Source organism: Pseudopipra pipra, chromosome 13, assembly GCF_036250125.1.
Source record: "Pseudopipra pipra isolate bDixPip1 chromosome 13, bDixPip1.hap1, whole genome shotgun sequence".
NCBI classification, from domain to species: domain Eukaryota; kingdom Metazoa; phylum Chordata; class Aves; order Passeriformes; family Pipridae; genus Pseudopipra; species Pseudopipra pipra.
Window position 1 is genome coordinate 5,943 of NC_087561.1, and position 69,875 is coordinate 75,817.

Consider the following 69,875-nt stretch of genomic DNA (forward strand, 5'->3'; position numbering starts at 1 on the left):
TCCCTACCCCAGCCCCTCAGTGATTTCAGCTCGAGACCCACAAGCTTTATTGCACTGCCAGCTCTGCTCTCTCAGCAGTAGCTCTGCATCTTGCCAGCGCTGCCACGGGAAGCTGCTCCAGGTTCTCACTGCAGGATCTTCAGCTTGGCTCCAGCTCTGTGACTTTCCAGCTCCACCCTCACACTCCCAAACCCAGTCCCCCAGGTGCTCCTCCAGCCCCAAAATTCCTATCCCAATACCAAAGACACAAGCACAGCACTAGACTGATTTCAGCTCTCCCACCCAATCCACGTTCCCACCCAGCAATCCCTATATCACACACACAGCCATTGCAGCGACGGTGCCACAGGCCCTATCTCACAATGATTGCTCTGATTACTGCCCCAAGTGTTACAGTCCCAAGCCCAAACCCTGTCCCTACCCCAGCCCCTCAGTGATTTCAGCTCGAGACCCACAAGCTTTATTGCACTGCCAGCTCTGCTCTCTCAGCAGTAGCTCTGCATCTTGCCAGCGCTGCCACGGGAAGCTGCTCCAGGTTCTCACTGCAGGATCTTCAGCTTGGCTCCAGCTCTGCGACTTTCCAGCTCCACCCTCACACTCCCAGTCCCAGTCCCCCAGGTGCTCCTCCAGCTCCACAAACCCGATCCCAATTCAAAAATCACAAGCCCAGCACTATACTGACTTCAGCTCTACCCACCCAATCCACGTTCCCGCCCATTAATCCCTATTCCACAGCCCCTCAGGGATTTCAGCGAACGTGCCACAGGCCCTATCTGAGCTCCAGACACCCTCCCAGCTCCACAGATGCAATCCAACCACTATGCTGATTTCAGCCCCAGCCTCTCAGTCCACATTCCCAATTATAATCCCAATTCCACAGCCACACAGAGATTTCAGCAACGGTGCCACAGGCCCTATCTCCTCCCCACACGGATTCCTGCCCCAAGTGTTACTGTCCCAAGCCCAAACCCTGTCCCTACCCCAGCCCCTCAGTGATTTCAGCTCGAGACCCACAAGCTTTATTGCACTGCCAGCTCTGCTCTCTCAGCAGTAGCTCTGCATCTTGCCAGCGCCGCCTCAGGAAGCTGCTCCAGGTTCTCACTGCAGGATCTTCAGCTTGCCTCCAGCTCTGTGACTTTCCAGCTCCACCCTCACACTCCCAGTCCTAGTCCCCCAGGTGCTCCTCCAGCCCCACAAACCCGATCCCAATTCAAAAATCACAAGCCCAGCCCTATACTGACTTCAGCTCTACCCACCCAATCCACGTTCCCACCCATCAATCCCTATATCAGACACACAGCCACTGCAGCAACGGTGCCACATGCCCTATCTCACAGTGATTGCTCTGATTACTGCCCCAAGTATTACAGTCCCAAGCCCAGAACCCTGTCCCTACCCCAGCCCCTCAGTGATTTCAGCTCGAGACCCACAAGCTTTATTGCACTGCCAGCTCTGCTCTCTCAGCAGTAGCTCTGCATCTTGCCAGCGCCGCCACGGGAAGCTGCTCCAGGTTCTCACTGCAGGATCTTCAGCTTGGCTCCAGCTCTGCGACTTTCCAGCTCCAACTTCACATTCCCAATCCCAGTCCCCCAGGTACTCCTCCAACCCCACAAACCCGATCCCAACTCCAAAGGCCAGATCTTTGCCCTAGACTGATTTCAGCTCTTCCCCCCCAGTCCATGTTCCTGCCCATCAATCCCTATTCCACAGACACACAGATGTTTGTGCGACGGTGCCAGTCCCTGTCTCAATCCTACAGTGATTTCTACTGCAGTGCCACAGTCCCTATCCCTGCTCAACAGTCCCTTTCCGAGCACCACTCTCCCTATCCCATACCCAGACCCACAACCTTTATTTCTCTGCCAGCTCTGCTGTCAGCTCCCGGTAAAGCTGCTGCACGTTCCAATCCTAGCATCTTTCTTTTTTTAAAGGTCTGAGTTTTCCACCCCAGCTCTCAAGCCCACATTCCAGGCCAGGCCTGACTATTTTTATCCCAGCTCCATCCCTGCAGTACTTATGCCAGGTCCATGCTCCCTAATCCAGCCCCACCCTTGTTCTGCCCACAGTCCTACCGTCTTTATGTCTCCACCAGCTCTGCTGCCTGAGCTCCACGTTCTCAGCTTTCTGCTGCCTCTGCCTCAGCTTTCTGCTGCCTCTGCCTAAATCTGCTCCTGGGTATCTCTGCAGGCCCGGGCTGTTGACAAGGTCACAAATCAGTCTTTGTCGTTCACTTAAATATCTCTAGGAGCTGTCCCACCCATCCCAACGGGAACAGCAACAAAACAATAGAATAAACAATCAAGTAGTCAAAGATGAAAATAAAAGTAAAATAAAATTATAATAGAATGAAACATCTTTTATTACTTTTCTTTGTAACAATACTTTCAATACCAGCCCCACTGAGAGGCTGCATCCTAGTCCTTCTGGTTCGGGGGAGCACCCCTGAGCATGGGCTGCTCCCTCACTGAGCACTGACCAAAGCTGGCCGGCACAGCTGCCCGGGACACCGCCTGCCCAACGCCCTGCCTCGGCAGCTGTGGGGGACCGACCCCGGCTCCCCCTGGATCGGCAGCCGAGGGGGTGCTGCCTCATGGCTCCCCACCGCTCCCTGGAGCGGCAGCCGCGAGGGTCCCACCCTGGCTCACCGCCGCTCCTCGGCCCGGCGGCCGCGCCGATCCCGGGCCGGCTCCCGCCGCTCCAGCGCCGCCCCCAGCCCCGCCGCCGAACTGCCCCCAGCGCCCCCCGCCCACGCCGTTTATAGCCCGCGGCCCGCACGGCCCCGCCCCCCTCGTGCCAGCCCAGCCAATCCCAGCGTCCGGCAGCGTCCGGCCCCGCCAATCCCCGCCTGCCCGTTCCCGCCCTGCCCGTCCCCAAGAACCCCGCTGTCCCCTCAGGCCCCGCTCCCAGGGGCTGCTCCGCTTCCGCCCGCTGCCCGCCTCCCTCCCCTTCTCCCGGGAGAACTCCGGGACGGGACGGGACCGCGGACCTCCCACCCGCCCTTTCAACAGCGCCTGCGGGCACCGCGGCAGCGCAGGCGCGGCTCCGCCGGATCCCGAAGCAAAGGCGCCGAGACCGGCGCCTGAGGGGAACGCGGGGGACGAGGTGGAGAGGGGGGCGGCTCCGCGCCGCGGCTGAGCGAGCAGAGCTTGCCCGACCGCGGCCCCGTTGAAAGGGCCGCTGCCGCTCCCGCCCCCTCCCCGCCTCCCGGAAGAACTCCCAGACGGGACGTGAGCGCGGAGCTGTGCCACCCGCCCTCCCTGGTCCCAACAGGGCCTGTCGGGGGCTGCGGCAGCGCAGGCGCGGCTCCGAAAGCAAAGGCGCCGGCACCTACAGCGCCTGAGGGGAACGTGGGGAAGGGGGGCGGCGCCGCGCCGCGGCTGAGCGGGCACAGCTTACGGGACCGCGGCCCCATTGAAAGGGCAGGCTACGATTGGACGGAGCGGAGAAAAGCGGGCTGGGAGTGGCGGGCCGGGATCGGACCTGCACGTCGGGAGCGGCAGCCGCGGGAGTCCCGCCCCAGCTCACCGCCGATCTCGTCCCGGCTCCCGCCGCTCCAGCGCCGCTTCCACCTCCGCCGCCGAACTGCCCCCCCCCGCTTCCCCCTCCGCTATTTATAGCCCGCGGCCCGCACGGCCCCGCCCCCCTCGTGCCAGCCCAGCCAATCCCAGCGTCCGGCAGCGTCCGCCAATCCCCGCCTGCCCGTTCCCGCCCTGCCCGTCCCCAAGAACCCCGCTGTCCCCTCAGGCCCCGCTCCCAGGGGCTGCTCCGCTTCCGCCCACTGCCCGCCTCCCTCCCCTTCTCCCGGGAGAACTCCGGGACGGGACGGGACCGCGGACCTCCCACCCGCCCTCCCAACAGCGCCTGCGGGCACCGCGGCAGCGCAGGCGCGGCTCCGCCGGATCCCGGAGCAAAGGCGCCGAGACCGGCGCCTGAGGGGAACGCGGGGGACGAGGTGGAGAGGGGGGCGGCTCCGCGCCGCGGCTGAGCGGGCAGAGCTTGCTCGACCGCGGCCGCGTTGAAAGGGCCGCCGCCGCTCCCGCCCCCTCCCCGCCTCCCGGAAGAACTCCCAGACGGGACGTGAGCGCGGAGCTGTGCCACTCGCCCTCCCTGATCCCAACAGGGCCTGTCGGGGGCTGCGGCAGCGCAGGCGCTGCTCCGGAAGCAAAGGCGCCGGCACCTACAGCGCCTGAGGGGAACGTGGGGAAGGGGGGCGGCGCCGCGCCGCGGCTGAGCGGGCACAGCTTACGGGACCGCGGCCCCATTGAAAGGGCAGGCTACGATTGGACGGAGCGGAGAAAAGCGGGCTGGGAGTGGCGGGCCGGGATCGGACCTGCACGTCGGGAGCGGCAGCCGCGGGAGTCCCGCCCCAGCTCACCGCCGATCTCGTCCCGGCTCCCGCCGCTCCAGCGCCGCTTCCACCTCCGCCGCCGAACTGCCCCCCCCCGCTTCCCCCTCCGCTATTTATAGCCCGCGGCCCGCACGGCCCCGCCCCCCTCGTGCCAGCCCAGCCAATCCCCGCCCGCCCGTTCCCGAGAACCCCGCTGGTCCCGCAGGCCCCGCTCCCGGAGCCCCTCCCGCCCGCTCCCCGCCTCCCTCTCCTTCTCCTGGGAGAGCTCCCGGACGGGACGTGACCGCGGAGCTCCCACCGCCCTTCCGTGGTCCCAGCAGCGCCTGAGGGGAACGGGGGGACGGTGCCGCTCGGAGGGGCCGCGCCGCGGCTGAGCGGGCAGAGCTTGGGGGACCGCTGCCGGATTGAAAAGGCGGGCTGTGATTGGACGGCGCCGAGAAAGGCGGCCCGGGATTGGCGGGCCAGACTCTGCCTCGGGCCCGGATTGGCGGGGCTTGGAGCCGGCGGGGTGGCGGGAGGTGCTCGGGTGGTCAGGAGGAGGGACTAGGGCCGTGTCGGAGGCGCCCTTCCCGCGGGTCCGTGGCCGTCCCGGGTCCCGCTCCCGGGACCCCGTCCCCTGCCCCGCCCCTTGGTCGGGCTGCACCCCCGGGGTCCCGGCCCCAAGGCCCCTGCAGAGCCCCTCGGGGAGCCCCCCACCGGCACACGGGGCGGTTCCGGATCGCGAAGGCGGACTGTGCGGCATGGGGGACCGGGGAGCAGCGGCGACGTGGTGGGCCGGGAGTCGGCGGCGGGGAGCGGGGAGGACGCAGAGCAGCAGTGCGCCTCTGACCGCCTCTCCCCACGCAGCAGTTCTGCTTCTACGGGGACTTAGACTGCCCCGACTGGGTGCTGGCTGAGATCAGCTCCCTGGCCGAAATCTTTTAAGTGCCCGCCCCCACCCCCATCCCCCTGCCTGCCCCAGGCCCGCTGCCCACCCTCCTTCTCCTGCGCAGTCCCCGCTGCTGCTGAAGTTCAGCGCTATTTCAGTACTTGTTCTACTTGTGTTTCTGAAAAAAAGCTAGAATCAGGATAGCCAAAGCAACATAGAAAGTCTATTCCATCTTCAGCTACATTACAGGGCAAAGGAAATAAGTGATCCTACCCATCAGTGGAACAGGGAAAGAATGAAGATTAAGTCTGTGAGCTATAGAAGAGAAAAATCACACTGTAACAACTTAGAAGATTGCTCCAAGACCACAGTCACAGGAAAAGGGAAGAGAGCCAGGGGCAGAAACTGTAAGGCCAAAAAGATGATGGACACATCTGTGCATCAATCAGGTTCAGAGGTCACTGCATGCCCCAAGCCTAACGAGTTCTCTGGTTTATGTGTGTTATACACCTATTAATTACTTGAATAGAAAATTTACAATTGAACTTTCACAAAGGTTACAGAGTGATATCCCTGCACTGACCATTGCAGCTGAGCTTCTGCTACAGATTCTGACACGTCAGGTGACTGAATGTTTGCTTGTTTTCTAGGCTCTCCTTACAGTCCATCCAGGACATGAAATATAGAGGGGATTTCTTGAGAGGCAGCTTTTAGACCTCATTCCCTTACCTTCGTGGTCAATGCCATCAGCGTCACTCTCCCTCTCTTCTTGCTCTTCATCGAGAGTTCCTCATGTTAGTATTAGCTCAGAGGGACCCATTGCAGAAGCATCAGGTCCTTGAAGGGAACAGAAACGGCTGTACACAAACCAGCTTGCTAAAGGTAAGGGAGCGTGTGCACTGACAACTTCTGTCTGCACAGAAACCCAGCAATGAACACCTGCTCTAAGGGGACAGAAAGCTGCTTGTGGATCCCAGACACAGGACAGACTCCATCAGCACCTACTCGCCTCATCTAAGGAACAGTGCAGCCAACAGCAGAGCTTTCTCATATTCTGATCTGACTGTTTCGCCTTTTCTAAAGTATTTCATTATTTCTAGTAGGTCCACTGCTTTAGCTACACAGCGGGGTTTCTTCCAAACCTGTGACTGACACAGGACGAGCTGAGTGTGACCAATCCCACAGGAACTAAAGCCCTGCTCCTCTAACATGGAGCTGCTTTCACATTTCTGCTGTGAGGACAAAGAAGCGCTGTACTACTTCACAAGGCAAACTCTTCAGAAAACTTCTGCAGTAAACTTTATCTTCCTGGGGAGGTACCTGCCAGTGTGCTGCCCTGCACACACACGCTGCCCATGTCCTTCCACAAGTGTTCCAGCTGCTCTCTCTTTTGTTTATTTTGAGCTTTCTCCCGTAGACAAAGATTTACATGTGGATTCTGAGAACATTTAAAACATCAGGAGAAGAGAAACCTCACCCAAACCCAGCAGCCTGTCCCCCAGTCAGAGAGCAGAAGTCACTACGCAGGTCTTACATTTCAACTCAGGTTACACAGAACTTCTGACTAAGCATGGAAAGCAACCTCCAGTCAGGTGGGATTCTAGGACGTTTTCAGCAGCGCCGGGAAGCCAAACTCTGTGTAGCTGTGCCTGCAGAGAACTGTCCTTTGGACAGCCAGAACTCAAGGTGAGCAGAGCTACTGATTTTGGCACTGCAATTCAGTCTTTCTTACTAAGTCAAACTAGTACTCTTCACTGGTGCAGGAAGATACAGGGATAGTCTCAACAAATCCCTTTGGAAATTTATTTTTAAGAACTCTCTGTCCATCTGAATGGAAGACACAATCTTATTTCCCAATCATTTTCACACAATTAGCTCAAATACTAGCACTAAACCAGTGAGCAACATCTGTTTTACAAAATCTTTAGTTTTGTAAAGATATGCTCCACCACATCTAGGAAAAAAAAGGCAAATGGTGGACTCCTTCAGGACAGGAGTTTTCCCACAGTGAGTACGACTAGTAAATGAAATGTTAGACCCTCTCAACATAAAGGCAATTGTGTGCACAAAAGTGACCCAAGATACACTGTTCAGGTGTAAAACAGCTAAAAACACTTACCAGTGTTTTTCTCAGGCGCTCGTATTCTGGCCGATACTCTCTGAAAAGGTGAATAAAGGGAGTGCATTCAGTCTGAAAAACACATGATTTGTATTGCATAAGGATCATCCTGGAGGCTTCTTTTTACTCACAAAAAAAAGTTTTCTCTAGGCTTTCATGTTTGAGAGACATTTCAGAAAGACAGTACTTTTTTCCCCAGATTTGGATTCTGAAACCAATGGATGCAAAATCAATGAACATACTTCATTAAAACAGCAACAATTCAAAACTTGGTATGGAACTACAAGAAAAAAATTACTTCACAGACTTGCTGGCACAGATAGCTTTTACTTTTTCACGGAACAGCACAAAAATTCATCTCTGAATAGTTCCTTTTTACTGCTGCTTTTTATGCTGATACTGGACACCCTAAGCTACCTTGGCTATGGCAACTGTGCACTCCTTCAAATCAAAGGAGCAGACTCATGAATCAGGACCTTCAGGAAGTGGTCACTGGGTCGCGGACCAGAAGTTATCCCCTTACCTCTCCTATTCATCTACAGCTTTAGAAAGCTGGGTAAAAATCTCCCCCAGTCCTGTGCCAAACACTGCAGAAACACCAACCACCTGGAAAAGAGAACACACCAGAACTAGAGAGTAACTGAGCCAGATTTTTAATACAGAAAAAAAACCAAAATAAAAACAAACAAACAAACAATCCCCCACAACGACAACAAAAAAAATCAACACCACCGAAAAACCCAACAACAACAAACTACTAATCTAAACCTAACAACACCCATTTAATCAGCACAGTGGCCTAAGAGTGGGCAGTAACACTTCTGCTTCTGTCCAGCCCGCTTTCAAACTCTTCCTCCACTTGCTGTTCATGTTTGTTACTTCTGCTTTTTGGTTGTCGGTGATTTTGTGTTTGGTGAGTTGTTAGGGCATTTTGGGGGGCGTTTCTTTGGGGAAGGAGGTTTGTTTGGTATTTTGTAACACTGTAGGGCAATTCAAAAGAAAGGTCAAGTCTTTCTGCTGTTTACTTGTTTATTGTTAATAACCCAAGTTCTCATTCTGCATCTAGGGTTATACGTGGTTAGCAAGTATCAGTGTACTAGAATTAAAGTGCAAAAGAGACAACAAGAACTGACCTTTTGGCTCTGAAATAGTCTAATAGTCTAACTTTTTATTTAGCCAAAGCACATTTAAAAGGTCCCCAGAACAGCAAGAGAGGGAGAATTTAATCAGTTGCTATGACAATACATTCAAAATGCACATCTACTTTCTAATTTCAACTTGTCTCTCATTACACTTCTGGCCATTTGTTCTGCTTGTATTAAATCAATTCTCTAAAAATACCTTGAATTAAGACTATTACCAGCCAGAATCCTACACCCTCTAACGAAAATTCTCCCTCTTTTTCATAGGCAAGACAGTCTCAACTACTGACTTCCAAATGGAAGACCTTTCCCAACACAGCCTTGCATTTGATCATTAATACAGTAAATATGCAGACAGCTCTCCAAAGGATTTTAAGCATTAAGGCCAGGCGCTGTGCCAATATATATAAATATTTATACTTTCCCTGCACTTCAGTACAAGCTGCCTTTTACTCCGTAATCCTCCTCATATGACCTGCTCTCCATCCAGTGCTCCAACAGTCCTGACAGGCAGATAAACATGACCTGATCAGCAAATAAGGAACAGGAAGTATGTTAGTTCTGTATATGGGACCACTACAATCCCTTTTGAAATTCTGTATATTGTTCCACATAGGACACTCACAATAGTTTTGGTTTGGCTCTGTTATCATTATCTACATGAATGGAATCATTTCGTTCCTGTAATATCCACACAGCCGAGAAGGCTTGCTTTTTCTTTAGTAAAAGCTGATGACAAACACAATCAGCTAAAACCTTTAGCACAGACTATGGGATCATTAACAGCCTCCAGTGTATACTGTTGTCAGAGAAACAATTAATTTGTCCTCTCAAAACCTGGTTGAGTGGAATAACAATCTTCTTCTTGCACAAGCAAATATAAAGGGTTTTTTTGTTCATTTATTTGCTTTGGAGATTCTTTCCCTTCTTCCTATGCAGTACATTGCCCAACTGTACTTGACACTTTCAGAACAAGGAAAATTACCTCAGGTGGGAAATGCTGCAGCAAAGAACACTGCCTCTTACCAGCCTATCTGAGCTTTCATCTTGTGATTAATCACAGTTCAATATTAAATTATTCAGGCTGCCATTCAGTGTGACAAGCTGCAGTGTAACAAGCTGCAGCGTGACCTCAACACAGGTCATCAACAGATTACAGTTCCAAAGGGCAGTGCAAAGCCCCTTTACAGAAGGACAGAATGGTGGGGGTTGGACAATACCTCTGGAGATCATCTAGTCCAGTCTCTCCTGCTCAAAAAGCGGGATTAGGCAGAAGAGGTTGCTCACAACTTTGCCTGAGCAAAAGTGTTTTAAGCATCTCCAGGGATGGAGACTCCACAATTTCTCTGGACCAGTCCAGAGGAGAACTTCTTAAGTTATTGTTTTCAGTGGGAAGGTAGGGACAGAAACAAGCGATCCCAAAACTTCAAACTCATCCCCACAGCGGTCCAGAGCAGCTCGAGACCAGGCTCCTGCCTTCCCAGGGCCAGGCTCTTCTCTCTGCCAGGCACCCACCAGCCGGGCACTGCCCTGCCCGGCGGCCCCGAGCGCTTCAGGCGCCGGCCCGGCCAACGCCTCGCTCTGCGCGGGCGCCGCTTCCAAAATCGCTACCCAAGAGACACAGCAATCAAAGCAGAGGGACTGCACTCCCAGCTTTTCTTACCTGCAGGCACACACAGCACAGCACGTTGGACATAAAAGCCACAGGGTTAGTCCTGCCAGAGGCGTCCGGCACACCCACGGCGACCGAAGGAAAACAGGGAGCCTGGGAACACGGAGTAAAAGACACCTTAATTAGGACTACACTGAGCACTAGCCAGGTCATTCCCACAGACAGCTTCACCGTCCAGTCACACAAAAAGCACTGACCTACCAGGGCCCCAGTTAGGATGGCTCCTGACGCTGACACCTCCCTTTGCCCCGGGGGATCAAGAAGAACATCCCTGGGAAGAAGTCACCCCCAACAACAAAAAGGCAAAATTAGTGAAGCACGGGGTCCTCTTCTGACTAGATTGCCACCAGCATTCAATAGCAAATGCCACGACTATTCTGTTACAGACGAGAAAACCCTGTTCTCCCAAACAAACAGCGAGGAGATTTATGGGCACGCCTGGAAATTTCCTGGGAGGAACTTTTTGTAACTAAGGAGCAGGTGCTGTCTTGAGTTGAAGGCGTCAATTTGACAGACACTTAGCACAGCAAACTCTTCAGCAGAGCAATTAATTGCTGCCTATTTGAACAGCAGGGGAGAGAAAATGACAGTCGAAGGGAAGACAAGAAAAGCAGAACTGCAATCAGCAGCCTTTTCTTCCATCTCTCCCGAGAAGGTCTAGTTTGTCTGTTCTAATAATTCTATGCCCTTTTCTACAGGAAACTTAGACCAAGGCTGAAAAAACAACTAGAAAACACGGAGAGAAGCTTTTTAGAATTTCACGTGATTTTCCCAAACCGATCCCAGAAAAGCAGAACTCGGTAGAATGTACTCACCTCGAGGCCTTTGGTCTTTTTTTCCATAAGCTTCGTCACCTGATTGAAAAAGCAGAGTAGACTCGGTATTTAGGCTCACAACAGGAAAACTTCCCCTTCGTTTCCTCAAAGAAACTACATTAATCTGCACAGCTGCAGGCGCGTCTCCAGCTGTTAAAGCCTTTCAGCTTTTCAGAGGGTGAGAATGCCCTGCTAGGGAAGGCTGAAAAATGCTCGGAGCCTGCACAGGTCAAAGAGCCCCTTGATTTTGTCTGTGTTCCAGTCCCTGGCTAAAGAAACGGCAGAACAAGCGCAGCTGTTCCTTGCCTTTTCCCTCAGAGGTTTTGCCAGGCGCCGGGCCAGCCCGGGCGCTCCGGGGGAAGGCCGGCAGCGCCCAAACCCCGCCGCTTTCCCGGGGGCGTCGCTTGCGAGAGCGCCCCCGAGCGCCGGGCCCTGCCTCACAGTCGCCGCCTGGCGGACACGGCCGGGAGCGGCACTGCAGCCGCGCGCGGCGCCGCAGCCGCGCGCCCCCCCCCACCCCTTGGCGAGACCCGCGGCGCCTTTCGCGAGTACGGGCCTTTGTTCCCTAAAACCTGCCCTTGCCTAGGAAAAGCTGAGCAATTCACAGAGTTGCTGTTTCCAGCCCAGCTTCCCAAAGGATTTCTCTCTCCCGGCAGCACAGACAGGGGCCCCGAGGCAGCGCAGACCCTCCCCGCGGGGGAGGGGGGGGCGCAATGCCAGGGCACATCCGAACCCGGCCCTGCGGCGGCACGCAGGTGCAAGTTTCTCCGCAGAGGCGAGAAACTTGCCTGTCGCTTCCCCTGCCTGCGGTCGCCGATGGCCGCGGGAGAGGCAGAAGAGCGGCCGCGCCCCCCCGCCGCGCCCCCCCACCGCGCCCAGGTTACCCCGGGGACGATCTCCGTCGGATCTGCCGCCGTGGGTCGCTTAGAGGGGGGGAAGGCGGCGGCGCAGCCCCGACAGCATCTCCAGGCCACGGCGGGACCGAGCGGGGCGGGGACGGGGGCGGGGGCGGGAGCGGGAGCGGAGCGGAGCGGAGCGGAAGGGGGGCGGTGCCTGGGCTCCTCGCGGCGACCGCCGTCGCCGGTGCCTGCCGCCGCCCACGAACCTGCCGCCCGCGCCCGGCGCCGCCGAGCGCCCCGCCTTGTCCCCACAGCGGGAAGCGGCGCGGCGAGACGGCGCTGCGGGCGCGGGGCGGGGGTCCGGGTGGCGGCGGAGGTCAGGCAACAGGATAAACGCCTCTCTAAAGCGAGGGGGCCTCTCGCCGCCATCTTTAGAGTGGCCTCGGCTAAGTTCCGGTTTTGGCGGCGCCATCTTGAGTGTGGCCTCGGGGCGGACTTCCGGGCCGGGGCCGCCATCTTTAGTGTGGTCGTTCCGGTCCTGGTGGCGCCATCTTTACTGTGGGCTTGGCGGACTTCCGGGCCGGGGCCGCCATCTTTAGTGTGGTCGTTCCGGTCCTGGCGGCGCCATCTTTACTGTGGGCTTGGCGGACTTCCGGCCGGGGCTTTGGAGGACTTCCGGTCGCTCTCTACTTCCGGGGACCGGGTTTACCCAAATTAGCGTCCCTCCTCGCTAATTTCTGCGCTTTCACCCCAAAAAATCTTCATGTTATTCCCCCCACACACACCCCGGGAGGGACGGGAGACCGCGAGTCCCGCCCTGCCGCCGGAACCGGCCCTTAACTCGACCAGGGAGCGCTGCACCGGCACGAGAGCCACCGCGCATGCGTCGCCGGTCCCTCTCCTGGCTGCCCTCAGTTACCACGTGATCGCCGGCGTCTTTCCAACGACTGCGCACGCGCCGGCGTCGCCATCTTGGCTCCCCCCCCCACCCCGCCGCCCGACCGCCCGGCTTCGCTTTCTTACTGCGGCTCCCCCTCCACTTTTTCGGCTCCCTGGGGTTCCCTCACCCACATTTTGGGGTCCCCTTCTCACATTTGAGGGGTGATGACCCCGCAATTTACGGTTCGGGGGGGGGGGAGGAGAGGAAACGGGGTGCCCAAGAAGGGGTTTCTTTTTTTCTTTTTTTTTTTTTCTCTTTTATTTCATTTTCATTTTATTTCCTTTTTAGGTTTTTTGCCTTTTTTTTTTATTTTCTTTTCTATTTTATATTTCCTTTTTTATTTTGGTTATTTTTTATTCCCTTTATTTTTAATTTGCTCTCCCAGTGCTCCCCAGTAACACCCAGTGCTCCCCAACAACCCTCAGTAACACCCGGTGCTCCCCAGTGCACCCCAGTAACACCCAGTGCTCCTCAACAACCCCCAGTAACACCCAGTGCTCCCCAGTAAACACCCAGTGCTCCCCAACAACCCCCAGTAACACCCAGTGCTCCCCAGTGCTCCCCAGTAAACACCCAGTGCTCCCCAACAACCACCAGTAACACCCAGTGCTCCCCAAAAATTGACCTCAAACCGACCCAAATCACCCCAAAAGCTGACCCAAAACTGACCCCAAAACCTGACCCAAATCATCCCAAAAGCTGACCCAAAACTGACCCCAATCACCCCAAAAGCTGACCCAAAACTGACCCAAATCACCCCAAACAATGACCCCAAACTGACCCCAAAAACTGACTCAAATCATCCCAAAAACTGACCCAAAACTCTGCATTTATTTGGCATCATTTCCTCTCAAAAACAACATCTCCGATTTAGTTGATTGCTAAAGCCATCATTTTAAAATCATCTCAGGAATCAAAAGGGACTGGAAAACACACAGAAATCATTCCTGCACCCACCAAATCATTAGGAATTGGAACCCGATTCCCTCATCTCTCTCCTTGTTCTTCTTGGCTGGAAAACCTGATGATCCCCGCTGGCTATTTTTAGGCTGCTTTTCTTCCACAGCTCCTTTCCTCCCGGCTGAAACCTCCTGGCATATTCAGGGCTTAGCTGGAGGGAAGCCCCTCTGAAGTATTTCCTCTCGTGGCAATTCTGTGGGATGAAGAAGTAAAAAAAGCACATCAAGAGCTCCTTCTACCCCCTTCCTTCGCAAACACCCTCCCAGTTTGTCCTTGGCAGCTCCATCCCCCCGGCACCCGCACCCGACGCTTCGGCTCCGCTGGCAAAGGGACAGCAAGTGCACAAGCAAGTTCAGTGCTGGGCAGGGGCTCCCTGGGGAACGGCACTTCAGTGCTTTAGTCCGTGGCCTTTCCTGCTGCCCTCCCTCCTGGAAGCAGAGGATGACCTGGCCCTTGTTTCTCCCACGCTCGCAGACCCAGGTCCTGCTCCCTTGGCCCCACTTTTCTTAGCAGACCCGGCATCATTTCCCAGGGTCCCCAGGAAACTTCTGCACTTGACCCATTGCTAAGTGCAGAGCACAGGGCAAGGGAAGGACAAATTTCTTGGCACCCACCCCCTGGAATTTTCCTTCTCCGCAGCACGCTCCCGTTCCCGCTGTCTCTGGAGGTGCCCGCACGAGTCCTCCTTCTCCCAGCACCTCAGAGAATGTCCTTTTCACCCAGGTCCTGCTTACCGTCGGCCAACAAAACACGGTGACAACATTTTTCAGGATGCCAGTGGAGAGATATTAGAGCACACTGCACAGGGAAGCTGAGCCTGCCCCATCCCTGCACGTGTTCCAGGCCAGGCTGGATGGGACTGGGAGCATCCAGCCAGGGATGAGAGCGGAAGGTGTCCCTGCCCACGGAAGGCAGGCTGGCCTTTGAAGGTCCCCTTCAAACCAAATCGCTCTGGGATTCCCCTCCAAAATCGCTACCCAAGAGACACAGCAATCAAAGCAGAGGGACTGCACTCCCAGCTTTTCTTACCTGCAGGCACACACAGCACAGCACGTTGGACATAAAAGCCACAGGGTTAGTCCTGCCAGAGGTGTCCGGCACACCCACAGAGACCGAAGGGAAAGAGAAAGCCTGGAAACACAGAGTAAAACACACTTTAATTAGGAGTACACCGAGCACTAGCCAGGTCATTCACACAGCTTCACTGTCCAGTCATACAAAAAGCACTCACCGAGGCCTCAGTTAGGATGGTTCCTGACGCTGACCAGCTGAATACCTCCCTGGAAGCCCGCTCTGCTCCTGCCAGGCACTAAGGGGCTTTGCCAAGCAACCAATGGAAATTAAAATTACAGGCTGGGCAAAGGCACTTCCCGCAGGACCGCTCCTGGCCAAGGCCACCGGTCCGTGCAAGTCAGACCACTGACCACCCGGGGGGATTTTCGGGGGCACGCTTCCAGCTTTTATTCTCCAGAAACTCCAGTTCTTTCTGGCACCCCTTGCTTCAGTCTTCCCCTGCTGGAAGAGGTCACTTAAGACTTTCGAGGGGCCAGATTGCCAAAGCCCGGCCAGTCCATTCCCACGAGGAAAGAAAGGTAGCTTTGTCTTGGACAGGATGCTGAAGGGGGAGACACAAAATAAAAGTTTAATTTAAAACAACTGCCTAGAATAGGAAGCAATTCAAACAGAAGGCAGACAAGACTCGTGCAAATCTGAATACATTTGACTTCAAAGGAGAATTATTTCCCTCTGCACCTAACAGAAAGTCATTTTCACCCGGGCCCTGCTTACCATCGTTGAACAAAACACGCTGACAACATTTTTCCTGATGACAGGGGAGAGATATTAGAGCACACTGCACAGGGAAGCTGAGCCTGCCCCATCCCTGCAAGTGTTCCAGGCCAGGCTGGATGGGACTGGGAGCATCCAGCTGAGGATGAGAGGGGAAGGTGTCCCTGCCCACGGAAGGCAGGATGGCCTTTGAAGGTCCCCTTCAAACCAAATCGCTCTGGGATTCCCCTCCAAAATCACTACCCAAGAGACACAGCAATCAAAGCAGAAGGACTGCACTCCCAGCTTTTCTTACCTGCAGGCACACACAGCACAGCACGTTGGACATAAAAGCCCCGGGGTTAGTCCTGCCAGAGGCGTCCGGCACACCCACAGAGACCGAAGGGAAAGAGGGAGCCTGGGAACACGGAGTAAAAGACACCTTAATTAGGGATCACTGGGAAGGGAATTGGGATGGGCCTGAGGGCAGTGGGAAGGGACTGGGATGGAACTGGGCAAACTGGGGAAGGACTGGGTTGCACTGCAGGAGGACACTTGGGAAGGAATGGGTGCGCTGGCTTGCACTGAGAGAAGTGGGAAGGGACTGGGATGAGAGTGGGGGCACTGGGGTGGTACTGGGAGCACTGGTGGCACTGGGCTAGGACTGGAGGAACTGGGGAGGGAGCAGGGAGGGACTTCGAGGGGGCTGGGAAGGGAACCGGGATGGTACAGGAATGGGAATGGGATGCATGGGAGAAAGGAGCGGAATGCACTGGGGAGGGACTGGGAGCAACGGGAAAGCCACTGCGGGGACTGGGATTGGACTGGGGAGGGACTGCAAGAGGACTGTGACAGCACTGGGGAGTGGGCCTGGGATGGGACTGGGATGCACAGGTGGAAAGAACCGGGATGCCCTGGGGAGGGACTGAGGTCACGGGAGGGCTGGGGATGGGTCAGGGGCACTGGGGAGGGAACTGGGATGGGACTTGGATGTTCTAGGGAGGGAGTGGGATGCATCGGGGAAAAGGACTGGCATGCACTGGGAGGGACTGGGGCAGTGGGGAGGGATGGGGATGGGACTGGGGACGCTGGAGAGGGACTGGGGGCACTGGGGGGATTTGGGCGGGGAGTGGGGACACTGGGGTGGGACTGAGATTTTCGGGGGGGTGAGGGGGACTGGGAGCACTGGGATGGGACTGGGGATCATTGGGGAGGGACTGGGATGGGACTGGGAGCACTGGGAAAGGGACTGCAGGGACTGGGATAGGACTGGGAAGGGACTGCAAGGGGACTGTGAGAGGACTGGGGAGGGGACTGGAGAGCGTGCCTGGGATGGGCCTGAGAATCTCTGGGGAGGGACTGGGACCACTGGGATGGGACTGCTGTGACTGGGATGGGATGCAGTTGTACTGGGAAGGGACTGGGGAGGGACTGGGAATCACTTAGGAGGGACTGGGATGGGACTAGGCAAACTGGGGAAGGACTGGGTTGCACTGCAAAAGGACACTTGGGAGGGAAAGGAGGTGGTGGGTTGCAGTGGGGGAAGTGGGGAGAGACTGGGATGAGAGTGGGGACACTGGGGTGGGACTGGGAGGACAGGTGGCACTGGGCTAGGACTGGGGGAACTGGGGAGGGAGCAGGGAGGGACTGCGAGGGGGCTGGGAAGGGAACTGGGATGGTACTGGGATGGGAATGGCATGCATGGGAGAAAGGAGCGAAATGCACTGGGGAGGAACTGAGGGCACTGGAGAGGCCCTGGGGGCACTTGGGGGAACTGGGCTGGGACTGGGATTCTCTGGGGAGGGACTGGAGGCACTGGGATAGGACTGAGAGGCACTGGGGAGGCACTAGGACACACTGGGCCACCACTGGGATGGGACTGGGATCACTGGGGAGGGAATTGGAATGGGACTGGGGGCAGTGGGAAGGGACTGGGATGGAACTGGGCGAACTGGGGAAGGACTGGGTTGCACTGCAGGAGGACACTTGGGAAGGAATGGGTGCGCTGGCTTGCACTGAGAGAAGTTGCAAGGGACTGGGATGAGAGTGGGGGCACTGGGGTGGGACTGGGAGCACTGGTGGCACTGGGCTAAGACTGGGGGAACTGGGGAGGGAGCAGGGAGGGACTGCGAAGTGACTGGGATGGGAATGGGATGCACAGGGAAAAGGAGCACAACGCATTGGGGAGGGACTGGGGGCAGTGGGGAGGGACTGGGATGGGACTGGGGACACTTCAAGGGGGTTGGATGCCCTGGGTGCGACTAGGGGCACTGGGCTGAGACTAGGGGCACTGGGCTGAGACTAGGGGCACTGGAGAGGGACTGGGGGTAGTAGGGAGGGACTGGGATGGGACTGAGGGCACTGGAGATGCTCCCTGCCTCACCCCAGTGCCCCCATTCTCATCCCAGTCCCTTCCCACTTCTCTCAGTGCAAGCCAGTGCACCCATTCCTTCCCAAGTGTCCTCCTGCAGTGCAACCCAGTCCTTCCCCAGTTTGCCCAGTCCCATCCCAGTCCCTTCCCACTGCCCTCAGGCCCATCCCAATTCCCTCCCCGGTGATTCCAGTCCTATCCCAGTGGTGGCCCAGTGTGTCCTAGTGCCTCCCCACTGCCTCTCAGTCCTATCCCAGGGCCTCCAGTCCCTCCCCAGAGAATCCCAGTCCCAGCCCAGTTCCCCCAAGTGTCCCGAGGGCCTCTTCAGTGCCCTCAATTGTACTGGGAAGGGACTGGGGAGGGACTGGGAATCACTTAGGAGGGACTGGGATGGGACTAGGCAAACTGGGGAAGGACTGGGTTGCACTGCAGGAGGACACTTGGGAGGGAAAGGAGGTGGTGGGTTGCAGTGGGGGAAGTGGGGAGAGACTGGGATGGGAGTCGGGGCACTGGGGTGGGACTGGGAGGACAGGTGGCACTGGGCTAGGACTGGAGGAACTGGGGAGGGAGCAGGGAGGGAGCAGGGAGGGGGCTGGGAAGGGAACTGGGATGGTACTGGGATGGGAATGGCATGCATGGGAGAAAGGAGCGGAATGCACTGGGGAGGGACTGGGAGCAACGGGAAAGCCACTGCAGGGACTGGGATTGGACTGGGAAGGGACTGCAAGAGGACTGTGACAGCACTGGGGAGTGGGCCTGGGACAGGACTGGGATGCACAGGGGGAAAGAACCGGGATGCCCTGGGGAGGGACTGAGGTCACGGGAGGGCTGGGGATGGGTCAGGGGCACTGGGGAGGGAACTGGGATGGGACTTGGATGTTCGAGGGAGGGAGTGGGATGCATTGGGGAAAAGGACTGGCATGCACTGGGAGGGACTGGGGGCAGTGGAGAGGGACTGGGGGCACTGGGGGGATTTGGGCTGGGAGTGGGGACACTGGGGTGGGACTGAGATTTTCGGGGGGGTGAGGGGGACTGGGAGCACTGGGATGGGACTGGGGATCATTGGGGAGGGACTGGGATGGGACTGGGAGCACTGGGAAAGGGACTGCAGGGACTGGGATAGGACTGGGAAGGGACTGCGAGGGGACTGTGAGAGGACTGGGGAGGGGACTGGAGAGCGTGCCTGGGATGGGCCTGAGAATCTCTGGGGAGAGACTGGGACCACTGGGATGGGACTGCTGTGACTGGGATGGGATGCAGTTGTACTGGGAAGGGACTGGGGAGGGACTGGGAATCACTTAGGAGGGACTGGGATGGGACTAGGCAAACTGGGGAAGGACTGGGTTGCACTGCAGGAGGACACTTGGGAGGGAAAGGAGGTGGTGGGTTGCAGGGGGGGAAGTGGGGAGAGACTGGGATGAGAGTGGGGGCACTGGGGTGGGACTGGGAGGACAGGTGGCACTGGGCTAGGACTGGGGGAACTGGGGAGGGAGCAGGGAGGGACTGCGAGGGGGCTGGGAAGGGAACTGGGATGGTACTGGGATGGGAATGGGATGCATGGGAGAAAGGAGCGGAATGCACTGGGGAGGGACTGGGAGCAACAGGAAAGCCACTGCGGGGACTGGGATTGGACTGGGGAGGGACTGCAAGAGGACTGTGACAGGACTGGGGAGTGGGCCTGGGATGGGACTGGGATGCACAGGGGGAAAGAACCGGGATGCCCTGGGGAGGGACTGAGGTCACGGGAGGGCTGGGGATGGGTCAGGGGCACTGGGGAGGGAACTGGGATGGGACTTGGATGTTCTAGGGAGGGAGTGGGATGCATTGGGGAAAAGGACTGACATGCACTGGGAGGGACTGGGGCAGTGGGGAGGCATGGGGGCATTGGGGGAATTTGGGCTGGGAGTGGGGACACTGGGGTGGGACTGAGATTTTCGGGGGGCGGGGGGGGGGGGACTTGGAGCAGTGGGATGGGACTGGGGGTCATTGGGGAGGGACTGGGGAACCGTGGGACTGGGGGCACTGGAATAGGAGTGAGATGCACTGGGGAGGGACTGGGCCGGGACTGAGGGCACTGGAGAGGCCCTGGGGGCACTTGGGGGAACTGGGCTGGGACTGGGATTCTCTGGGGAGGGACTGGAGGCACTGGGATAGGACTGAGAGGCACTGGGGAGGCACTAGGGCACACTGGGCCACCACTGGGATGGGACTGGGATCACTGGGGAGGGAATTGGAATGGGACTGGGGGCAGTGGGAAGGGACTGGGATGGAACTGGGCGAACTGGGGAAGGACTGGGTTGCACTGCAGGAGGACACTTGGGAAGGAATGGGTGCGCTGGCTTGCACTGAGAGAAGTTGCAAGGGACTGGGATGAGAGTGGGGGCACTGGGGTGGGACTGGGAGCACTGGTGGCACTGGGCTAAGACTGGGGGAACTGGGGAGGGAGCAGGGAGGGACTGCGAAGTGACTGGGATGGGAATGGGATGCACAGGGAAAAGGAGCACAACGCATTGGGGAGGGACTGGGGGCAGTGGGGACGGACTGGGATGGGACTGGGGACACTTCAAGGGGGTTGGATGCCCTGGGTGCGACTAGGGGCACTGGGCTGAGACTAGGGGCACTGGAGAGGGACTGGGGGTAGTAGGGAGGGACTGGGATGGGACTGAGGGCACTGGAGATGCTCCCTGCCTCACCCCAGTGCCCCCATTCTCATCCCAGTCCCTTCCCACTTCTCTCAGTGCAAGCCAGTGCACCCATTCCTTCCCAAGTGTCCTCCTGCAGTGCAACCCAGTCCTTCCCCAGTTTGCCCAGTTCCATCCCAGTCCCTTCCCACTGCCCTCAGGCCCATCCCAATTCCCTCCCTGGTGATTCCAGTCCCATCCCAGTGGTGGCCCAGTGTGTCCTAGTGCCTCCCCAGTGCCTCTCAGTCCTATCCCAGTGCCTCCAGTCCCTCCCCAGAGAATCCCAGTCCCAGCCCAGTTCCGCCAAGTGCCCCGAGGGCCTCTTCAGTGCCCTCAATTGTACTGGGAAGGGACTGGGGAGGGACTGGGAATCACTTAGGAGGGACTGGGATGGGACTAGGCAAACTGGGGAAGGACTGGGTTGCACTGCAAAAGGACACTTGGGAGGGAAAGGAGGTGGTGGGTTGCAGTGGGGGATATAGGGAGAGACTGGGATGGGAGTGGGGACACTGGGGTGGGACTGGGAGGACAGGTGGCACTGGGCTAGGACTGGAGGAACTGGGGAGGGAGCAGGGAGGGAGCAGAGAAGGGAACTGGGATGGTACTGGGATGGGAATGGCATGCATGGGAGAAAGGAGCGGAATGCACTGGGGAGGGACTGGGAGCAACGGGAAAGCCACTGCAGGGACTGGGATTGGACTGGGAAGGGACTGCAAGAGGACTGTGATAGGACTGGGGAGTGGAGCTGGGATGGGACGGGGATGCACAGGGGGAAAGAACCGGGATGCCCTGGGGAGGGACTGAGGTCACGGGAGGGCTGGGGATGGGTCAGGGGCACTGGGGAGGGAACTGGGATGGGACTTGGATGTTCTAGGAAGGGAGTGGGATGCATCGGGGAGAAGGACTGGCATGCACTGGGAGGGACTGGGGCAGTGGGGAGGGATGGGGATGGGACTGGGGGCAGTGGAGAGGGACTGGGGGCACTGGGGGAATTTGGGCTGGGAGTGGGGACACTGGGGTGGGACTGAGATTTTCGGAGGGGTGAGGGGGACTGGGAGCAGTGGGATGGGACTGGGGGTCATTGGGGAGGGACTGGGATGGGACTGGGAGCACTGGGAAAGGGACTGCAGGGACTGGGATAGGACTGGGAACGGACTGCAAGGGGACTGTGAGAGGACTGGGGAGGGGACTGGAGAGCGTGCCTGGGATGGGCCTGAGAATCTCTGGGGAGGGACTGGGACCACTGGGATGGGACTGCTGTGACTGGGATGGGATGCAGTTGTACTGGGAAGGGACTGGGGAGGGACTGGGAATCACTTAGGAGGGACTGGGATGGGACTAGGCAAACTGGGGAAGGACTGGGTTGCACTGCAAAAGGACACTTGGGAGGGAAAGGAGGTGGTGGGTTGCAGTGGGGGAAGTGGGGAGAGACTGGGATGAGAGTGGGGGCACTGGGGTGGGACTGGGAGGACAGGTGGCACTGGGCTAGGACTGGGGGAACTGGGGAGGGAGCAGGGAGGGACTGCGAGGGGGCTGGGAAGGGAACTGGGATGGTACTGGAATGGGAATGGGATGCATGGGAGAAAGGAGCGGAATGCACTGGGGAGGGACTGGGAGCAACGGGAAAGCCACTGCGGGGACTGGGATTGGACTGGGGAGGGACTGCAAGAGGACTGTGACAGGACTGGGGAGTGGGCCTGGGATGGGACTGGGATGCACAGGGGGAAAGAACCGGGATGCCCTGGGGAGGGACTGAGGTCACGGGAGGGCTGGGGATGGGTCAGGGGCACTGGGGAGGGAACTGGGATGGGACTTGGATGTTCTAGGGAGGGAGTGGGATGCATTGGGGAAAAGGACTGACATGCACTGGGAGGGACTGGGGCAGTGGGGAGGCATGGGGGCATTGGGGGAATTTGGGCTGGGAGTGGGGACACTGGGGTGGGACTGAGATTTTCGGGGGGCGGGGGGGGGGGGACTTGGAGCAGTGGGATGGGACTGGGGGTCATTGGGGAGGGACTGGGGAACCGTGGGACTGGGGGCACTGGGATAGGAGTGAGATGTACTGGGGAGGGACTGGGCCGGGACTGAGGGCACTGGAGAGGCCCTGGGGGCACTTGGGGGAACTGGGCTGGGACTGGGATTCTCTGGGGAGGGACTGGAGGCACTGGGATAGGACTGAGAGGCACTGGGGAGGCACTAGGGCACACTGGGCCACCACTGGGATGGGACTGGGATCACTGGGGAGGGAATTGGAATGGGACTGGGGGCAGTGGGAAGGGACTGGGATGGAACTGGGCGAACTGGGGAAGGACTGGGTTGCACTGCAGGAGGACACTTGGGAAGGAATGGGTGCGCTGGCTTGCACTGAGAGAAGTTGCAAGGGACTGGGATGAGAGTGGGGGCACTGGGGTGGGACTGGGAGCACTGGTGGCACTGGGCTAAGACTGGGGGAACTGGGGAGGGAGCAGGGAGGGACTGCGAAGTGACTGGGATGGGAATGGGATGCACAGGGAAAAGGAGCACAATGAACTGGGGAGGGACTGGGGGCAGTGGGGACGGACTGGGATGGGACTGGGGACACTTCAAGGGGGTTGGATGCCCTGGGTGCGACTAGGGGCACTGGGCTGAGACTAGGGGCACTGGAGAGGGACTGGGGGTAGTAGGGAGGGACTGGGATGGGACTGAGGGCACTGGAGATGCTCCCTGCCTCACCCCAGTGCCCCCATTCTCATCCCAGTCCCTTCCCACTTCTCTCAGTGCAAGCCAGTGCACCCATTCCTTCCCAAGTGTCCTCCTGCAGTGCAACCCAGTCCTTCCCCAGTTTGCCCAGTCCCATCCCAGTCCCTTCCCACTGCCCTCAGGCCCATCCCAATTCCCTCCCCGGTGATTCCAGTCCTATCCCAGTGGTGGCCCAGTGTGTCCTAGTGCCTCCCCAGTGCCTCTCAGTCCTATCCCAGGGCCTCCAGTCCCTCCCCAGAGAATCCCCGTCCCAGCCCAGTTCCCCCAAGTGTCCCGAGGGCCTCTTCAGTGCCCTCAATTGTACTGGGAAGGGACTGGGGAGGGACTGGGAATCACTTAGGAGGGACTGGGATGGGACTAGGCAAACTGGGGAAGGACTGGGTTGCACTGCAGGAGGACACTTGGGAGGGAAAGGAGGTGGTGGGTTGCAGTGGGGGAAGTGGGGAGAGACTGGGATGGGAGTCGGGGCACTGGGGTGGGACTGGGAGGACAGGTGGCACTGGGCTAGGACTGGAGGAACTGGGGAGGGAGCAGGGAGGGAGCAGGGAGGGGGCTGGGAAGGGAACTGGGATGGTACTGGGATGGGAATGGCATGCATGGGAGAAAGCAGCGAAATGCACTGGGGAGGGACTGGGAGCAACGGGAAAGCCACTGCAGGGACTGGGATTGGACTGGGGAGGGACTGCAAGAGGACTGTGACAGGACTGGGGAGTGGGCCTGGGACAGGACTGGGATGCACAGGGGGAAAGAACCGGGATGCCCTGGGGAGGGACTGAGGTCACGGGAGGGCTGGGGATGGGTCAGGGGCACTGGGGAGGGAACTGGGATGAGACTTGGATGTTCTAGGAAGGGAGTGGGATGCACTGGGGAAAAGGACTGGCATGCACTGGGAGGGACTGGGGGCAGTGGAGAGGGACTGGGGGCACTGGGGGGATTTGGGCTGGGAGTGGGGACACTGGGGTGGGACTGAGATTTTCGGGGGGGTGAGGGGGACTGGGAGCACTGGGATGGGACTGGGGATCATTGGGGAGGGACTGGGATGGGACTGGGAGCACTGGGAAAGGGACTGCAGGGACTGGGATAGGACTGGGAAGGGACTGCGAGGGGACTGTGAGAGGACTGGGGAGGGGACTGGAGAGCGTGCCTGGGATGGGCCTGAGAATCTCTGGGGAGAGACTGGGACCACTGGGATGGGACTGCTGTGACTGGGATGGGATGCAGTTGTACTGGGAAGGGACTGGGGAGGGACTGGGAATCACTTAGGAGGGACTGGGATGGGACTAGGCAAACTGGGGAAGGACTGGGTTGCACTGCAGGAGGACACTTGGGAGGGAAAGGAGGTGGTGGGTTGCAGGGGGGGAAGTGGGGAGAGACTGGGATGAGAGTGGGGGCACTGGGGTGGGACTGGGAGGACAGGTGGCACTGGGCTAGGACTGGGGGAACTGGGGAGGGAGCAGGGAGGGACTGCGAGGGGGCTGGGAAGGGAACTGGGATGGTACTGGAATGGGAATGGGATGCATGGGAGAAAGGAGCGGAATGCACTGGGGAGGGACTGGGAGCAACAGGAAAGCCACTGCGGGGACTGGGATTGGACTGGGGAGGGACTGCAAGAGGACTGTGACAGGACTGGGGAGTGGGCCTGGGATGGGACTGGGATGCACAGGGGGAAAGAACCGGGATGCCCTGGGGAGGGACTGAGGTCACGGGAGGGCTGGGGATGGGTCAGGGGCACTGGGGAGGGAACTGGGATGGGACTTGGATGTTCTAGGGAGGGAGTGGGATGCATTGGGGAAAAGGACTGACATGCACTGGGAGGGACTGGGGCAGTGGGGAGGCATGGGGGCATTGGGGGAATTTGGGCTGGGAGTGGGGACACTGGGGTGGGACTGAGATTTTCGGGGGGCGGGGGGGGGGGGGGACTTGGAGCAGTGGGATGGGACTGGGGGTCATTGGGGAGGGACTGGGGAACCGTGGGACTGGGGGCACTGGAATAGGAGTGAGATGCACTGGGGAGGGACTGGGCCGGGACTGAGGGCACTGGAGAGGCCCTGGGGGCACTTGGGGGAACTGGGCTGGGACTGGGATTCTCTGGGGAGGGACTGGAGGCACTGGGATAGGACTGAGAGGCACTGGGGAGGCACTAGGGCACACTGGGCCACCACTGGGATGGGACTGGGATCACTGGGGAGGGAATTGGAATGGGACTGGGGGCAGTGGGAAGGGACTGGGATGGAACTGGGCGAACTGGGGAAGGACTGGGTTGCACTGCAGGAGGACACTTGGGAAGGAATGGGTGCGCTGGCTTGCACTGAGAGAAGTTGCAAGGGACTGGGATGAGAGTGGGGGCACTGGGGTGGGACTGGGAGCACTGGTGGCACTGGGCTAAGACTGGGGGAACTGGGGAGGGAGCAGGGAGGGACTGCGAAGTGACTGGGATGGGAATGGGATGCACAGGGAAAAGGAGCACAACGCATTGGGGAGGGACTGGGGGCAGTGGGGACGGACTGGGATGGGACTGGGGACACTTCAAGGGGGTTGGATGCCCTGGGTGCGACTAGGGGCACTGGGCTGAGACTAGGGGCACTGGAGAGGGACTGGGGGTAGTAGGGAGGGACTGGGATGGGACTGAGGGCACTGGAGATGCTCCCTGCCTCACCCCAGTGCCCCCATTCTCATCCCAGTCCCTTCCCACTTCTCTCAGTGCAAGCCAGTGCACCCATTCCTTCCCAAGTGTCCTCCTGCAGTGCAACCCAGTCCTTCCCCAGTTTGCCCAGTCCCATCCCAGTCCCTTCCCACTGCCCTCAGGCCCATCCCAATTCCCTCCCCGGTGATTCCAGTCCCATCCCAGTGGTGGCCCAGTGTGTCCTAGTGCCTCCCCAGTGCCTCTCAGTCCTATCCCAGGGCCTCCAGTCCCTCCCCAGAGAATCCCAGTCCCAGCCCAGTTCCGCCAAGTGCCCCGAGGGCCTCTTCAGTGCCCTCAATTGTACTGGGAAGGGACTGGGGAGGGACTGGGAATCACTTAGGAGGGACTGGGATGGGACTAGGCAAACTGGGGAAGGACTGGGTTGCACTGCAAAAGGACACTTGGGAGGGAAAGGAGGTGGTGGGTTGCAGTGGGGGATATAGGGAGAGACTGGGATGGGAGTCGGGGCACTGGGGTGGGACTGGGAGGACAGGTGGCACTGGGCTAGGACTGGAGGAACTGGGGAGGGAGCAGGGAGGGAGCAGAGAAGGGAACTGGGATGGTACTGGGATGGGAATGGCATGCATGGGAGAAAGGAGCGGAATGCACTGGGGAGGGCCTGGGAGCAACGGGAAAGCCACTGCAGGGACTGGGATTGGACTGGGAAGGGACTGCAAGAGGACTGTGATAGGACTGGGGAGTGGGGCTGGGATGGGACGGGGATGCACAGGGGGAAAGAACCGGGATGCCCTGGGGAGGGACTGAGGTCACGGGAGGGCTGGGGATGGGTCAGGGGCACTGGGGAGGGAACTGGGATGGGACTTGGATGTTCTAGGAAGGGAGTGGGATGCATCGGGGAGAAGGACTGGCATGCACTGGGAGGGACTGGGGCAGTGGGGAGGGATGGGGATGGGACTGGGGGCAGTGGAGAGGGACTGGGGGCACTGGGGGAATTTGGGCTGGGAGTGGGGACACTGGGGTGGGACTGAGATTTTCGGAGGGGTGAGGGGGACTGGGAGCAGTGGGATGGGACTGGGGGTCATTGGGGAGGGACTGGGATGGGACTGGGAGCACTGGGAAAGGGACTGCAGGGACTGGGATAGGACTGGGAACGGACTGCGAGGGGACTGTGAGAGGACTGGGGAGGGGACTGGAGAGCGTGCCTGGGATGGGCCTGAGAATCTCTGGGGAGGGACTGGGACCACTGGGATGGGACTGCTGTTACTGGGATGGGATGCAGTTGTACTGGGAAGGGACTGGGGAGGGACTGGGAATCACTTAGGAGGGACTGGGATGGGACTAGGCAAACTGGGGAAGGACTGGGTTGCACTGCAAAAGGACACTTGGGAGGGAAAGGAGGTGGTGGGTTGCAGTGGGGGAAGTGGGGAGAGACTGGGATGAGAGTGGGGGCACTGGGGTGGGACTGGGAGGACAGGTGGCACTGGGCTAGGACTGGGGGAACTGGGGAGGGAGCAGGGAGGGACTGCGAGGGGGCTGGGAAGGGAACTGGGATGGTACTGGAATGGGAATGGGATGCATGGGAGAAAGGAGCGGAATGCACTGGGGAGGGACTGGGAGCAACGGGAAAGCCACTGCGGGGACTGGGATTGGACTGGGGAGGGACTGCAAGAGGACTGTGACAGGACTGGGGAGTGGGCCTGGGATGGGACTGGGATGCACAGGGGGAAAGAACCGGGATGCCCTGGGGAGGGACTGAGGTCACGGGAGGGCTGGGGATGGGTCAGGGGCACTGGGGAGGGAACTGGGATGGGACTTGGATGTTCTAGGGAGGGAGTGGGATGCATTGGGGAAAAGGACTGGCATGAACTGGGAGGGACTGGGGCAGTGGGGAGGCATGGGGGCATTGGGGGAATTTGGGCTGGGAGTGGGGACACTGGGGTGGGACTGAGATTTTCGGGGGGCGGGGGGGGGGGGACTTGGAGCAGTGGGATGGGACTGGGGGTCATTGGGGAGGGACTGGGGAACCGTGGGACTGGGGGCACTGGGATAGGAGTGAGATGTACTGGGGAGGGACTGGGCCGGGACTGAGGGCACTGGAGAGGCCCTGGGGGCACTTGGGGGAACTGGGCTGGGACTGGGATTCTCTGGGGAGGGACTGGAGGCACTGGGATAGGACTGAGAGGCACTGGGGAGGCACTAGGGCACACTGGGCCACCACTGGGATGGGACTGGGATCACTGGGGAGGGAATTGGAATGGGACTGGGGGCAGTGGGAAGGGACTGGGATGGAACTGGGCGAACTGGGGAAGGACTGGGTTGCACTGCAGGAGGACACTTGGGAAGGAATGGGTGCGCTGGCTTGCACTGAGAGAAGTTGCAAGGGACTGGGATGAGAGTGGGGGCACTGGGGTGGGACTGGGAGCACTGGTGGCACTGGGCTAAGACTGGGGGAACTGGGGAGGGAGCAGGGAGGGACTGCGAAGTGACTGGGATGGGAATGGGATGCACAGGGAAAAGGAGCACAACGCATTGGGGAGGGACTGGGGGCAGTGGGGACGGACTGGGATGGGACTGGGGACACTTCAAGGGGGTTGGATGCCCTGGGTGCGACTAGGGGCACTGGGCTGAGACTAGGGGCACTGGAGAGGGACTGGGGGTAGTAGGGAGGGACTGGGATGGGACTGAGGGCACTGGAGATGCTCCCTGCCTCACCCCAGTGCCCCCATTCTCATCCCAGTCCCTTCCCACTTCTCTCAGTGCAAGCCAGTGCACCCATTCCTTCCCAAGTGTCCTCCTGCAGTGCAACCCAGTCCTTCCCCAGTTTGCCCAGTCCCATCCCAGTCCCTTCCCACTGCCCTCAGGCCCATCCCAATTCCCTCCCCGGTGATTCCAGTCCTATCCCAGTGGTGGCCCAGTGTGTCCTAGTGCCTCCCCAGTGCCTCTCAGTCCTATCCCAGGGCCTCCAGTCCCTCCCCAGAGAATCCCAGTCCCAGCCCAGTTCCGCCAAGTGCCCCGAGGGCCTCTTCAGTGCCCTCAATTGTACTGGGAAGGGACTGGGGAGGGACTGGGAATCACTTAGGAGGGACTGGGATGGGACTAGGCAAACTGGGGAAGGACTGGGTTGCACTGCAAAAGGACACTTGGGAGGGAAAGGAGGTGGTGGGTTGCAGTGGGGGAAGTGGGGAGAGACTGGGATGGGAGTCGGGGCACTGGGGTGGGACTGGGAGGACAGGTGGCACTGGGCTAGGACTGGGGGAACTGGGGAGGCAGCGGGGAGGGAGCAGGGAGGGGGCTGGGAAGGGAACTGGGATGGTACTGGGATGGGAATGGCATGCATGGGAGAAAGGAGCGAAATGCACTGGGGAGGGACTGGGAGCAACGGGAAAGCCACTGCAGGGACTGGGATTGGATGGGGAGGGACTGCAAGAGGACTGTGACAGGACTGGGGAGTGGGCCTGGGATGGGACTGGGATGCACAGGGGGAAAGAACCGGGATGCCCTGGGGAGGGACTGAGGTCACGGGAGGGCTGGGGATGGGTCAGGGGCACTGGGGAGGGAACTGGGATGAGACTTGGATGTTCTAGGGAGGGAGTGGGATGCATTGGGGAAAAGGACTGGCATGCACTGGGAGGGACTGGGGGCAGTGGAGAGGGACTGGGGGCACTGGGGGGATTTGGGCTGGGAGTGGGGACACTGGGGTGGGACTGAGATTTTCGGGGGGGTGAGGGGGACTGGGAGCACTGGGATGGGACTGGGGATCATTGGGGAGGGACTGGGATGGGACTGGGAGCACTGGGAAAGGGACTGCAGGGACTGGGATAGGACTGGGAAGGGACTGCGAGGGGACTGTGAGAGGACTGGGGAGGGGACTGGAGAGCGTGCCTGGGATGGGCCTGAGAATCTCTGGGGAGGGACTGGGACCACTGGGATGGGACTGCTGTGACTGGGATGGGATGCAGTTGTACTGGGAAGGGACTGGGGAGGGACTGGGAATCACTTAGGAGGGACTGGGATGGGACTAGGCAAACTGGGGAAGGACTGGGTTGCACTGCAGGAGGACACTTGGGAGGGAAAGGAGGTGGTGGGTTGCAGTGGGGGAAGTGGGGAGAGACTGGGATGAGAGTGGGGGCACTGGGGTGGGACTGGGAGGACAGGTGGCACTGGGCTAGGACTGGGGGAACTGGGGAGGGAGCAGGGAGGGACTGCGAGGGGGCTGGGAAGGGAACTGGGATGGTACTGGGATGGGAATGGGATGCATGGGAGAAAGGAGCGGAATGCACTGGGGAGGGACTGGGAGCAACGGGAAAGCCACTGCGGGGACTGGGATTGGACTGGGGAGGGACTGCAAGAGGACTGTGACAGGACTGGGGAGTGGGCCTGGGATGGGACTGGGATGCACAGGGGGAAAGAACCGGGATGCCCTGGGGAGGGACTGAGGTCACGGGAGGGCTGGGGATGGGTCAGGGGCACTGGGGAGGGAACTGGGATGAGACTTGGATGTTCGAGGGAGGGAGTGGGATGCATTGGGGAAAAGGACTGGCATGCACTGGGAGGGACTGGGGGCAGTGGAGAGGGACTGGGGGCACTGGGGGGATATGGGCTGGGAGTGGGGACACTGGGGTGGGACTGAGATTTTCGGGGGGGTGAGGGGGACTGGGAGCACTGGGATGGGACTGGGGGTCATTGGGGAGGGACTGGGATGGGACTGGGAGCACTGGGAAAGGGACTGCAGGGACTGGGATAGGACTGGGAAGGGATTGCGAGGGGACTGTGAGAGGACTGGGGAGGGGACTGGAGAGCGTGCCTGGGATGGGCCTGAGAATCTCTGGGGAGGGACTGGGACCACTGGGATGGGACTGCTGTGACTGGGATGGGATGCAGTTGTACTGGGAAGGGACTGGGGAGGGACTGGGAATCACTTAGGAGGGACTGGGATGGGACTAGGCAAACTGGGGAAGGACTGGGTTGCACTGCAGGAGGACACTTGGGAGGGAAAGGAGGTGGTGGGTTGCAGTGGGGGAAGTGGGGAGAGACTGGGATGGGAGTCGGGGCACTGGGGTGGGACTGGGAGGACAGGTGGCACTGGGCTAGGACTGGAGGAACTGGGGAGGCAGCGGGGAGGGAGCAGGGAGGGGGCTGGGAAGGGAACTGGGATGGTACTGGGATGGGAATGGGATGCATGGGAGAAAGGAGCGAAATGCACTGGGGAGGGACTGGGAGCAACGGGAAAGCCACTGCAGGGACTGGGATTGGACTGGGGAGGGACTGCAAGAGGACTGTGACAGCACTGGGGAGTGGGCCTGGGACAGGACTGGGATGCACAGGGGGAAAGAACCGGGATGCCCTGGGGAGGGACTGAGGTCACGGGAGGGCTGGGGATGGGTCAGGGGCACTGGGGAGGGAACTGGGATGAGACTTGGATGTTCTAGGGAGGGAGTGGGATGCATTGGGGAAAAGGACTGGCATGCACTGGGAGGGACTGGGGGCAGTGGAGAGGGACTGGGGGCACTGGGGGGATTTGGGCTGGGAGTGGGGACACTGGGGTGGGAGTGAGATTTTCGGGGGGGTGAGGGGGACTGGGAGCACTGGGATGGGACTGGGGATCATTGGGGAGGGACTGGGATGGGACTGGGAGCACTGGGAAAGGGACTGCAGGGACTGGGATAGGACTGGGAAGGGACTGCGAGGGGACTGTGAGAGGACTGTGGAGGGGACTGGAGAGCGTGCCTGGGATGGGCCTGAGAATCTCTGGGGAGGGACTGGGACCACTGGGATGGGACTGCTGTGACTGGGATGGGATGCAGTTGTACTGGGAAGGGACTGGGGAGGGACTGGGAATCACTTAGGAGGGACTGGGATGGGACTAGGCAAACTGGGGAAGGACTGGGTTGCACTGCAGGAGGACACTTGGGAGGGAAAGGAGGTGGTGGGTTGCAGTGGGGGAAGTGGGGAGAGACTGGGATGAGAGTGGGGGCACTGGGGTGGGACTGGGAGGACAGGTGGCACTGGGCTAGGACTGGGGGAACTGGGGAGGGAGCAGGGAGGGACTGCGAGGGGGCTGGGAAGGGAACTGGGATGGTACTGGGATGGGAATGGGATGCATGGGAGAAAGGAGCGGAATGCACTGGGGAGGGACTGGGAGCAACGGGAAAGCCACTGCAGGGACTGGGATTGGACTGGGGAGGGACTGCAAGAGGACTGTGACAGGACTGGGGAGTGGGCCTGGGATGGGACTGGGATGCACAGGGGAAAAGAACTGGGATGCCCTGGGGAGGGACTGAGGTCACGGGAGGGCTGGGGATGGGTCAGGGGCACTGGGGAGGGAACTGGGATGGGACTTGGATGTTCTAGGGAGGGAGTGGGATGCATTGGGGAAAAGGACTGACATGCACTGGGAGGGACTGGGGCAGTGGGGAGGCATGGGGGCATTGGGGGAATTTGGGCTGGGAGTGGGGACATTGGGGTGGGACTGGGGCAGTGGGGAGGCATGGGGGCATTGGGGGAATTTGGGCTGGGAGTGGGGACACTGGGGTGGGACTGAGATTTTCGGGGGGCGGGGGGGGGGGGGACTTGGAGCAGTGGGATGGGACTGGGGGTCATTGGGGAGGGACTGGGGAACCGTGGGACTGGGGGCACTGGAATAGGAGTGAGATGCACTGGGGAGGGACTGGGCCGGGACTGAGGGCACTGGAGAGGCCCTGGGGGCACTTGGGGGAACTGGGCTGGGACTGGGATTCTCTGGGGAGGGACTGGAGGCACTGGGATAGGACTGAGAGGCACTGGGGAGGCACTAGGGCACACTGGGCCACCACTGGGATGGGACTGGGATCACTGGGGAGGAAATTGGAATGGGACTGGGGGCAGTGGGAAGGGACTGGGATGGAACTGGGCGAACTGGGGAAGGACTGGGTTGCACTGCAGGAGGACACTTGGGAAGGAATGGGTGCGCTGGCTTGCACTGAGAGAAGTTGCAAGGGACTGGGATGAGAGTGGGGGCACTGGGGTGGGACTGGGAGCACTGGTGGCACTGGGCTAAGACTGGGGGAACTGGGGAGGGAGCAGGGAGGGACTGCGAAGTGACTGGGATGGGAATGGGATGCACAGGGAAAAGGAGCACAACGCATTGGGGAGGGACTGGGGGCAGTGGGGACGGACTGGGATGGGACTGGGGACACTTCAAGGGGGTTGGATGCCCTGGGTGCGACTAGGGGCACTGGGCTGAGACTAGGGGCACTGGAGAGGGACTGGGGGTAGTAGGGAGGGACTGGGATGGGACTGAGGGCACTGGAGATGCTCCCTGCCTCACCCCAGTGCCCCCATTCTCATCCCAGTCCCTTCCCACTTCTCTCAGTGCAAGCCAGCGCACCCATTCCTTCCCAAGTGTCCTCCTGCAGTGCAACCCAGTCCTTCCCCAGTTTGCCCAGTTCCATCCCAGTCCCTTCCCACTGCCCTCAGGCCCATCCCAATTCCCTCCCTGGTGATTCCAGTCCCATCCCAGTGGTGGCCCAGTGTGTCCTAGTGCCTCCCCAGTGCCTCTCAGTCCTATCCCAGTGCCTCCAGTCCCTCCCCAGAGAATCCCAGTCCCAGCCCAGTTCCGCCAAGTGCCCCGAGGGCCTCTTCAGTGCCCTCAATTGTACTGGGAAGGGACTGGGGAGGGACTGGGAATCACTTAGGAGGGACTGGGATGGGACTAGGCAAACTGGGGAAGGACTGGGTTGCACTGCAAAAGGACACTTGGGAGGGAAAGGAGGTGGTGGGTTGCAGTGGGGGATATAGGGAGAGACTGGGATGGGAGTGGGGACACTGGGGTGGGACTGGGAGGACAGGTGGCACTGGGCTAGGACTGGAGGAACTGGGGAGGGAGCAGGGAGGGAGCAGGGAAGGGAACTGGGATGGTACTGGGATGGGAATGGCATGCATGGGAGAAAGGAGCGGAATGCACTGGGGAGGGACTGGGAGCAACGGGAAAGCCACTGCAGGGACTGGGATTGGACTGGGAAGGGACTGCAAGAGGACTGTGATAGGACTGGGGAGTGGGGCTGGGATGGGACGGGGATGCACAGGGGGAAAGAACCGGGATGACCTGGGGAGGGACTGAGGTCACGGGAGGGCTGGGGATGGGTCAGGGGCACTGGGGAGGGAACTGGGATGGGACTTGGATGTTCTAGGAAGGGAGTGGGATGCATCGGGGAGAAGGACTGGCATGCACTGGGAGGGACTGGGGCAGTGGGGAGGGATGGGGATGGGACTGGGGGCAGTGGAGAGGGACTGGGGGCACTGGGGGAATTTGGGCTGGGAGTGGGGACACTGGGGTGGGACTGAGATTTTCGGAGGGGTGAGGGGGACTGGGAGCAGTGGGATGGGACTGGGGGTCATTGGGGAGGGACTGGGATGGGACTGGGAGCACTGGGAAAGGGACTGCAGGGACTGGGATAGGACTGGGAACGGACTGCGAGGGGACTGTGAGAGGACTGGGGAGGGGACTGGAGAGCGTGCCTGGGATGGGCCTGAGAATCTCTGGGGAGGGACTGGGACCACTGGGATGGGACTGCTGTTACTGGGATGGGATGCAGTTGTACTGGGAAGGGACTGGGGAGGGACTGGGAATCACTTAGGAGGGACTGGGATGGGACTAGGCAAACTGGGGAAGGACTGGGTTGCACTGCAAAAGGACACTTGGGAGGGAAAGGAGGTGGTGGGTTGCAGTGGGGGAAGTGGGGAGAGACTGGGATGAGAGTGGGGGCACTGGGGTGGGACTGGGAGGACAGGTGGCACTGGGCTAGGACTGGGGGAACTGGGGAGGGAGCAGGGAGGGACTGCGAGGGGGCTGGGAAGGGAACTGGGATGCACAGGGAAAAGGAGCACAATGAACTGGGGAGGGACTGGGATGGGACTGGGGACACTTCAAGGGAGTTGGATGCACTGGGCTGAGACTAGGGGCACTGGAGCGGGACTGGGGGGAGTAGGGAGGGACTGGGATGGGACTGAGGGCACTGGAGATGGACTGGGGAGAACTGGGCTGGCACTGGGGGCGCTGGAGTGCAACTGGCATTCTCAAGGGAGGGACTGGGGGAAGTGGGATGGGACAGGGGTCATTGGGGAGGGATTGGGGACAGTGGGACTACAGGCACTGGGATGGGACTGAGCTGCGCTGGGTGGGCACAGGGATGGGACTGAGGTCACTGGGGAGGGAACTGGGATGGGACTGGGAGCACTGGGAAAGGGACTGGGAAGGGACTGCAAGAGGACTGTGACAGGACTGGGGAGTGGGCCTGGGATGGGACTGGGATGCACAGGGGGAAAGAACCGGGATGCCCTGGGGAGGGACTGAGGTCACGGGAGGGCTGGGGATGGGTCAGGGGCACTGGGGAGGGAACTGGGATGGGACTTGGATGTTCTAGGGAGGGAGTGGGATGCATCGGGGAAAGGGACTGGCATGCACTGGGAGGGACTGGGGGCAGTGGGGAGGGATGGGGATGGGACTGGGGGCAGTGGAGAGGGACTGGGGGCACTGGGGGGATTTGGGCTGGGAGTGGGGACACTGGGGTGGGACTGAGATTTTCGGGGGGGTGAGGGGGACTGGGAGCACTGGGATGGGACTGGGGGTCATTGGGGAGGGACTGGGATGGGACTGAGAGCACTGGGAAAGGGACTGCAGGGACTGGGATAGGACTGGGAAGGGACTGCGAGCGGACTGTGAGAGGACTGGGGAGGGGACTGGAGAGCGTGCTTGGGATGGGCCTGAGAATCTCTGGGGAGAGACTGGGACCACTGGGATGGGACTGCTGTGACTGGGATGGGATGCAGTTGTACTGGGAAGGGACTGGGGAGGGACTGGGAATCACTTAGGAGGGACCGGGATGGGACTAGGCAAACTGGGGAAGGACTGGGTTGCACTGCGAGAGCACACTTGGGAGGGAAAGGAGGTGGTGGGTTGCAGTGGGGGAAGTGGGGAGACACTGGGATGAGAGTGGGGGCACTGGGGTGGGACTGGGAGCACTGGTGGCACTGGGCTAGGACTGGGGGAACTGGGGAGGGAGCAGGGAGGGACTGCGAGGGGGCTGGGAAGGGAACTGGGATGGTACTGGAATGGGAATGGGATGCATGGGAGAAAGGAGCGGAATGCACTGGGGAGGGACTGGGAGCAACGGGAAAGCCACTGCAGGGACTGGGATTGGACTGGGAAGGGACTGCAAGAGGACTGTGACAGGACTGGGGAGTGGGCCTGGGATGGGACTGGGATGCACAGGTGTAAAGAACCGGGATGACCTGGGGAGGGACTGAGGTCACGGGAGGGCTGGGGATGGGTCAGGGGCACTGGGGAGGGAACTGGGATGGGACTTGGATGTTCTAGGGAGGGAGTGGGATGCATCGGGGAAAAGGACTGACATGCACTGGGAGGGACTGGGGCAGTGGGGAGGGATGGGGATGGGACTGGGGACACTGGAGAGGGACTGGGGGCACTGGGGGGATTTGGGCTGGGAGTGGGGACACTGGGGTGGGACTGAGATTTTCGGGGGGGTGAGGGGGACTGGGAGCACTGGGATGGGACTGGGGGTCATTGGGGAGGGACTGGGGTGGGACTGGGAGCACTGGGAAAGGGACTGCAGGGACTGGGATAGGACTGGGAACGGACTGCGAGGGGACTGTGAGAGGACTGGGGAGGGGACTGGAGAGCGTGCCTGGGATGGGCCTGAGAATCTCTGGGGAAGGACTGGGACCACTGGGATGGGACTGCTGTGACTGGGATGGGATGCAGTTGTACTGGGAAGGGACTGGGGAGGGACTGGGAATCACTTAGGAGGGACCGGGATGGGACTAGGCAAACTGGGGAAGGACTGGATTGCACTGCGAGAGCACACTTGGGAAGGGAAAGGAGGTGGTGGGTTGCAGTGGGGGAAGTGGGGAGAGACTGGGATGAGAGTGGGGGCACTGGGGTGGGACTGGGAGGACAGGTGGCACTGGGCTAGGACTGGGGGAACTGGGGAGGGAGCAGGGAGGGACTGCGAAGTGACTGGGATGGGAATGGGATGCACAGGGAAAAGGAGCACAATGAACTGGGGAGGGACTGGGATGGGACTGGGGACACTTCAAGGGAGTTGGATGCACTGGGCTGAGACTAGGGGCACTGGAGCGGGACTGGGGGGAGTAGGGAGGGACTGGGATGGGACTGAGGGCACTGGAGATGGACTGGGGAAAACTGGGCTGGCACTGGAGGCGCTGGAGTGCAACTGGGATTCTCAAGGGAGGGACTGGGGGAAGTGGGATGGGACAGGGGACATTGGGGAGGGATTGGGGACAGTGGGACTACAGGCACTGGGATGGGACTGAGCTGCGCTGGGTGGGCACAGGGATGGGACTGAGGTCACTGGGGAGGGAACTGGGATGGGACTGGGAGCACTGGGAAAGGGACTGGGAAGGGACTGCAAGAGGACTGTGACAGGACTGGGGAGTGGGCCTGGGATGGGACTGGGATGCACAGGGGGAAAGAACCGGGATGCCCTGGGGAGGGACTGAGGTTACGGGAGGGCTGGGGATGGGTCAGGGGCACTGGGGAGGGAACTGGGATGGGACTTGGATGTTCTAGGGAGGGAGTGGGATGCATCGGGGAAAAGGACTGACATGCACTGGGAGGGACTGGGGCAGTGGGGAGGGATGGGGGCATTGGGGGGATTTGGGCTGGGAGTGGGGACACTGGGGTGGGACTGAGATTTTCGGGGGGCGGGGGGTGGGACTGGGAGCAGTGGGATGGGACTGGGGGTCATTGGGGAGGGACTGGGATGGGACTGGGGGCACTGGGATAGGAGTGAGATGCACTGGGGAGGGACTGGGCCGGGACTGAGGGCACTGGAGAGGCCCAGGGGGCACTTGGGGTACTGGGCTGGGACGGGGATTCTCTGGAGAGGGACTGGAGGCACTGGGATAGGACTGAGAGGCACTGGGGACACACTGTGGCACCATTGGGATGGGACTGGGATCACTGGGGAGGGAATTGGAATGGGCCTGAGGGCAGTGGGAAGGGACTGGGATGGAACTGGGCAAACTGGGGAAGGACTGGGTTGCACTGCAGGAGGACACTTGGGAAGGAATGGGTGCGCTGGCTTGCACTGAGAGAAGTTGCAAGGGACTGGGATGAGAGTGGGGGCACTGGGGTGGGACTGGGAGCACTGGTGGCACTGGGCTAGGACTGGGGGAACTGGGGAGGGAGCAGGGAGGGACTGCGAAGTGACTGGGATGGGAATGGGATGCACAGGGAAAAGGAGCACAATGAACTGGGGAGGGACTGGGATGGGACTGGGGACACTTCAAGGGAGTTGGATGCACTGGGCTGAGACTAGGGGCACTGGAGCGGGACTGAAGGGAGTAGGGAGGGACTGGGATGGGACTGAGGGCACTGGAGATGGACTGGGGAGAACTGGGCTGGCACTGGGGGCACTGGACTGCAACTGGGATTCTCAGGGGAGGGACTGGGGGAAGTGGGATGGGACAGGGGTCATTGGGAAGGGATTGGGGACAGTGGAACTACAGGCACTGGGATGGGACTGCGATGCACTGGGTGGGCACTGGGATGGGACTGAGGTCACTGGGGAGGGAACTGGGATGGGACTGGGAGCACTGGGAAAGGGACTGCAGGGACTGGGATAGGACTGGGAAGGGACTGCAAGGGGACTGTGAGAGGACTGGGGAGGGGACTGGAGAGCGTGCCTGGGATGGGCCTGAGAATCTCTGGGGAGGGACTGGGACAACTGGGATGGGGCGCAGATGTACTGGGAAGGGACTGGGGAGGGACTGGGATTTGATTGGAAGCACTGGGGAGGGACTAGGCATCATTTAGGAGGGACTGGGATGGGACTGGGGAGGGACTGGGGTCACTGATGATGGCTCTTTAATGCACTTGGGAGGGACTGGGAGCACTGGGATGCAGTGGGGAAGGACTGGAGGTACTTGGATGGGACTGAGAGAACTAGGATGGCACTGAGGGCACTGGGGAGGTACCAGGGGCACTGGGTTGGGACTGGGCTGGACTGGGGGCACTTGGGAGCAAGTGGGATCACTGGGAAGGGAACTGGGATGGGACTGAGGCCACTGGAGAGGGACTGCAATGGGTTTGAGGCAACTTTGGAAGGACTGGGAGCACTGGGGAGGTTCTGGAGGGAACTGCACAGGGAGCTTGGTTGGACTGAGGGTACTAGGGATGGACTGGGATGGGACTGGGGTGTAGTGGGAGCAATTGGCAAGAACTGGAGGCACTGAGGAAGGAACAGGGAGGGGACTGGCTGCACTGGGATGGGGTTTGGGGTACTTGGGAGAAACTGGGAAGGACTCAGGAGGGACTGAGGACAGTGGGGAGGGACTGGGGACAGTAGGAAGGGACTGGAAAGGTGAAATTGAAACAGACTCACCTGAGTCACAGTCTAAGAAGTCCTGCTACAGCTCCTGAGTCGGAACAACAGCCAAGGGGCCTCAGCCCAGTCCCTGGCCCCTCCTCCCCCTCATTGTTAACACCTGGGCCTTCCCCATAGAACAGCTGACTCTACCCAGTACTCCCAGTTCCCTCCAATGGCTTGCAATAGAATTACTAGACTCCCCAGAGTGCACAAAAATACAATCCCAATCCCACAGTAATTTCTACTCAAAACCAACAGTACCTGACCAAAGCATCCAGTCCATATTCTAGACCCCAGCTCTATCCCAGCCCCTCAGTGATTTTAGCTTGAGACCCACAAGCTTTATTGCACTGCCAGCTCTGCTCTCTCAGAAGCAGCTCCAAATCTTGCAGGATCTTCATATTGGCTCCATCTCTGTGACTTTTCAGCTCCAATCTCACACTCCCATTCCCAGTCCCCCAATTACTCCTCCAGCCCCACAAACCCTAGCCCAATTCAAAACTCACAAACCCAGCACTAGACTAATTTAACCTCTCCTAGCCCAGTCCATGTTCCTGCCCATCAATCACTAGTCCACAGCCGCACAGGCTTTTAAACAACGGTGCCAGTCCCTATCCGAGCTCCAGACACTCTCCCAGCTCCAGAGATGCAATCCTAGCACTATACTGACTTCAGCCCCAGCCTCCCTGTCCGCATTCCCAATTTACAATCCCAATTCCAACCACACAGGGATTTTAGCAACGGTGCCACAGGCCCTATCTCACAGTGATTGCTTTGATTACTGCCCAAGTGTTACTGTCCCCAGCCCAGAACCCATCCCTACCCCAGCCCCTCAGTGATTTCAGTTCAAGACCCACAAGCTTTATTGCACTGCCAGCTCTGCTCTCTCAGCAGTAGCTCTGCATCTTGCCAGCACCGCCACGGGAAGCTGCTCCAGGTTCTCACTGTAGGATCTTCAGCTTGGCTCCAGCTCTGTGACTTTCCAGCTCCACCCTCACACTCCCAAACCCAGTCCCCCAGGTGCTCCTCCAGCCCCAAAATTCCTATCCCAATTCCAAAATCACAAGCCCAGCCCTATACGAATTTCAGCTCTACCCGCCCAGTCCACATTCCCAATTTACAATCCCATTTCCAGCTGCATAGAGATTTCAGCAACGGTGCCACAGGCCCTATCACCTCCCCACACGGATTCCTGCCCAAGTGTTACAGTCCCAAGCCCAAACCCTGTCCCTACCCCAGCCCCTCAGTGATTTCAGCTCGAGACCCACAAGCTTTATTGCACTGCCAGCTCTGCTCTCTCAGCAGTAGCTCTGCATCTTGCCAGCGCCGCCACGGGAAGCTGCTCCAGGTTCTCACTGCAGGATCTTCAGCTTGGCTCCAGCTCTGCGACTTTCCAGCTCCACCCTCACACTCCCAAACCCAGTCCCCCAGGTGCTCCTCCAGCCCCAAAATTCCTATCCCAATACCAAAGACACAAGCACAGCACTAGACTGATTTCAGCTCTCCCACCCAATCCACGTTCCCACCCATCAATCCCTATATCAGAAACACAGCCATTGCAGCGACGGTGCCACAGGCCCTATCTCACAATGATTGCTCTGATTACTGCCCCAAGTGTTACAGTCCCAAGCCCACACCCTGTCCCTACCCCAGCCCCTCAGTGATTTCAGCTCGAGACCCACAAGCTTTATTGCACTGCCAGCTCTGCTCTCTCAGCAGTAGCTCTGCATCTTGCCAGCGCTGCCTCAGGAAGCTGCTCCAGGTTCTCACTGCAGGATCTTCAGCTTGGCTCCAGCTCTGTGACTTTCCAGCTCCACCCTCACACTCCCAGTCCTAGTCCCCCAGGTGCTCCTCCAGCTCCACAAACCCGATCCCAATTCAAAAATCACAAGCCCAGCACTATACTGACTTCAGCTCTACCCACCCAATCCACGTTCCCGCCCATTAATCCCTATTCCACAGCCCCTCAGGGATTTCAGCGAACGTGCCACAGGCCCTATCTGAGCTCCAGACACCCTCCCAGCTCCACAGATGCAATCCAACCACTATGCTGATTTCAGCCCCAGCCCCTCAGTCCACATTCCCAATTATAATCCCAATTCCACAGCCACACAGAGATTTCAGCAACAGTGCCACAGGCCCTATCTCCTCCCAACACGGATTCCTGCCCAAGTGTTACAGTCCCAAGCCCAAACCCTGTCCCTACCCCAGCCCCTCAGTGATTTCAGCTCGAGACCCACAAGCTTTATTGCACTGCCAGCTCTGCTCTCTCAGCAGTAGCTCTGCATCTTGCCAGCGCCGCCTCAGGAAGCTGCTCCAGGTTCTCACTGCAGGATCTTCAGCTTGGCTCCAGCTCTGTGACTTTCCAGCTCCACCCTCACACTCCCAAACCCAGTCCCCCAGGTGCTCCTCCAGCCCCAAAATTCCTATCCCAATTCCAAAATCACAAGCCCAGCCCTATACGAATTTCAGCTCTACCCGCCCAGTCCACATTCCCAATTTACAATCCCATTTCCAGCTGCATAGAGATTTCAGCAACGGTGCCACAGGCCCTATCACCTCCCCACACGGATTCCTGCCCAAGTGTTACAGTCCCAAGCCCAAACCCTGTCCCTACCCCAGCCCCTCAGTGATTTCAGCTCGAGACCCACAAGCTTTATTGCACTGCCAGCTCTGCTCTCTCAGCAGTAGCTCTGCATCTTGCCAGCGCCGCCACGGGAAGCTGCTCCAGGTTCTCACTGCAGGATCTTCAGCTTGGCTCCAGCTCTGCGACTTTCCAGCTCCACCCTCACACTCCCAAACCCAGTCCCCCAGGTGCTCCTCCAGCCCCAAAATTCCTATCCCAATACCAAAGACACAAGCACAGCACTAGACTGATTTCAGCTCTCCCACCCAATCCACGTTCCCACCCAGCAATCCCTATATCACACACACAGCCATTGCAGCGACGGTGCCACAGGCCCTATCTCACAATGATTGCTCTGATTACTGCCCCAAGTGTTACAGTCCCAAGCCCAAACCCTGTCCCTACCCCAGCCCCTCAGTGATTTCAGCTCGAGACCCACAAGCTTTATTGCACTGCCAGCTCTGCTCTCTCAGCAGTAGCTCTGCATCTTGCCAGCGCCGCCTCAGGAAGCTGCTCCAGGTTCTCACTGCAGGATCTTCAGCTTGGCTCCAGCTCTGCGACTTTCCAGCTCCCACCTCACACTCCCAGTCCCAGTCCCCCAGGTGCTCCTCCAGCTCCACAAACCCGATCCCAATTCAAAAATCACAAGCCCAGCACTATACTGACTTCAGCTCTACCCACCCAATCCACGTTCCCGCCCATTAATCCCTATTCCACAGCCCCTCAGGGATTTCAGCGAACGTGCCACAGGCCCTATCTGAGCTCCAGACACCCTCCCAGCTCCACAGATGCAATCCAACCACTATGCTGATTTCAGCCCCAGCCTCTCAGTCCACATTCCCAATTATAATCCCAATTCCACAGCCACACAGAGATTTCAGCAACGGTGCCACAGGCCCTATCTCCTCCCCACACGGATTCCTGCCCCAAGTGTTACTGTCCCAAGCCCAAACCCTGTCCCTACCCCAGCCCCTCAGTGATTTCAGCTCGAGACCCACAAGCTTTATTGCACTGCCAGCTCTGCTCTCTCAGCAGTAGCTCTGCATCTTGCCAGCGCCGCCTCAGGAAGCTGCTCCAGGTTCTCACTGCAGGATCTTCAGCTTGCCTCCAGCTCTGTGACTTTCCAGCTCCACCCTCACACTCCCAGTCCTAGTCCCCCAGGTGCTCCTCCAGCCCCACAAACCCGATCCCAATTCAAAAATCACAAGCCCAGCCCTATACTGACTTCAGCTCTACCCACCCAATCCACGTTCCCACCCATCAATCCCTATATCAGACACACAGCCACTGCAGCAACGGTGCCACATGCCCTATCTCACAGTGATTGCTCTGATTACTGCCCCAAGTATTACAGTCCCAAGCCCAGAACCCTGTCCCTACCCCAGCCCCTCAGTGATTTCAGCTCGAGACCCACAAGCTTTATTGCACTGCCAGCTCTGCTCTCTCAGCAGTAGCTCTGCATCTTGCCAGCGCCGCCACGGGAAGCTGCTCCAGGTTCTCACTGCAGGATCTTCAGCTTGGCTCCAGCTCTGCGACTTTCCAGCTCCAACTTCACATTCCCAATCCCAGTCCCCCAGGTACTCCTCCAACCCCACAAACCCGATCCCAACTCCAAAGGCCAGATCTTTGCCCTAGACTGATTTCAGCTCTTCCCCCCCAGTCCATGTTCCTGCCCATCAATCCCTATTCCACAGACACACAGATGTTTGTGCGACGGTGCCAGTCCCTGTCTCAATCCTACAGTGATTTCTACTGCAGTGCCACAGTCCCTATCCCTGCTCAACAGTCCCTTTCCGAGCACCACTCTCCCTATCCCATACCCAGACCCACAACCTTTATTTCTCTGCCAGCTCTGCTGTCAGCTCCCGGTAAAGCTGCTGCACGTTCCAATCCTAGCATCTTTCTTTTTTTAAAGGTCTGAGTTTTCCACCCCAGCTCTCAAGCCCACATTCCAGGCCAGGCCTGACTATTTTTATCCCAGCTCCATCCCTGCAAGTACTTATGCCAGGTCCATGCTCCCTAATCCAGCCCCACCCTTGTTCTGCCCACAGTCCTACCGTCTTTATGTCTCCACCAGCTCTGCTGCCTGAGCTCCACGTTCTCAGCTTTCTGCTGCCTCTGCCTCAGCTTTCTGCTGCCTCTGCCTAAATCTGCTCCTGGGTATCTCTGCAGGCCCGGGCTGTTGACAAGGTCACAAATCAGTCTTTGTCGTTCACTTAAATATCTCTAGGAGCTGTCCCACCCATCCCAACGGGAACAGCAACAAAACAATAGAATAAACAATCAAGTAGTCAAAGATGAAAATAAAAGTAAAATAAAATTATAATAGAATGAAACATCTTTTATTACTTTTCTTTGTAACAATACTTTCAATACCAGCCCCACTGAGAGGCTGCATCCTAGTCCTTCTGGTTCGGGGGAGCACCCCTGAGCATGGGCTGCTCCCCCACTGAGCACTGACCAAAGCTGGCCGGCACAGCTGCCCGGGACACCGCCTGCCCAACGCCCTGCCTCGGCAGCTGTGGGGGACCGACCCCGGCTCCCCCTGGATCGGCAGCCGAGGGGGTGCTGCCTCATGGCTCCCCACCGCTCCCTGGAGCGGCAGCCGCGAGGGTCCCACCCTGGCTCACCGCCGCTCCTCGGCCCGGCGGCCGCGCCGATCCCGGGCCGGCTCCCGCCGCTCCAGCGCCGCCCCCAGCCCCGCCGCCGAACTGCCCCCAGCACCCCCCGCCCACGCCATTTATAGCCCGCGGCCCGCACAGCCCCGCCCCCCCCGTGCCAGCCCAGCCAATCGCAGCGTCCGGCAGCGTCCGCCAATCCCCGCCTGCCCGTTCCCGCCCTGCCCGTCCCCAAGAACCCCGCTGTCCCCTCAGGCCCCGCTCCCAGGGGCTGCTCCGCTTCCGCCCGCTGCCCGCCTCCCTCCCCTTCTCCCGGGAGAACTCCGGGACGGGACGGGACCGCGGACCTCCCACCCGCCCTTTCAACAGCGCCTGCGGGCACCGCGGCAGCGCAGGCGCGGCTCCGCCGGATCCCGAAGCAAAGGCGCCGAGACCGGCGCCTGAGGGGAACGCGGGGGACGAGGTGGAGAGGGGGGCGGCTCCGCGCCGCGGCTGAGCGAGCAGAGCTTGCCCGACCGCGGCCCCGTTGAAAGGGCCGCTGCCGCTCCCGCCCCCTCCCCGCCTCCCGGAAGAACTCCCAGACGGGACGTGAGCGCGGAGCTGTGCCACCCGCCCTCCCTGGTCCCAACAGGGCCTGTCGGGGGCTGCGGCAGCGCAGGCGCGGCTCCGAAAGCAAAGGCGCCGGCACCTACAGCGCCTGAGGGGAACGTGGGGAAGGGGGGCGGCGCCGCGCCGCGGCTGAGCGGGCACAGCTTACGGGACCGCGGCCCCATTGAAAGGGCAGGCTACGATTGGACGGAGCGGAGAAAAGCGGGCTGGGAGTGGCGGGCCGGGATCGGACCTGCACGTCGGGAGCGGCAGCCGCGGGAGTCCCGCCCCAGCTCACCGCCGATCTCGTCCCGGCTCCCGCCGCTCCAGCGCCGCTTCCACCTCCGCCGCCGAACTGCCCCCCCCCGCTTCCCCCTCCGCTATTTATAGCCCGCGGCCCGCACGGCCCCGCCCCCCTCGTGCCAGCCCAGCCAATCCCAGCGTCCGGCAGCGTCCGCCAATCCCCGCCTGCCCGTTCCCGCCCTGCCCGTCCCCAAGAACCCCGCTGTCCCCTCAGGCCCCGCTCCCAGGGGCTGCTCCGCTTCCGCCCACTGCCCGCCTCCCTCCCCTTCTCCCGGGAGAACTCCGGGACGGGACGGGACCGCGGACCTCCCACCCGCCCTCCCAACAGCGCCTGCGGGCACCGCGGCAGCGCAGGCGCGGCTCCGCCGGATCCCGGAGCAAAGGCGCCGAGACCGGCGCCTGAGGGGAACGCGGGGGACGAGGTGGAGAGGGGGGCGGCTCCGCGCCGCGGCTGAGCGGGCAGAGCTTGCTCGACCGCGGCCGCGTTGAAAGGGCCGCCGCCGCTCCCGCCCCCTCCCCGCCTCCCGGAAGAACTCCCAGACGGGACGTGAGCGCGGAGCTGTGCCACTCGCCCTCCCTGATCCCAACAGGGCCTGTCGGGGGCTGCGGCAGCGCAGGCGCTGCTCCGGAAGCAAAGGCGCCGGCACCTACAGCGCCTGAGGGGAACGTGGGGAAGGGGGGCGGCGCCGCGCCGCGGCTGAGCGGGCACAGCTTACGGGACCGCGGCCCCATTGAAAGGGCAGGCTACGACTGGACGGAGCGGAGAAAAGCGGGCTGGGAGTGGCGGGCCGGGATCGGACCTGCACGTCGGGAGCGGCAGCCGCGGGAGTCCCGCCCCAGCTCACCGCCGATCTCGTCCCGGCTCCCGCCGCTCCAGCGCCGCTTCCACCTCCGCCGCCGAACTGCCCCCCCCCGCTTCCCCCTCCGCTATTTATAGCCCGCGGCCCGCACGGCCCCGCCCCCCTCGTGCCAGCCCAGCCAATCCCCGCCCGCCCGTTCCCGAGAACCCCGCTGGTCCCGCAGGCCCCGCTCCCGGAGCCCCTCCCGCCCGCTCCCCGCCTCCCTCTCCTTCTCCTGGGAGAGCTCCCGGACGGGACGTGACCGCGGAGCTCCCACCGCCCTTCCGTGGTCCCAGCAGCGCCTGAGGGGAACGGGGGGACGGTGCCGCTCGGAGGGGCCGCGCCGCGGCTGAGCGGGCAGAGCTTGGGGGACCGCTGCCGGATTGAAAAGGCGGGCTGTGATTGGACGGCGCCGAGAAAGGCGGCCCGGGATTGGCGGGCCAGACTCTGCCTCGGGCCCGGATTGGCGGGGCTTGGAGCCGGCGGGGTGGCGGGAGGTGCTCGGGTGGTCAGGAGGAGGGACTAGGGCCGTGTCGGAGGCGCCCTTCCCGCGGGTCCGTGGCCGTCCCGGGTCCCGCTCCCGGGACCCCGTCCCCTGCCCCGCCCCTTGGTCGGGCTGCACCCCCGGGGTCCCGGCCCCAAGGCCCCTGCAGAGCCCCTCGGGGAGCCCCCCACCGGCACACGGGGCGGTTCCGGATCGCGAAGGCGGACTGTGCGGCATGGGGGACCGTGGAGCAGCGGCGACGTGGTGGGCCGGGAGTCGGCGGCGGGGAGCGGGGAGGACGCAGAGCAGCAGTGCGCCTCTGACCGCCTCTCCCCACGCAGCAGTTCTGCTTCTACGGGGACTTAGACTGCCCCGACTGGGTGCTGGCTGAGATCAGCTCCCTGGCCGAAATCTTTTAAGTGCCCGCCCCCACCCCCATCCCCCTGCCTGCCCCAGGCCCGCTGCCCACCCTCCTTCTCCTGCGCAGTCCCCGCTGCTGCTGAAGTTCAGCGCTATTTCAGTACTTGTTCTACTTGTGTTTCTGAAAAAAAGCTAGAATCAGGATAGCCAAAGCAACATAGAAAGTCTATTCCATCTTCAGCTACATTACAGGGCAAAGGAAATAAGTGATCCTACCCATCAGTGGAACAGGGAAAGAATGAAGATTAAGTCTGTGAGCTATAGAAGAGAAAAATCACACTGTAACAACTTAGAAGATTGCTCCAAGACCACAGTCACAGGAAAAGGGAAGAGAGCCAGGGGCAGAAACTGTAAGGCCAAAAAGATGATGGACACATCTGTGCATCAATCAGGTTCAGAGGTCACTGCATGCCCCAAGCCTAACGAGTTCTCTGGTTTATGTGTGTTATACACCTATTAATTACTTGAATAGAAAATTTACAATTGAACTTTCACAAAGGTTACAGAGTGATATCCCTGCACTGACCATTGCAGCTGAGCTTCTGCTACAGATTCTGACACGTCAGGTGACTGAATGTTTGCTTGTTTTCTAGGCTCTCCTTACAGTCCATCCAGGACATGAAATATAGAGGGGATTTCTTGAGAGGCAGCTTTTAGACCTCATTCCCTTACCTTCGTGGTCAATGCCATCAGCGTCACTCTCCCTCTCTTCTTGCTCTTCATCGAGAGTTCCTCATGTTAGTATTAGCTCAGAGGGACCCATTGCAGAAGCATCAGGTCCTTGAAGGGAACAGAAACGGCTGTACACAAACCAGCTTGCTAAAGGTAAGGGAGCGTGTGCACTGACAACTTCTGTCTGCACAGAAACCCAGCAATGAACACCTGCTCTAAGGGGACAGAAAGCTGCTTGTGGATCCCAGACACAGGACAGACTCCATCAGCACCTACTCGCCTCATCTAAGGAACAGTGCAGCCAACAGCAGAGCTTTCTCATATTCTGATCTGACTGTTTCGCCTTTTCTAAAGTATTTCATTATTTCTAGTAGGTCCACTGCTTTAGCTACACAGCGGGGTTTCTTCCAAACCTGTGACTGACACAGGACGAGCTGAGTGTGACCAATCCCACAGGAACTAAAGCCCTGCTCCTCTAACATGGAGCTGCTTTCACATTTCTGCTGTGAGGACAAAGAAGCGCTGTACTACTTCACAAGGCAAACTCTTCAGAAAACTTCTGCAGTAAACTTTATCTTCCTGGGGAGGTACCTACCAGTGTGCTGCCCTGCACACACACGCTGCCCATGTCCTTCCACAAGTGTTCCAGCTGCTCTCTCTTTTGTTTATTTTGAGCTTTCTCCCGTAGACAAAGATTTACATGTGGATTCTGAGAACATTTAAAACATCAGGAGAAGAGAAACCTCACCCAAACCCAGCAGCCTGTCCCCCAGTCAGAGAGCAGAAGTCACTACGCAGGTCTTACATTTCAACTCAGGTTACACAGAACTTCTGACTAAGCATGGAAAGCAACCTCCAGTCAGGTGGGATTCTAGGACGTTTTCAGCAGCGCCGGGAAGCCAAACTCTGTGTAGCTGTGCCTGCAGAGAACTGTCCTTTGGACAGCCAGAACTCAAGGTGAGCAGAGCTACTGATTTTGGCACTGCAATTCAGTCTTTCTTACTAAGTCAAACTAGTACTCTTCACTGGTGCAGGAAGATACAGGGATAGTCTCAACAAATCCCTTTGGAAATTTATTTTTAAGAACTCTCTGTCCATCTGAATGGAAGACACAATCTTATTTCCCAATCATTTTCACACAATTAGCTCAAATACTAGTACTAAACCAGTGAGCAACATCTGTTTTACAAAATCTTTAGTTTTGTAAAGATATGCTCCACCACATCTAGGAAAAAAAAGGCAAATGGTGGACTCCTTCAGGACAGGAGTTTTCCCACAGTGAGTACGACTAGTAAATGAAATGTTAGACCCTCTCAACATAAAGGCAATTGTGTGCACAAAAGTGACCCAAGATACACTGTTCAGGTGTAAAACAGCTAAAAACACTTACCAGTGTTTTTCTCAGGCGCTCGTATTCTGGCCGATACTCTCTGAAAAGGTGAATAAAGGGAGTGCATTCAGTCTGAAAAACACATGATTTGTATTGCATAAGGATCATCCTGGAGGCTTCTTTTTACTCACAAAAAAAAGTTTTCTCTAGGCTTTCATGTTTGAGAGACATTTCAGAAAGACAGTACTTTTTTCCCCAGATTTGGATTCTGAAACCAATGGATGCAAAATCAATGAACATACTTCATTAAAACAGCAACAATTCAAAACTTGGTATGGAACTACAAGAAAAAAATTACTTCACAGACTTGCTGGCACAGATAGCTTTTACTTTTTCACGGAACAGCACAAAAATTCATCTCTGAATAGTTCCTTTTTACTGCTGCTTTTTATGCTGATACTGGACACCCTAAGCTACCTTGGCTATGGCAACTGTGCACTCCTTCAAATCAAAGGAGCAGACTCATGAATCAGGACCTTCAGGAAGTGGTCACTGGGTCGCGGACCAGAAGTTATCCCCTTACCTCTCCTATTCATCTACAGCTTTAGAAAGCTGGGTAAAAATCTCCCCCAGTCCTGTGCCAAACACTGCAGAAACACCAACCACCTGGAAAAGAGAACACACCAGAACTAGAGAGTAACTGAGCCAGATTTTTAATACAGAAAAAAAACCAAAATAAAAACAAACAAACAAACAATCCCCCACAACGACAACAAAAAAAATCAACACCACCGAAAAACCCAACAACAACAAACTACTAATCTAAACCTAACAACACCCATTTAATCAGCACAGTGGCCTAAGAGTGGGCAGTAACACTTCTGCTTCTGTCCAGCCCGCTTTCAAACTCTTCCTCCACTTGCTGTTCATGTTTGTTACTTCTGCTTTTTGGTTGTCGGTGATTTTGTGTTTGGTGAGTTGTTAGGGCATTTTGGGGGGCGTTTCTTTGGGGAAGGAGGTTTGTTTGGTATTTTGTAACACTGTAGGGCAATTCAAAAGAAAGGTCAAGTCTTTCTGCTGTTTACTTGTTTATTGTTAATAACCCAAGTTCTCATTCTGCATCTAGGGTTATACGTGGTTAGCAAGTATCAGTGTACTAGAATTAAAGTGCAAAAGAGACAACAAGAACTGACCTTTTGGCTCTGAAATAGTCTAATAGTCTAACTTTTTATTTAGCCAAAGCACATTTAAAAGGTCCCCAGAACAGCAAGAGAGGGAGAATTTAATCAGTTGCTATGACAATACATTCAAAATGCACATCTACTTTCTAATTTCAACTTGTCTCTCATTACACTTCTGGCCATTTGTTCTGCTTGTATTAAATCAATTCTCTAAAAATACCTTGAATTAAGACTATTACCAGCCAGAATCCTACACCCTCTAACGAAAATTCTCCCTCTTTTTCATAGGCAAGACAGTCTCAACTACTGACTTCCAAATGGAAGACCTTTCCCAACACAGCCTTGCATTTGATCATTAATACAGTAAATATGCAGACAGCTCTCCAAAGGATTTTAAGCATTAAGGCCAGGCGCTGTGCCAATATATATAAATATTTATACTTTCCCTGCACTTCAGTACAAGCTGCCTTTTACTCCGTAATCCTCCTCATATGACCTGCTCTCCATCCAGTGCTCCAACAGTCCTGACAGGCAGATAAACATGACCTGATCAGCAAATAAGGAACAGGAAGTATGTTAGTTCTGTATATGGGACCACTACAATCCCTTTTGAAATTCTGTATATTGTTCCACATAGGACACTCACAATAGTTTTGGTTTGGCTCTGTTATCATTATCTACATGAATGGAATCATTTCGTTCCTGTAATATCCACACAGCCGAGAAGGCTTGCTTTTTCTTTAGTAAAAGCTGATGACAAACACAATCAGCTAAAACCTTTAGCACAGACTATGGGATCATTAACAGCCTCCAGTGTATACTGTTGTCAGAGAAACAATTAATTTGTCCTCTCAAAACCTGGTTGAGTGGAATAACAATCTTCTTCTTGCACAAGCAAATATAAAGGGTTTTTTTGTTCATTTATTTGCTTTGGAGATTCTTTCCCTTCTTCCTATGCAGTACATTGCCCAACTGTACTTGACACTTTCAGAACAAGGAAAATTACCTCAGGTGGGAAATGCTGCAGCAAAGAACACTGCCTCTTACCAGCCTATCTGAGCTTTCATCTTGTGATTAATCACAGTTCAATATTAAATTATTCAGGCTGCCATTCAGTGTGACAAGCTGCAGTGTAACAAGCTGCAGCGTGACCTCAACACAGGTCATCAACAGATTACAGTTCCAAAGGGCAGTGCAAAGCCCCTTTACAGAAGGACAGAATGGTGGGGGTTGGACAATACCTCTGGAGATCATCTAGTCCAGTCTCTCCTGCTCAAAAAGCGGGATTAGGCAGAAGAGGTTGCTCACAACTTTGCCTGAGCAAAAGTGTTTTAAGCATCTCCAGGGATGGAGACTCCACAATTTCTCTGGACCAGTCCAGAGGAGAACTTCTTAAGTTATTGTTTTCAGTGGGAAGGTAGGGACAGAAACAAGCGATCCCAAAACTTCAAACTCATCCCCACAGCGGTCCAGAGCAGCTCGAGACCAGGCTCCTGCCTTCCCAGGGCCAGGCTCTTCTCTCTGCCAGGCACCCACCAGCCGGGCACTGCCCTGCCCGGCGGCCCCGAGCGCTTCAGGCGCCGGCCCGGCCAACGCCTCGCTCTGCGCGGGCGCCGCTTCCAAAATCACTACCCAAGAGACACAGCAATCAAAGCAGAGGGACTGCACTCCCAGCTTTTCTTACCTGCAGGCACACACAGCACAGCACGTTGGACATAAAAGCCACAGGGTTAGTCCTGCCAGAGGCGTCCGGCACACCCACGGCGACCGAAGGAAAACAGGGAGCCTGGGAACACGGAGTAAAAGACACCTTAATTAGGACTACACTGAGCACTAGCCAGGTCATTCCCACAGACAGCTTCACCGTCCAGTCACACAAAAAGCACTGACCTACCAGGGCCCCAGTTAGGATGGCTCCTGACGCTGACACCTCCCTTTGCCCCGGGGGATCAAGAAGAACATCCCTGGGAAGAAGTCACCCCCAACAACAAAAAGGCAAAATTAGTGAAGCACGGGGTCCTCTTCTGACTAGATTGCCACCAGCATTCAATAGCAAATGCCACGACTATTCTGTTACAGACGAGAAAACCCTGTTCTCCCAAACAAACAGCGAGGAGATTTATGGGCACGCCTGGAAATTTCCTGGGAGGAACTTTTTGTAACTAAGGAGCAGGTGCTGTCTTGAGTTGAAGGCGTCAATTTGACAGACACTTAGCACAGCAAACTCTTCAGCAGAGCAATTAATTGCTGCCTATTTGAACAGCAGGGGAGAGAAAATGACAGTCGAAGGGAAGACAAGAAAAGCAGAACTGCAATCAGCAGCCTTTTCTTCCATCTCTCCCGAGAAGGTCTAGTTTGTCTGTTCTAATAATTCTATGCCCTTTTCTACAGGAAACTTAGACCAAGGCTGAAAAAACAACTAGAAAACACGGAGAGAAGCTTTTTAGAATTTCACGTGATTTTCCCAAACCGATCCCAGAAAAGCAGAACTCGGTAGAATGTACTCACCTCGAGGCCTTTGGTCTTTTTTTCCATAAGCTTCGTCACCTGATTGAAAAAGCAGAGTAGACTCGGTATTTAGGCTCACAACAGGAAAACTTCCCCTTCGTTTCCTCAAAGAAACTACATTAATCTGCACAGCTGCAGGCGCGTCTCCAGCTGTTAAAGCCTTTCAGCTTTTCAGAGGGTGAGAATGCCCTGCTAGGGAAGGCTGAAAAATGCTCGGAGCCTGCACAGGTCAAAGAGCCCCTTGATTTTGTCTGTGTTCCAGTCCCTGGCTAAAGAAACGGCAGAACAAGCGCAGTTGTTGCTTGCCTTTTCCCTCAGAGGTTTTGCCAGGCGCCGGGCCAGCCCGGGCGCTCCGGGGGAAGGCCGGCAGCGCCCAAACCCCGCCGCTTTCCCGGGGGCGTCGCTTGCGAGAGCGCCCCCGAGCGCCGGGCCGGGCCTCACAGTCGCCGCCTGGCGGACACGGCCGGGAGCGGCACTGCAGCCGCGCGCGGCGCCGCAGCCGCGCGCCCCCCCCCACCCCTTGGCGAGACCCGCGGCGCCTTTCGCGAGTACGGGCCTTTGTTCCCTAAAACCTGCCCTTGCCTAGGAAAAGCTGAGCAATTCACAGAGTTGCTGTTTCCAGCCCAGCTTCCCAAAGGATTTCTCTCTCCCGGCAGCACAGACAGGGGCCCCGAGGCAGCGCAGACCCTCCCCGCGGGGGAGGGGGGGGCGCAATGCCAGGGCACATCCGAACCCGGACCTGCGGCGGCACGCAGGTGCAAGTTTCTCCGCAGAGGCGAGAAACTTGCCTGTCGCTTCCCCTGCCTGCGGTCGCCGATGGCCGCGGGAGAGGCAGAAGAGCGGCCGCGCCCCCCCGCCGCGCCCCCCCACCGCCGCGCCCCCCCACAGCGCCCAGGTTACCCCGGGGACGATCTCCGTCGGATCTGCCGCCGTGGGTCGCTTCCAGGGGGGGAAGGCGGCGGCGCAGCCCCGACAGCATCTCCAGGCCACGGCGGGACCGAGCGGGGCGGGGACGGGGGCGGGAGCGGGAGCGGAGCGGAGCGGAAGGGGGGCGGTGCCTGGGCTTCTCGCGGCGACCGCCGCGCTCCGCGGCGCCGAGAGGGGGCTGCCGTCGCCGGTGCCTGCCGCCGCCCACGAACCTGCCGCCCGCGCCCGGCGCCGCCGAGCGCCCCGCCTTGTCCCCACAGCGGGAAGCGGCGCGGCGAGACGGCGCTGCGGGCGCGGGGCGGGGGTCCGGGTGGCGGCGGAGGTCAGGCAACAGGATAAACGCCTCTCTAAAGCGAGGGGGCCTCTCGCCGCCATCTTTAGAGTGGCCTCGGCTAAGTTCCGGTTTTGGCGGCGCCATCTTGAGTGTGGCCTCGGGGCGGACTTCCGGGCCGGGGCCGCCATCTTTAGTGTGGTCGTTCCGGTCCTGGTGGCGCCATCTTTACTGTGGGCTTGGCGGACTTCCGGGCCGGGGCCGCCATCTTTAGTGTGGTCGTTCCGGTCCTGGCGGCGCCATCTTTACTGTGGGCTTGGCGGACTTCCGGGCCGGGGCTTTGGAGGACTTCCGGTCGCTCTCTACTTCCGGGGACCGGGTTTACCCAAATTAGCGTCCCTCCTCGCTAATTTCCGCGCTTTCACCCCGAAAAATCTTCATGTTATTCCCCCCACACACACCCCGGGAGGGACGGGAGACCGCGAGTCCCGCCCTGCCGCCGGAACCGGCCCTTAACTCGACCAGGGAGCGCTGCACCGGCACGAGAGCCACCGCGCATGCGTCGCCGGTCCCTCTCCTGGCTGCCCTCAGTTACCACGTGATCGCCGGCGTCTTTCCAACGACTGCGCACGCGCCGGCGTCGCCACCTTGGCTCCCCCCCCACCCCGCCGCCCGACCGCCCGGCTTCGCTTTCTTACTGCGGCTCCCCCTCCACTTTTTCGGCTCCCTGGGGTTCCCTCACCCACATTTTGGGGTCCCCTTCTCACATTTGAGGGGTGATGACCCCGCAATTTACGGTTCGGGGGGGGGGGGGAGGAGAGGAAACGGGGTGCCCAAGAAGGGGGTTTTTTGGTTTTTTTTTCTCTTTTATTTCATTTTCATTTTATTTCCTTTTTAGTTTTTTTGCCTTTTTTTTTTTTTAATTTTCTTTTCTATTTTATATTTCCTTTTTTATTTCGGTTATTTTTTATTCCCTTTATTTTTCATTTGCTCTCCCAGTGCTCCCCAGTAACACCCAGTGCTCCCCAACAACCACCAGTAACACCCAGTGCTCCCCAAAAATTGACCCCAAACCGACCCAAATCACCCCAAAAGCTGACCCAAAACTGACCCCAAAACCTGACCCAAATCATCCCAAAAGCTGACCCAAAACTGACCCCAATCACCCCAAAAGCTGACCCAAAACTGACCCAAATCACCCCAAACAATGACCCCAAACTGACCCCAAAAACTGACTCAAATCATCCCAAAAACTGACCCAAAACTCTGCATTTATTTGGCATCATTTCCTCTCAAAAACAACATCTCCGATTTAGTTGATTGCTAAAGCCATCATTTTAAAATCATCTCAGGAATCAAAAGGGACTGGAAAACACACAGAAATCATTCCTGCACCCACCAAATCATTAGGAATTGGAACCCGATTCCCTCATCTCTCTCCTTGTTCTTCTTGGCTGGAAAACCTGATGATCCCCGCTGGCTATTTTTAGGCTGCTTTTCTTCCACAGCTCCTTTCCTCCCGGCTGAAACCTCCTGGCATATTCAGGGCTTAGCTGGAGGGAAGCCCCTCTGAAGTATTTCCTCTCGTGGCAATTCTGTGGGATGAAGAAGTAAAAAAAGCACATCAAGAGCTCCTTCTCCCCCCTTCCTTCGCAAACACCCTCCCAGTTTGTCCTTGGCAGCTCCATCCCCCCGGCACCCGCACCCGACGCTTCGGCTCCGCTGGCAAAGGGACAGCAAGTGCACAAGCAAGTTCAGTGCTGGGCAGGGGCTCCCTGGGAAACGGCACTTCAGTGCTTTAGTCCGTGGCCTTTCCTGCTGCCCTCCCTCCTGGAAGCAGAGGATGACCCGGCCCTTGTTTCTCCCACGCTCGCAGACCCAGGTCCTGCTCCCTTGGCCCCACTTTTCTTAGCAGACCCGGCATCATTTCCCAGGGTCCCCAGGAAACTTCTGCACTTGACCCATTGCTAAGTGCAGAGCACAGGGCAAGGGAAGGACAAATTTCTTGGCACCCACCCCCTGGAATTTTCCTTCTCCGCAGCACGCTCCCGTTCCCGCTGTCTCTGGAGGTGCCCGCACGAGTCCTCCTTCTCCCAGCACCTCAGAGAATGTCCTTTTCACCCAGGTCCTGCTTACCGTCGGCCAACAAAACACGCTGACAACATTTTTCAGGATGCCAGTGGAGAGATATTAGAGCACACTGCACAGGGAAGCTGAGCCTGCCCCATCCCTGCACGTGTTCCAGGCCAGGCTGGACGGGACTCGGAGCAACCGGGGACAGTGGAAGGTGTCCCTGCCCACGGAAGACAGGCTGGCCTTTGAAGGTCCCCTTCAAACCAAATGGCTCTGGGATTCCCCTCCAAAATCACTACCAAAGGGACACAGCAATCAAAGCAGAGGGACTGCACTCCCAGCTTTTCTTACCTGCAGGCACACACAGCACAGCAGCTTGCTAAAGGTAAGGTTTCTATCTGCACAGAAACCCAGCAATGAACACCTGCTCTAAGGGGACAGAAAGCTGCTTGTGGATCCCAGACACAGGACAGACTCCATCAGCACCTACTCGCCTCATCTAAGGAACAGTGCAGCCAACAGCAGAGCTTTCTCATATTCTGATCTGACTGTTTCGCCTTTTCTAAAGTATTTCATTATTTCTAGTAGGTCCACTGCTTTAGCTACACAGCGGGGTTTCTTCCAAACCTGTGACTGACACAGGACGAGCTGAGTGTGACCAATCCCACAGGAACTAAAGCCCTGCTCCTCTAACATGGAGCTGCTTTCACATTTCTGCTGTGAGGACAAAGAAGCACTGTACTACTTCACGAGGCAAACTCTTCAGAAAACTTCTGCAGTAAACTTTATCTTCCTGGGGAGGTACCTGCCAGTGTGCTGCCCTGCACACACACGCTGCCCATGTCCTTCCACAAGTGTTCCAGCTGCTCTCTCTTTTGTTTATTTTGAGCTTTCTCCCGTAGACAAAGATTTACATGTGGATTCTGAGAACATTTAAAACATCAGGAGAAGAGAAACCTCACCCAAACCCAGCAGCCTGTCCCCCAGTCAGAGAGCAGAAGTCACTACGCAGGTCTTACATTTCAACTCAGGTTACACAGAACTTCTGACTAAGCATGGAAAGCAACCTCCAGTCAGGTGGGATTCTAGGACGTTTTCAGCAGCGCCGGGAAGCCAAACTCTGTGTAGCTGTGCCTGCAGAGAACTGTCCTTTGGACAGCCAGAACTCAAGGTGAGCAGAGCTACTGATTTTGGCACTGCAATTCAGCCTTTCTTACTAAGTCAAACTAGTACTCTTCACTGGTGCAGGAAGATACAGGGATAGTCTCAACAAATCCCTTTGGAAATTTATTTTTAAGAACTCTCTGTCCATCTGAATGGAAGACACAATCTTATTTCCCAATCATTTTCACACAATTAGCTCAAATACTAGCACTAAACCAGTGAGCAACATCTGTTTTACAAAATCTTTAGTTTTGTAAAGATATGCTCCACCACATCTAGGAAAAAAAAGGCAAATGGTGGACTCCTTCAGGACAGGAGTTTTCCCACAGTGAGTACGACTAGTAAATGAAATGTTAGACCCTCTCAACATAAAGGCAATTGTGTGCACAAAAGTGACCCAAGATACACTGTTCAGGTGTAAAACAGCTAAAAACACTTACCAGTGTTTTTCTCAGGCGCTCGTATTCTGGCCGATACTCTCTGAAAAGGTGAATAAAGGGAGTGCATTCAGTCTGAAAAACACATGATTTGTATTGCATAAGGATCATCCTGGAGGCTTCTTTTTACTCACAAAAAAAAGTTTTCTCTAGGCTTTCATGTTTGAGAGACATTTCAGAAAGACAGTACTTTTTTCCCCAGATTTGGATTCTGAAACCAATGGATGCAAAATCAATGAACATACTTCATTAAAACAGCAACAATTCAAAACTTGGTATGGAACTACAAGAAAAAAATTACTTCACAGACTTGCTGGCACAGATAGCTTTTACTTTTTCACGGAACAGCACAAAAATTCATCTCTGAATAGTTCCTTTTTACTGCTGCTTTTTATGCTGATACTGGACACCCTAAGCTACCTTGGCTATGGCAACTGTACACTCCTTCAAATCAAAGGAGCAGACTCATGAATCAGGACCTTCAGGAAGTGGTCACTGGGTCGCGGACCAGAAGTTATCCCCTTACCTCTCCTATTCATCTACAGCTTTAGAAAGCTGGGTAAAAATCTCCCCCAGTCCTGTGCCAAACACTGCAGAAACACCAACCACCTGGAAAAGAGAACACACCAGAACTAGAGAGTAACTGAGCCAGATTTTTAATACAGAAAAAAAACCAAAATAAAAACAAACAAACAAACAATCCCCCACAACGACAACAAAAAAAATCAACACCACCGAAAAACCCAACAACAACAAACTACTAATCTAAACCTAACAACACCCATTTAATCAGCACAGTGGCCTAAGAGTGGGCAGTAACACTTCTGCTTCTGTCCAGCCCGCTTTCAAACTCTTCCTCCACTTGCTGTTCATGTTTGTTACTTCTGCTTTTTGGTTGTCGGTGATTTTGTGTTTGGTGAGTTGTTAGGGCATTTTGGGGGGCGTTTCTTTGGGGAAGGAGGTTTGTTTGGTATTTTGTAACACTGTAGGGCAATTCAAAAGAAAGGTCAAGTCTTTCTGCTGTTTACTTGTTTATTGTTAATAACCCAAGTTCTCATTCTGCATCTAGGGTTATACGTGGTTAGCAAGTATCAGTGTACTAGAATTAAAGTGCAAAAGAGACAACAAGAACTGACCTTTTGGCTCTGAAATAGTCTAATAGTCTAACTTTTTATTTAGCCAAAGCACATTTAAAAGGTCCCCAGAACAGCAAGAGAGGGAGAATTTAATCAGTTGCTATGACAATACATTCAAAATGCACATCTACTTTCTAATTTCAACTTGTCTCTCATTACACTTCTGGCCATTTGTTCTGCTTGTATTAAATCAATTCTCTAAAAATACCTTGAATTAAGACTATTACCAGCCAGAATCCTACACCCTCTAACGAAAATTCTCCCTCTTTTTCATAGGCAAGACAGTCTCAACTACTGACTTCCAAATGGAAGACCTTTCCCAACACAGCCTTGCATTTGATCATTAATACAGTAAATATGCAGACAGCTCTCCAAAGGATTTTAAGCATTAAGGCCAGGCGCTGTGCCAATATATATAAATATTTATACTTTCCCTGCACTTCAGTACAAGCTGCCTTTTACTCCGTAATCCTCCTCATATGACCTGCTCTCCATCCAGTGCTCCAACAGTCCTGACAGGCAGATAAACATGACCTGATCAGCAAATAAGGAACAGGAAGTATGTTAGTTCTGTATATGGGACCACTACAATCCCTTTTGAAATTCTGTATATTGTTCCACATAGGACACTCACAATAGTTTTGGTTTGGCTCTGTTATCATTATCTACATGAATGGAATCATTTCGTTCCTGTAATATCCACACAGCCGAGAAGGCTTGCTTTTTCTTTAGTAAAAGCTGATGACAAACACAATCAGCTAAAACCTTTAGCACAGACTATGGGATCATTAACAGCCTCCAGTGTATACTGTTGTCAGAGAAACAATTAATTTGTCCTCTCAAAACCTGGTTGAGTGGAATAACAATCTTCTTCTTGCACAAGCAAATATAAAGGGTTTTTTTGTTCATTTATTTGCTTTGGAGATTCTTTCCCTTCTTCCTATGCAGTACATTGCCCAACTGTACTTGACACTTTCAGAACAAGGAAAATTACCTCAGGTGGGAAATGCTGCAGCAAAGAACACTGCCTCTTACCAGCCTATCTGAGCTTTCATCTTGTGATTAATCACAGTTCAATATTAAATTATTCAGGCTGCCATTCAGTGTGACAAGCTGCAGTGTAACAAGCTGCAGCGTGACCTCAACACAGGTCATCAACAGATTACAGTTCCAAAGGGCAGTGCAAAGCCCCTTTACAGAAGGACAGAATGGTGGGGGTTGGACAATACCTCTGGAGATCATCTAGTCCAGTCTCTCCTGCTCAAAAAGCGGGATTAGGCAGAAGAGGTTGCTCACAACTTTGCCTGAGCAAAAGTGTTTTAAGCATCTCCAGGGATGGAGACTCCACAATTTCTCTGGACCAGTCCAGAGGAGAACTTCTTAAGTTATTGTTTTCAGTGGGAAGGTAGGGACAGAAACAAGCGATCCCAAAACTTCAAACTCATCCCCACAGCGGTCCAGAGCAGCTCGAGACCAGGCTCCTGCCTTCCCAGGGCCAGGCTCTTCTCTCTGCCAGGCACCCACCAGCCGGGCACTGCCCTGCCCGGCGGCCCCGAGCGCTTCAGGCGCCGGCCCGGCCAACGCCTCGCTCTGCGCGGGCGCCGCTTCCAAAATCGCTACCCAAGAGACACAGCAATCAAAGCAGAGGGACTGCACTCCCAGCTTTTCTTACCTGCAGGCACACACAGCACAGCACGTTGGACATAAAAGCCACAGGGTTAGTCCTGCCAGAGGCGTCCGGCACACCCACGGCGACCGAAGGAAAACAGGGAGCCTGGGAACACGGAGTAAAAGACACCTTAATTAGGACTACACTGAGCACTAGCCAGGTCATTCCCACAGACAGCTTCACCGTCCAGTCACACAAAAAGCACTGACCTACCAGGGCCCCAGTTAGGATGGCTCCTGACGCTGACACCTCCCTTTGCCCCGGGGGATCAAGAAGAACATCCCTGGGAAGAAGTCACCCCCAACAACAAAAAGGCAAAATTAGTGAAGCACGGGGTCCTCTTCTGACTAGATTGCCACCAGCATTCAATAGCAAATGCCACGACTATTCTGTTACAGACGAGAAAACCCTGTTCTCCCAAACAAACAGCGAGGAGATTTATGGGCACGCCTGGAAATTTCCTGGGAGGAACTTTTTGTAACTAAGGAGCAGGTGCTGTCTTGAGTTGAAGGCGTCAATTTGACAGACACTTAGCACAGCAAACTCTTCAGCAGAGCAATTAATTGCTGCCTATTTGAACAGCAGGGGAGAGAAAATGACAGTCGAAGGGAAGACAAGAAAAGCAGAACTGCAATCAGCAGCCTTTTCTTCCATCTCTCCCGAGAAGGTCTAGTTTGTCTGTTCTAATAATTCTATGCCCTTTTCTACAGGAAACTTAGACCAAGGCTGAAAAAACAACTAGAAAACACGGAGAGAAGCTTTTTAGAATTTCACGTGATTTTCCCAAACCGATCCCAGAAAAGCAGAACTCGGTAGAATGTACTCACCTCGAGGCCTTTGGTCTTTTTTTCCATAAGCTTCGTCACCTGATTGAAAAAGCAGAGTAGACTCGGTATTTAGGCTCACAACAGGAAAACTTCCCCTTCGTTTCCTCAAAGAAACTACATTAATCTGCACAGCTGCAGGCGCGTCTCCAGCTGTTAAAGCCTTTCAGCTTTTCAGAGGGTGAGAATGCCCTGCTAGGGAAGGCTGAAAAATGCTCGGAGCCTGCACAGGTCAAAGAGCCCCTTGATTTTGTCTGTGTTCCAGTCCCTGGCTAAAGAAACGGCAGAACAAGCGCAGCTGTTGCTTGCCTTTTCCCTCAGAGGTTTTGCCAGGCGCCGGGCCAGCCCGGGCGCTCCGGGGGAAGGCCGGCAGCGCCCAAACCCCGCCGCTTTCCCGGGGGCGTCGCTTGCGAGAGCGCCCCCGAGCGCCGGGCCGGGCCTCACAGTCGCCGCCTGGCGGACACGGCCGGGAGCGGCACTGCAGCCGCGCGCGGCGCCGCAGCCGCGCGCCCCCCCCCCACCCCTTGGCGAGACCCGCGGCGCCTTTCGCGAGTACGGGCCTTTGTTCCCTAAAACCTGCCCTTGCCTAGGAAAAGCTGAGCAATTCACAGAGTTGCTGTTTCCAGCCCAGCTTCCCAAAGGATTTCTCTCTCCCGGCAGCACAGACAGGGGCCCCGAGGCAGCGCAGACCCTCCCCGCGGGGGAGGGGGGGGCGCAATGCCAGGGCACATCCGAACCCGGCCCTGCGGCGGCACGCAGGTGCAAGTTTCTCCGCAGAGGCGAGAAACTTGCCTGTCGCTTCCCCTGCCTGCGGTCGCCGATGGCCGCGGGAGAGGCAGAAGAGCGGCCGCGCCCCCCCGCCGCGCCCCCCCACCGCCGCGCCCCCCCACAGCGCCCAGGTTACCCCGGGGACGATCTCCGTCGGATCTGCCGCCGTGGGTCGCTTCCAGGGGGGGAAGGCGGCGGCGCAGCCCCGACAGCATCTCCAGGCCACGGCGGGACCGAGCGGGGCGGGGACGGGGGCGGGAGCGGGAGCGGAGCGGAGCGGAAGGGGGGCGGTGCCTGGGCTTCTCGCGGCGACCGCCGCGCTCCGCGGCGCCGAGAGGGGGCTGCCGTCGCCGGTGCCTGCCGCCGCCCACGAACCTGCCGCCCGCGCCCGGCGCCGCCGAGCGCCCCGCCTTGTCCCCACAGCGGGAAGCGGCGCGGCGAGACGGCGCTGCGGGCGCGGGGCGGGGGTCCGGGTGGCGGCGGAGGTCAGGCAACAGGATAAACGCCTCTCTAAAGCGAGGGGGCCTCTCGCCGCCATCTTTAGAGTGGCCTCGGCTAAGTTCCGGTTTTGGCGGCGCCATCTTGAGTGTGGCCTCGGGGCGGACTTCCGGGCCGGGGCCGCCATCTTTAGTGTGGTCGTTCCGGTCCTGGTGGCGCCATCTTTACTGTGGGCTTGGCGGACTTCCGGGCCGGGGCCGCCATCTTTAGTGTGGTCGTTCCGGTCCTGGCGGCGCCATCTTTACTGTGGGCTTGGCGGACTTCCGGGCCGGGGCTTTGGAGGACTTCCGGTCGCTCTCTACTTCCGGGGACCGGGTTTACCCAAATTAGCGTCCCTCCTCGCTAATTTCCGCGCTTTCACCCCGAAAAATCTTCATGTTATTCCCCCCACACACACCCCGGGAGGGACGGGAGACCGCGAGTCCCGCCCTGCCGCCGGAACCGGCCCTTAACTCGACCAGGGAGCGCTGCACCGGCACGAGAGCCACCGCGCATGCGTCGCCGGTCCCTCTCCTGGCTGCCCTCAGTTACCACGTGATCGCCGGCGTCTTTCCAACGACTGCGCACGCGCCGGCGTCGCCACCTTGGCTCCCCCCCCACCCCGCCGCCCGACCGCCCGGCTTCGCTTTCTTACTGCGGCTCCCCCTCCACTTTTTCGGCTCCCTGGGGTTCCCTCACCCACATTTTGGGGTCCCCTTCTCACATTTGAGGGGTGATGACCCCGCAATTTACGGTTCGGGGGGGGGGGGGAGGAGAGGAAACGGGGTGCCCAAGAAGGGGGTTTTTTGTTTTTTTTTTCTCTTTTATTTCATTTTCATTTTATTTCCTTTTTAGTTTTTTTGCCTTTTTTTTTTTTTAATTTTCTTTTCTATTTTATATTTCCTTTTTTATTTCGGTTATTTTTTATTCCCTTTATTTTTCATTTGCTCTCCCAGTGCTCCCCAGTAACACCCAGTGCTCCCCAACAACCACCAGTAACACCCAGTGCTCCCCAAAAATTGACCCCAAACCGACCCAAATCACCCCAAAAGCTGACCCAAAACTGACCCCAAAACCTGACCCAAATCATCCCAAAAGCTGACCCAAAACTGACCCCAATCACCCCAAAAGCTGACCCAAAACTGACCCAAATCACCCCAAACAATGACCCCAAACTGACCCCAAAAACTGACTCAAATCATCCCAAAAACTGACCCAAAACTCTGCATTTATTTGGCATCATTTCCTCTCAAAAACAACATCTCCGATTTAGTTGATTGCTAAAGCCATCATTTTAAAATCATCTCAGGAATCAAAAGGGACTGGAAAACACACAGAAATCATTCCTGCACCCACCAAATCATTAGGAATTGGAACCCGATTCCCTCATCTCTCTCCTTGTTCTTCTTGGCTGGAAAACCTGATGATCCCCGCTGGCTATTTTTAGGCTGCTTTTCTTCCACAGCTCCTTTCCTCCCGGCTGAAACCTCCTGGCATATTCAGGGCTTAGCTGGAGGGAAGCCCCTCTGAAGTATTTCCTCTCGTGGCAATTCTGTGGGATGAAGAAGTAAAAAAAGCACATCAAGAGCTCCTTCTCCCCCCTTCCTTCGCAAACACCCTCCCAGTTTGTCCTTGGCAGCTCCATCCCCCCGGCACCCGCACCCGACGCTTCGGCTCCGCTGGCAAAGGGACAGCAAGTGCACAAGCAAGTTCAGTGCTGGGCAGGGGCTCCCTGGGAAACGGCACTTCAGTGCTTTAGTCCGTGGCCTTTCCTGCTGCCCTCCCTCCTGGAAGCAGAGGATGACCCGGCCCTTGTTTCTCCCACGCTCGCAGACCCAGGTCCTGCTCCCTTGGCCCCACTTTTCTTAGCAGACCCGGCATCATTTCCCAGGGTCCCCAGGAAACTTCTGCACTTGACCCATTGCTAAGTGCAGAGCACAGGGCAAGGGAAGGACAAATTTCTTGGCACCCACCCCCTGGAATTTTCCTTCTCCGCAGCACGCTCCCGTTCCCGCTGTCTCTGGAGGTGCCCGCACGAGTCCTCCTTCTCCCAGCACCTCAGAGAATGTCCTTTTCACCCAGGTCCTGCTTACCGTCGGCCAACAAAACACGCTGACAACATTTTTCAGGATGCCAGTGGAGAGATATTAGAGCACACTGCACAGGGAAGCTGAGCCTGCCCCATCCCTGCACGTGTTCCAGGCCAGGCTGGACGGGACTCGGAGCAACCGGGGACAGTGGAAGGTGTCCCTGCCCACGGAAGACAGGCTGGCCTTTGAAGGTCCCCTTCAAACCAAATGGCTCTGGGATTCCCCTCCAAAATCACTACCAAAGGGACACAGCAATCAAAGCAGAGGGACTGCACTCCCAGCTTTTCTTACCTGCAGGCACACACAGCACAGCAGCTTGCTAAAGGTAAGGTTTCTATCTGCACAGAAACCCAGCAATGAACACCTGCTCTAAGGGGACAGAAAGCTGCTTGTGGATCCCAGACACAGGACAGACTCCATCAGCACCTACTCGCCTCATCTAAGGAACAGTGCAGCCAACAGCAGAGCTTTCTCATATTCTGATCTGACTGTTTCGCCTTTTCTAAAGTATTTCATTATTTCTAGTAGGTCCACTGCTTTAGCTACACAGCGGGGTTTCTTCCAAACCTGTGACTGACACAGGACGAGCTGAGTGTGACCAATCCCACAGGAACTAAAGCCCTGCTCCTCTAACATGGAGCTGCTTTCACATTTCTGCTGTGAGGACAAAGAAGCACTGTACTACTTCACGAGGCAAACTCTTCAGAAAACTTCTGCAGTAAACTTTATCTTCCTGGGGAGGTACCTGCCAGTGTGCTGCCCTGCACACACACGCTGCCCATGTCCTTCCACAAGTGTTCCAGCTGCTCTCTCTTTTGTTTATTTTGAGCTTTCTCCCGTAGACAAAGATTTACATGTGGATTCTGAGAACATTTAAAACATCAGGAGAAGAGAAACCTCACCCAAACCCAGCAGCCTGTCCCCCAGTCAGAGAGCAGAAGTCACTACGCAGGTCTTACATTTCAACTCAGGTTACACAGAACTTCTGACTAAGCATGGAAAGCAACCTCCAGTCAGGTGGGATTCTAGGACGTTTTCAGCAGCGCCGGGAAGCCAAACTCTGTGTAGCTGTGCCTGCAGAGAACTGTCCTTTGGACAGCCAGAACTCAAGGTGAGCAGAGCTACTGATTTTGGCACTGCAATTCAGCCTTTCTTACTAAGTCAAACTAGTACTCTTCACTGGTGCAGGAAGATACAGGGATAGTCTCAACAAATCCCTTTGGAAATTTATTTTTAAGAACTCTCTGTCCATCTGAATGGAAGACACAATCTTATTTCCCAATCATTTTCACACAATTAGCTCAAATACTAGCACTAAACCAGTGAGCAACATCTGTTTTACAAAATCTTTAGTTTTGTAAAGATATGCTCCACCACATCTAGGAAAAAAAAGGCAAATGGTGGACTCCTTCAGGACAGGAGTTTTCCCACAGTGAGTACGACTAGTAAATGAAATGTTAGACCCTCTCAACATAAAGGCAATTGTGTGCACAAAAGTGACCCAAGATACACTGTTCAGGTGTAAAACAGCTAAAAACACTTACCAGTGTTTTTCTCAGGCGCTCGTATTCTGGCCGATACTCTCTGAAAAGGTGAATAAAGGGAGTGCATTCAGTCTGAAAAACACATGATTTGTATTGCATAAGGATCATCCTGGAGGCTTCTTTTTACTCACAAAAAAAAGTTTTCTCTAGGCTTTCATGTTTGAGAGACATTTCAGAAAGACAGTACTTTTTTCCCCAGATTTGGATTCTGAAACCAATGGATGCAAAATCAATGAACATACTTCATTAAAACAGCAACAATTCAAAACTTGGTATGGAACTACAAGAAAAAAATTACTTCACAGACTTGCTGGCACAGATAGCTTTTACTTTTTCACGGAACAGCACAAAAATTCATCTCTGAATAGTTCCTTTTTACTGCTGCTTTTTATGCTGATACTGGACACCCTAAGCTACCTTGGCTATGGCAACTGTACACTCCTTCAAATCAAAGGAGCAGACTCATGAATCAGGACCTTCAGGAAGTGGTCACTGGGTCGCGGACCAGAAGTTATCCCCTTACCTCTCCTATTCATCTACAGCTTTAGAAAGCTGGGTAAAAATCTCCCCCAGTCCTGTGCCAAACACTGCAGAAACACCAACCACCTGGAAAAGAGAACACACCAGAACTAGAGAGTAACTGAGCCAGATTTTTAATACAGAAAAAAAACCAAAATAAAAACAAACAAACAAACAATCCCCCACAACGACAACAAAAAAAATCAACACCACCGAAAAACCCAACAACAACAAACTACTAATCTAAACCTAACAACACCCATTTAATCAGCACAGTGGCCTAAGAGTGGGCAGTAACACTTCTGCTTCTGTCCAGCCCGCTTTCAAACTCTTCCTCCACTTGCTGTTCATGTTTGTTACTTCTGCTTTTTGGTTGTCGGTGATTTTGTGTTTGGTGAGTTGTTAGGGCATTTTGGGGGGCGTTTCTTTGGGGAAGGAGGTTTGTTTGGTATTTTGTAACACTGTAGGGCAATTCAAAAGAAAGGTCAAGTCTTTCTGCTGTTTACTTGTTTATTGTTAATAACCCAAGTTCTCATTCTGCATCTAGGGTTATACGTGGTTAGCAAGTATCAGTGTACTAGAATTAAAGTGCAAAAGAGACAACAAGAACTGACCTTTTGGCTCTGAAATAGTCTAATAGTCTAACTTTTTATTTAGCCAAAGCACATTTAAAAGGTCCCCAGAACAGCAAGAGAGGGAGAATTTAATCAGTTGCTATGACAATACATTCAAAATGCACATCTACTTTCTAATTTCAACTTGTCTCTCATTACACTTCTGGCCATTTGTTCTGCTTGTATTAAATCAATTCTCTAAAAATACCTTGAATTAAGACTATTACCAGCCAGAATCCTACACCCTCTAACGAAAATTCTCCCTCTTTTTCATAGGCAAGACAGTCTCAACTACTGACTTCCAAATGGAAGACCTTTCCCAACACAGCCTTGCATTTGATCATTAATACAGTAAATATGCAGACAGCTCTCCAAAGGATTTTAAGCATTAAGGCCAGGCGCTGTGCCAATATATATAAATATTTATACTTTCCCTGCACTTCAGTACAAGCTGCCTTTTACTCCGTAATCCTCCTCATATGACCTGCTCTCCATCCAGTGCTCCAACAGTCCTGACAGGCAGATAAACATGACCTGATCAGCAAATAAGGAACAGGAAGTATGTTAGTTCTGTATATGGGACCACTACAATCCCTTTTGAAATTCTGTATATTGTTCCACATAGGACACTCACAATAGTTTTGGTTTGGCTCTGTTATCATTATCTACATGAATGGAATCATTTCGTTCCTGTAATATCCACACAGCCGAGAAGGCTTGCTTTTTCTTTAGTAAAAGCTGATGACAAACACAATCAGCTAAAACCTTTAGCACAGACTATGGGATCATTAACAGCCTCCAGTGTATACTGTTGTCAGAGAAACAATTAATTTGTCCTCTCAAAACCTGGTTGAGTGGAATAACAATCTTCTTCTTGCACAAGCAAATATAAAGGGTTTTTTTGTTCATTTATTTGCTTTGGAGATTCTTTCCCTTCTTCCTATGCAGTACATTGCCCAACTGTACTTGACACTTTCAGAACAAGGAAAATTACCTCAGGTGGGAAATGCTGCAGCAAAGAACACTGCCTCTTACCAGCCTATCTGAGCTTTCATCTTGTGATTAATCACAGTTCAATATTAAATTATTCAGGCTGCCATTCAGTGTGACAAGCTGCAGTGTAACAAGCTGCAGCGTGACCTCAACACAGGTCATCAACAGATTACAGTTCCAAAGGGCAGTGCAAAGCCCCTTTACAGAAGGACAGAATGGTGGGGGTTGGACAATACCTCTGGAGATCATCTAGTCCAGTCTCTCCTGCTCAAAAAGCGGGATTAGGCAGAAGAGGTTGCTCACAACTTTGCCTGAGCAAAAGTGTTTTAAGCATCTCCAGGGATGGAGACTCCACAATTTCTCTGGACCAGTCCAGAGGAGAACTTCTTAAGTTATTGTTTTCAGTGGGAAGGTAGGGACAGAAACAAGCGATCCCAAAACTTCAAACTCATCCCCACAGCGGTCCAGAGCAGCTCGAGACCAGGCTCCTGCCTTCCCAGGGCCAGGCTCTTCTCTCTGCCAGGCACCCACCAGCCGGGCACTGCCCTGCCCGGCGGCCCCGAGCGCTTCAGGCGCCGGCCCGGCCAACGCCTCGCTCTGCGCGGGCGCCGCTTCCAAAATCGCTACCCAAGAGACACAGCAATCAAAGCAGAGGGACTGCACTCCCAGCTTTTCTTACCTGCAGGCACACACAGCACAGCACGTTGGACATAAAAGCCACAGGGTTAGTCCTGCCAGAGGCGTCCGGCACACCCACGGCGACCGAAGGAAAACAGGGAGCCTGGGAACACGGAGTAAAAGACACCTTAATTAGGACTACACTGAGCACTAGCCAGGTCATTCCCACAGACAGCTTCACCGTCCAGTCACACAAAAAGCACTGACCTACCAGGGCCCCAGTTAGGATGGCTCCTGACGCTGACACCTCCCTTTGCCCCGGGGGATCAAGAAGAACATCCCTGGGAAGAAGTCACCCCCAACAACAAAAAGGCAAAATTAGTGAAGCACGGGGTCCTCTTCTGACTAGATTGCCACCAGCATTCAATAGCAAATGCCACGACTATTCTGTTACAGACGAGAAAACCCTGTTCTCCCAAACAAACAGCGAGGAGATTTATGGGCACGCCTGGAAATTTCCTGGGAGGAACTTTTTGTAACTAAGGAGCAGGTGCTGTCTTGAGTTGAAGGCGTCAATTTGACAGACACTTAGCACAGCAAACTCTTCAGCAGAGCAATTAATTGCTGCCTATTTGAACAGCAGGGGAGAGAAAATGACAGTCGAAGGGAAGACAAGAAAAGCAGAACTGCAATCAGCAGCCTTTTCTTCCATCTCTCCCGAGAAGGTCTAGTTTGTCTGTTCTAATAATTCTATGCCCTTTTCTACAGGAAACTTAGACCAAGGCTGAAAAAACAACTAGAAAACACGGAGAGAAGCTTTTTAGAATTTCACGTGATTTTCCCAAACCGATCCCAGAAAAGCAGAACTCGGTAGAATGTACTCACCTCG

The 69,875-nt window shown here is 56.6% G+C and overlaps 6 long non-coding RNA genes across 10 annotated transcripts; 1 reads left to right on the top strand and 5 right to left on the bottom strand.

Moving 5' to 3' along the window:
• Nucleotides 1–5,417: 5,417 nt before the first annotated feature.
• Nucleotides 5,418–10,627, bottom strand: LOC135421221 (uncharacterized). Of its 3 annotated transcripts, none has more exons than XR_010433917.1 (5): nt 10,351–10,627; nt 7,859–7,941; nt 7,336–7,407; nt 6,537–6,880; nt 5,418–6,053 (listed from the first exon to the last, which is right to left on the bottom strand). It is a non-coding gene; the product is annotated as an uncharacterized LOC135421221 (long non-coding RNA). The 3 variants fall into 3 exon arrangements; XR_010433916.1 differs by having other exon boundaries at nt 10,347–10,625; XR_010433918.1 differs by lacking the exon at nt 7,859–7,941 and having other exon boundaries at nt 10,347–10,625.
• A 2,800-nt stretch (nt 10,628–13,427) lies between these two features.
• LOC135421222 (uncharacterized) lies at nt 13,428–15,875 on the bottom strand. Of its 3 annotated transcripts, XR_010433921.1 has the most exons (6): nt 15,787–15,875; nt 14,935–15,318; nt 14,733–14,834; nt 14,318–14,432; nt 13,488–13,896; nt 13,428–13,442 (listed from the first exon to the last, which is right to left on the bottom strand). It is a non-coding gene; the product is annotated as an uncharacterized LOC135421222 (long non-coding RNA). The 3 variants fall into 3 exon arrangements; XR_010433919.1 differs by lacking the exon at nt 13,428–13,442 and having other exon boundaries at nt 13,553–13,896; nt 14,318–14,429; nt 15,787–15,864; XR_010433920.1 differs by lacking the exons at nt 13,428–13,442; nt 14,318–14,432 and having other exon boundaries at nt 13,553–13,896; nt 15,787–15,858.
• Nucleotides 15,876–43,299: 27,424 nt separating this feature from the next.
• LOC135421220 (uncharacterized) lies at nt 43,300–44,255 on the top strand. Its single transcript, XR_010433915.1, has 2 exons — nt 43,300–43,496; nt 43,971–44,255. It is a non-coding gene; the product is annotated as an uncharacterized LOC135421220 (long non-coding RNA).
• Nucleotides 44,256–47,315: 3,060 nt separating this feature from the next.
• On the bottom strand, nt 47,316–48,956 carry LOC135421224 (uncharacterized). Its single transcript, XR_010433922.1, has 2 exons — nt 48,649–48,956; nt 47,316–48,552 (listed from the first exon to the last, which is right to left on the bottom strand). It is a non-coding gene; the product is annotated as an uncharacterized LOC135421224 (long non-coding RNA).
• Nucleotides 48,957–55,311: 6,355 nt separating this feature from the next.
• Nucleotides 55,312–56,473, bottom strand: LOC135421225 (uncharacterized). The gene is made up of 2 exons (XR_010433923.1): nt 56,077–56,473; nt 55,312–55,655 (listed from the first exon to the last, which is right to left on the bottom strand). It is a non-coding gene; the product is annotated as an uncharacterized LOC135421225 (long non-coding RNA).
• A 7,067-nt stretch (nt 56,474–63,540) lies between these two features.
• Nucleotides 63,541–64,955, bottom strand: LOC135421226 (uncharacterized). Its single transcript, XR_010433924.1, has 3 exons — nt 64,582–64,955; nt 63,752–64,160; nt 63,541–63,706 (listed from the first exon to the last, which is right to left on the bottom strand). It is a non-coding gene; the product is annotated as an uncharacterized LOC135421226 (long non-coding RNA).
• Between the last annotated feature and the right edge of the window lie 4,920 nt (nt 64,956–69,875).